Source organism: Hypomesus nipponensis, chromosome 19 (assembly GCF_054491055.1).
Source record: "Hypomesus nipponensis isolate SF chromosome 19, ASM5449105v1, whole genome shotgun sequence".
Taxonomy (NCBI): Eukaryota; Metazoa; Chordata; class Actinopteri; order Osmeriformes; family Osmeridae; genus Hypomesus; species Hypomesus nipponensis.
This window is the reverse complement of record NC_140379.1, coordinates 16,483,332-16,541,530: the sequence shown is the minus strand read 5'-3', so window position 1 is coordinate 16,541,530 and position 58,199 is coordinate 16,483,332. Positions and strand designations below refer to the sequence as shown.

The following is a 58,199-nucleotide window of genomic DNA, read 5'->3' as shown; positions in this document are numbered from 1 at the left end:
TTCACCTCCAGAAACAAGGCCATGTTTTGGACACTCTAATGACATGTTATCCCCTTGACTGACCACTATGATGAACCCCCTGCAGTGTTCTACGAGTGGGGAGGGTCATTTTGAGAGCTCTTATGGAATTACCCATGTGCTGTGTAAGAGCTCTCACTGCAAGGGAAATGAAAGAGCTGAACAGAGCTTTCAGACACTAGAACAAGGTGCCCGCGTATGAATATGCAGTTTACATATACGTCGCATGTGGGTCGCTTTGGACGAATAGCGTCTGCGAAATGAATCAAATGTGAATAAAAACGGTCCAATGGAAATGTGCGGTTGTTCCATCGTGCCGCCGCTGCACAGCAACAGTCTCTTAACCTACTCACCTAATGTACCATCGTTTCATGACAACACCACCACCGCGCAGTAACAGATGGTGTGTACGTACCTTTCTTATCTAATGAACAGCAAAAGAAAAGAGGTGAACTTCATTATATGACATTGCTATACCTGGCTTGTTGTCCTTGACTGTTTGGTTTGGAGAAGCGGAATGATGACAGGGTCAGAGTTCCCCAGACAATGCTGCAAACAGCAGCAGCAGTCCGGGGCGGACGTGTCTGTCAGAGCAGGAGGCCAGACACTGTCCCAGCAGGCTGTGGGCTGTCTGGGGACATCACCGTCTCCATCTCCTCCCTCTACAACATCTGGCTACTTCTCTTAAGGGCCTCTCTGGTCTGGTTTCGGATGGCGGACGCATGGATTACAAATCATGTGCGGGAAAATGCTATTATCTGCCTTACTATATTTAGAAAGGCTATTATCTTGGATTGTGTGCTAAGTAAGTGATGACATAAGTGCAGTGCAAATCCATAATCTGTGTCATTGCCTTTCCACAAACAAACATCCTGAGGAGAATTCTTAAAGATGCAGCCCTGGTATCCCAGCTCCAGTCAGTAACTCAATGGTTTTGCCATTGTGTCTGCAGACTAACCCACTACTGCAATGAATTACAAGTAACTTGCAGTATGCAGCTAGAAAATGCCATTGCCACACTGATGTCCCTGGTGGGCTTTGACTCCAGAGCTGTCCATTCCTCAAAAGCAGCAAAGAATATCAACTCCTCAGGAGACACTGAGAGCCAATAGCCATGAAATAGACAGCCCACAGCCGTGTCACCCCAATTTCAATGCTAAAAGGATCAAATTAAGCCCAAGCATGCATGGACCATCGGGTGAAAATCATAGAATATTGGTATGGAGACACAGGCTAAAGGTCCTACACTTTTACTGATTGCACTTTATAATAGAGATGAACAATGCGCTGTAGTGAGTAATGTTGAGAATTTGACATTGAGAATCTGGCTAATGACCGTGCAAAATGAATAGCAGCTTCCATCAGTGCAGTAATGGATGCTCTGATCATCGCCATGTCTGTGTTGGTAATCCTGGGCTGGTTCCCATCAGCCATACAGAAGGACGGCAAGTGTTGGGTTCTTGAAGGCTGAGTGTTGTTAGATTAGTTTATAACACCTCTCTCTCTCTCTCTCTCTCTCTCTCTCTCTCTCTCTCTCTCTCTTCAAGCGGCGAGCCATTCTCTGGAACCCTGCTGGTTCTCTGGAACCCTGCTGGTTCTCTGGAACCCTGCTGGTTCTTCTCTCTGGCCTGTCAAACATCGCTGTGAGTCTAAGAGGCCTCCCTTTTCCCCTGACCAATCTTTCTCTCTAGTCTCCCCACCCCTGGACCTGGCTGTGATTGTGCATTGAATGATTGTACATACAGGTGGCTCTAAATTGTGTGTCGGTCATGGTTTGCAGTGGGTGCTGGAGGCGACTCGAGGAAATAAAGGAGACAGCAAGGCAGAGTGCTCTGCTGGCTGGGATCAGAGCCTCAGCTAAGCTCAGACCTTGCAAATGAGAGCAGGTGTCGTTGATTTATTGGGTAACACTTGTTTCTCTGTGGATTCCTTGAATTGCCTATCTGGCTTTCATTCCCCCTGCTACCGCCGTGACTTTATTTAGACTAGGGAAAAGACAAAATGCCAATGGAACCTATTTTCAGGGAGGAAAAGAGATTGGAGGCCAGGGGGGGGGCATTGGTCCTGAGGCCTCTACATAAACTCTGGTCAATGCCTATCGAGATGAAACTGTATTGCTCTGTACCCTCCAGGATGGGGATTGTCTGAATCTGATAGAAAAGCCTAAATTGACGAGAAATATCGAAGCCCTTTTCTATTCCACCTTGTATCCTGTAAGGCCTGGTAAACCCCCTTAGGAATGTCTATGAACCATTGCTATGTGAAATCAATTATCTCTGCACACTAAAGAAGACATCAAGGACAGAGTTGCTGTCAGTAAACTTTTGCATAGTAAGCTATTCTGGCTGCCTCAGAGCTTAGCCTAATTCTGTTTTTAATAGACAAAGCAGGGAGTCAGCACTCGCCACCTCCCAGCTCTGACTAATGAGAGGAAGCAGAACGGTGGAGTCTGGCTGCTGTGGAGTGACAGCTCCGGAGGAGGCAACTCCACGAGGTTAGTGGCCCGCACTCCCCTACCAATCAGGAAGCTCTGTGTCATTCTTTTGATGTTGCCACAACACACGGGAAACAAATACGACTCTTCGGAAGACTCTTCTGCTCATCAAAGCTAGGGTCGTCTGAGACTGTAACCATACCAACAGGGGCCCCAGCAAGCACCTGCCCAACTATCCTAATGGGACTCAACGGGGAGTGGCGGCACCCATATTGCAGCAGATGTTCTTTTTTTCTTCCTTTAATGAAATCAGCACCAAGTCTGGAAGGCTCTCTGTCTCCATCTCCTCCTTCCCCTCTCCCTTTCTCCAGCCACTCCATGGCTGGTTGCTTTGAAGTGCAAATCTGATTCCACTGATGGATGATGTCAGAGAGCTACTCTGTTTCTCCTCCAGAGACCTTTTAAAGCACCACAGGCACCCAGAGCAGGGCAGATGAGAGTGGGTATCTATTTCTCCAGACGTGCCGGTCACTGAGGTCCTGGTCGTGCTGGAGCATCAGCAAGGCGCCAGGGGGGGGAAACGCTGGGCTGGTTGTTTCCTCCACACGCCAACATTTCCTGGATGTCTTCTCAACACGCAGTATAGCACAGTGCACTATTTCACTTATGGATACAAACTAGCGGGATGTTTCCGTCACAGGTGTGACACAAAGCACGTGATTGCCGTGACCCAGAAGGTGGGAAGTGTTCAAATGACCTACAGGACCTGTGGAAACAGACGACACAACAGCTGTAGCGTGGTTTGCTCGTTTAAGATTAGTAATACTTAATTTCTAATAAAGTATAGTAGTTCTTGGGGGCACCACCTCTGATTCGTGAAAGGGACAGAGGAAACCTTGTTTAATAGTATCGAATAATAGCACTCGTAATAATCAGTCTAATCTTAAGTAGTAAATTCTATGAAAGTAGAGCAGATCATATAACGTGAGAGATAAGCGAGTATTATACACAATGATTTATTTAAGAGAATGTAATTATAGTGAACACATACCAGACAAGTTATGGGTTAGTTGGGCTAAAGCAGTACAGTAGGCCTAAATTCTAATGAGAGCGCGCTACACAATGGTTGCGTAGAGCGCGTGTGGAGGGGAGGGGAGAAGTTGAGGAAGAGGTAGAGATAGGAAGAGGCTTCTACAGTAACAATGGACGATCAATGGAAACTGACCTAACGATGATTAAGTCAAATCATTTGTAGAATACAATCAAACATCAACAATTCAATCACAACATGCCAATATGTCACAAGTAAGAAATATTGCAAATCGCAGTTACTTTTGTCGGTTTGAAGAACGGAGTCAAATGGTTCGTTATGTCCAACGAACAGAATCGGAATCTCTCGTCAAAGTTCCGGGCGCTCAGCGAAGGTGCAGGTTAAGAGGAATAGGTTAGAGAGTGACGCGTTCACCCACAAGTTTATCCTACGAACAAGCGGGGGTGATTGTACGTTTGGGGGTTAAATACCCCAAAGAACAGGGGGTCATCCCTGTGAAGGTGACCTCTCTCATTGGTCAGTTACTTCCACCTGGGCGTTGTCCTGGGACCTGCCCAGAGGTGTGAAGTGGCTGATAGTTTTGAGTTCCATTATCTCAAATGTCCATGGAATGCTCAAACTTCAGAATATAACAATACAACGTTCATAACTGGTTTTGTTAGTATGATACAATTATTTTGATACCAAGATTGACTGATTTAACTATACCTGAAGGGAAGTTATAATCAAACATCAATTAACAACGTTCTAGGTAAATGAGACAAACACATTCTAACACATCGACTACTGTCCTTGAATTAGTGTCCATGAGCCATGTAGTCCTTTAGAAAATGTTTGTAAGTCCACACAAGTAAGTTCCTTCAAGTAATTCCTTTTGTTCTGACAATGTGAGACCATGGTCTCTGTTCCTGACCCCATGCTGGGTCAGGAATTTGAAGCTCCTACTCTGGGAGATAAGGACAAAAGGGGAAGGACCCTTCCCTTGTCGGGGGTAGGGGAAGGTGTGGATGGTACCATGCTTTGTCTGTGGACTCTCTGCTACACAGCCTACCAGCACAGTCCCACTGCACCGACTGGTAAACCTCTGAAGGCAGACAGTCTTGTATGAACCCCTCAACTCGCGGCTCGGCATTAACAAGCTCCAAAGAAAACAGGAGTTTTTTCAATAATTCAGGTTGTTGTACCGTTCCGCCCTGCAACACACTCACCTACACGCACTCACTCACACACACACACTGACACACGTGTTGAGTGACAGGAATCCCCGTGTGATTGATGGGTAAACATGTTGCTTCGTGTGCTTTGTGACAAAGTGGGAAAACATCAAGCAGCTCTGATGGGCTCGTTGAGTCCCCGGAGAGAAGGATGTCGGTACCAGTTAACGTTCAGCATTCACGGTTTCAGTTTTTTTCTTTTTTTTTTTTCAGCGACACCTGCTGCTTCTTCTGATTCACTGCTCCTTCCGCATCAGCAGGACGGCTGCCTGTCACGCATCATACACGTTACTCATGAACCCGGCGCTACGGACAGGCGTAGTGTAGATTGTCGATCACAAACGTGGTCTTTACCTGATAAATGGTTGTGTATGCTATTTGTTCTATCTCTCCCGGGACCTTTAGCCCAAACAGCCATGCTGATGAAAGAACGATATCTACCTGTCACCTGGGTGTCGAGTAACTTTGCGCTGAGTCACATAGCTGTGCGTTTGCACTGTCTAAGCGCACAGACCCTCTCTTTGTTTTGGTGATTGGCTCTCAATGGGTTCTAGTGTCATTCCAAAGAAATTTGTATTTCTTCCCCCATAGAACCTTGGTGGAATGGTAGGGTGAATTCCTGGAGACAACAGGGGACTTGCATAACAGCCAGATGGAACTGTAGAGGCTAGCGGAGATGACTGAGATCCTGTTAATGTATTCATGAATGTTGAAGCTCATCCCCCCCAGTGTCGGCCTCCATTTGTAAAGGTCTCTCACGGCCGTTTAGCGCACATCAGAACCAGTCAGAAGTGAGATTGAGAACTGCCTGCACTACACAACGTATCATGTATTCAGCATTTCAGCTGTCCTGACCAAACAAAGTAAATAAGCCTTGCCTGTAAGGAACTAATCGTCCATTTCATGTTGCAACCTTGCCTGTTGGTCTGTGATATTTAATTCTAATAAAAGGGCATTTGAAATAGGTTAAAATAGCAAGACAAGAGGAATATTCCAAAAGTAATGCAGATGGAATCACTGCTTTGCATGGGAACCTGTATGCTGTGAATACTGATGCTGTTCCGGTCAAGGTGGTCGGGATGTCGTTCCCATCTCTGATTCTAAACAACAACCGCTCGTTCACTTATGTCCTTCAAATGTGATGTTATCCCCCAGAATCCAACGTGTCTAGCAGGGGCTCAGTGGGTGTTTGACAAACTGTTTTTCTTTACACGGTGATGTGTAAAAGCCACACTTCAGGGGCAGAGTTTCCCCTCGTACCCTTGGTTCCAGATCCCCACAGGGAACACGGAGCTAAGTGACAGTAACAAATTGGAGAGAGAGATGAAACAGCAGACACTAGGATGGGAGGGCAGATGCCCGCCAGGTCAGCTGGTCTGAGAGAGTGTCTTGTGAAAGCCTGTCACGGTCAAACTTCCACACCACACCTAACCCACCATTTGTAGGGTGCATATTACAAATGTAATGATTTGACAAATGGGGGTACTGTCATCTAGAAGATTGTCAGAATCATTTAGAGGGATGGGCTAAATGTACATTATTTAACTGGTGCAGTATTTCTGTAGTTCTGAGGCAGTCAAGACTGAAATTAAAGTTCAGCTAAGCAGGAACTAATTCATGGACCTGTCTGCAACAATAGGAAAGTCTATATTTAATAGGAATGACACTGCATCTAAACAGAGAACACAGTGTTCACGTCTAACTCTCCAACACACGGTTAACACTGACAAGACCCACCTGACTGCAGACACAAAAACAGAGGAATCAAAAAGCTGGTTGATGACAGGGGACCATCTCATGAAGGAAGTTTCTGACCTCTGACCCTGATCCTGTCCGAACCACATGACGCAGCAGGCCTGATTTCACCTGACACTCCAAGCCTCCACAGCTGACCACATCGAGGGACAATACTGTGAAGCGTGTTCAGGATGAGTTATCTAGGAACATGTGAGAATGTAGTCTCTCTGCTCCACGCCGTTTAAAGGCCAGAAAAACGATAGCGAGCCCTGAATACAACACCACGTTGTAGTGGGAAGATGCAGCGCAAATTGAAAATGTGCAGCAAATAGATTTTCAGCTGAGAGTTAGACCAATACCCGACTATTAAAGTATTACTGCTGCTACTCCAGTTATGGAGAATTAAGACTGGACTTTGTGAATGCAAACAGTCGCCATACTGTATGTGACAAACTGTTAAATTCTGCAGTATCAACAGAAAACAGTTGGACACAAGTAAATCCAAGTGTGAAGCAGCCATTCCTTAGGCATTGAGCTACTTTTCATTTCTTATCTCACTCCCTTTTCACAGCAATATACTGCAAACTATTACAAACTAAACAATGTTCTCAGTTTTGTGAGTTTAACTTTGCTTTTCATAGTTTTAACTATGGTTACTCAAAGCTAATGTTTTTCTAGTCAAAACCATTTACTTTTCTATTTAATTTGACGGGACAAACTATGGTTTGCTTCAGAAATCATGGGGATTCCAAAGGCTTATCCCTCGTCTGGCTGGCATTAAATATGCAGCCTGGTAGCTGTATTGTTATCACTGGCTTTGTCACATTATTGCAGCTGCAGAATAGTATACTCTCTCTCTCTCTCTTTCTCTCCACACACCCTTCTTCTGTTAACTAAGAGATATTCCTGAATTTTACTTATGGATAAGGGTCTGTTCTGTCTGTTACAAAAAAATCAAAGCCATGTCCATGATTCAACTGAGTCTGCTACATCGCACATTGTCACCAGCTCAAGACCAGAAATGACCTTACAGTGTTTGACATCTGACTGGCAGCAGAGAGAAAACCCTCAGGCCTCAGTTCCAGGAGACCAAACCATGCCTGTTAATCGTATTGCTTCCCAAAGCCCCTGTGACATCAGCGACGGTTGTGTTCACATTTTCATCTTCCACAGAAACAAGATAAAATTATGTATTTTGTTTTCCTTATTTACCGGTCTTTTTTTTTCAAAACGAAAAGTAATTTGGTCCAAGAGGCTCACATCTGTCCCCATCATGTCTCCCAGCGTGGAGCTTGATGAGAAAATTAAAACAAGTCCCCTGCTGACTCCTTCTTATTTGTGACCTGACGTGTCTGTTCGCTCCCTCCTGTGTGACCTAGCGTGTCTACTAGCTCCCTCCTGTGTCCTTCTACTCTCCGGGCTCATTTAGTCTGTAATAATCTGATGTGAGTGAAATCCGAAGAGACTACCCAGTGGCAGGAAGTTTAATATCCCTGTTCCACCTTAATCTCATCTGTGACCACTGATCTAATGGGTCAGCAGAATGTGGCATGAACCACAATGAAAAACAAACAGGCCCTCTGGTCTAGGTCTACTGACAGTACAGGAGAGCAAGGAGTTAAATTCACACTACTTTAGATTTATGATATAATTGTGCCTCTGGAAATGTACCATGATAAACATTAGTAGCTGTGGAAAAATGACCAACCTTCGAAATAATTCAAACACACACAAACACACCCAAAGATGCACAAAAACACCAATATTTTCAATTTTATTTGACCACATTAGGTTATTGCTCGAAGGTCAGGTCCTGCTGCTGTGGATGGGAATCGCCAGTCTTAGTGTGGGCTCTGTATTCATCATCAAATCCACAGGACCAATTAAGACTACAGATGACTATGCTATTCATGAGCCTTACAGATCTCTTTAAAGGTGTTAAGGAGGATACAAAATGAATGAGTTATTTATGCCAAATGCAGTGCCGTAATCCCCAGACACACACAAGAGAGAACGAGCAGCTGCCTGCTTCCAGTTGCTTTAAGTTGTTGTTGTGTTTTTTTTTTCCACTGTAATAACCTGCCATCTTATTAACATAGAGCTGTGTGTTTGTGTTTGCTAATAGAAGGATCCATTTCAAATCTATAAAACCTTCCCGCAAATCCTTCCCCGTCCTCGTCCACTCTCAATTATGAATGTGTAACCTTGCAGGGCAAATATCATCGTGACGATGTTCAGAAAAAAGGACTTGACGCTATTTAAAATCTCCGGGTTGTTTATTCTATCAGCGCCTGTGGAATGTAAGCTGGATGGAGGAAGCTTGCATACAGACAGGAGATTATAACATCATATCCATGAATAATTCTCGGAACACTTCTCCACATTCCCTGAGAATCAATCGCTTGATTGCTGCAGTCTCACGGGATCCAGGGGAAGCCATCACAGTCTGCTCAGCCATTCCCCCATGATGAACTGAGAGCATGTGTGGGGCCAGGCAAAGGCTTTCAGTATCGATCAGAGATTGCCCATCCCCACACCCCCCCACCTCCCACCTCACCGACCCTGTTGTGTCTTCAAGACTGAGGAGCGTCCACAGGGGCGTGAAGGCTGCTCGAGGGTCAGAGTTTATTGAGTGGCTACTGGAGGACTGTGAGGAAGAGGACTGTGTTAGTACAAGCTAACTCATTCGCTTGTATCAGTGCAGGGCTCCGAAGAACTGCATGGTGAGGGGTATGCAGGGTTTTGAACCCGAGCATACTCTGTTCACACAGCAAAGACTGAGTCCAAACTGAAAGCCCTATATACACGAGTCACAACCATGTTTGCAAACGATTTCCGTCAGCGTAGTTAAACAATGGGTGGGAGACTTCCCATGGACCTTTCATCGTAAATCACACCTCCTTTCTGAAATTTAAAGGCCATGCTGGCTCTATAAATACTCCCACCTTGTCCACGGAGTTGCTAGTTGATTAATGGAGCCTGTCTCGATGGCTGGGGAACTTAGCGACATCTTTGTCTCTCAGCACTCATAGTGATGATCACAGGATAACCCCTCCCTCTCAGTCATTAATCACCCAGGATTGGCCAGCTCACTCAGCCCAAATAGGACAGCTGATTGGCTGGTTTGATGATGCGCTGACATCATGGAGTGGGTGAAATAAACATCTTGCCTAGTCATACTGTAGTCACACAGAGTTGCTGGGAGGATGCTGTCCACCAAGTTAGTCAGCCAATCAGTCCATGAGATCACAACTTGTGCGATCCCCATGTGTCTCTAGGGCATGCACTTCCAGTACAGGGAACCATTGAAAGGTCAAGTTCTTGCATGAAAGATGGAAACTATTCAACATTTGAACGGTGGTGTTATGTGTCTGTGAAGAAGAGCTGCAAAGTTGCTGTACAAGCCATCTGTTTGACGTCACTGTCAACCTTGAGATGATGGATGGCGAACATCACATCATATCTTTCCTCAAGGTAACAACGTGTCTCTAAACCCATGGAGGATTGCCATCTGCTATTCATAAACTTTGATTATTAAAGGTAATGTCAGAGTATGATGCAAACTTTATCAGTGTAGCTTGAGGAGAACGATGTAGCTTTATGTGATCTGTAAAGCATTGGATTTCTCTCAGAAATCCCCCCAGAACTGACCTTGGATGAATCTGATCAGACAGGTAAACAACCGTTTCAGCAGTTTTCAGATACCATTGACTCCCTCAGCAGTGGTACATTTTGCCAGGTTATTCAAAATGAAAATGAAAAATGGAAAAGTAAATAAGTCAATGTTATCATGGAAGGGCAAATACTAATGACCAAAACACATCAATTCATCTGTTTATGTAGCAGGTAGCGTATCACTCGATATGTAGAGTAGGTTCCGGGGATCGGGATTAGCTGATTGAGATGGATTATGATGAACTGGAAATGAAAAGAATTCAAAACCAGCAGAAAAGAATCCCTGTTTTTCAATTCACACCCACGTAGCTTGACAAACCTCTGCCCCCGCACCCTGTAAATCAAGGAGACGACCTGAGCACCGGGCATGCCTGTTAGCTGCAAGGAATGAGCCGTGCGCCGCAGCATCGATCATGTGAGGGCCCTGACTCATTCTCCCATAAGTGACTGCAGCTGAGGAGATGGAACCGCAAAGGAGACCAGAGGCTGTTTGTCACACGAGCCCAGGGTTACGGAGGGAGAAAAAAGACCTGTACTGTCTGACTCATTATAATAGATGAGCCTTGTAAGCATTAACGCAACGTCATTATGATTGCATAGAAATGCATTTGACTATTGGTGCTCTGAAACGAAAGCTTTGAAACCTGACTGTTCCTCGTGTTATACAAATTGCTCATTTTATAATTGTTTCAGACGTTTCATCCCCGGAGATTGCTCATCAGCGCCGATGACGTCATCCACTCTAATCAAGCTCGAACAAACAGTACTCTAGCGGCCAGCCATTCAGGCAGCCAACCTGATTCATCTGGTCTGGAGAGGTCCTCAACTGTAGGGAGTAGAGACATCCTGCAGAGATTGTAAAACAAGAGTACAAGCCACTCTCCTGCTGTGGAGTAAATGCGTTAGTCCATACACATTAATAATACGCCTGCAAAGGAAAGATTGCAATCTGCTGTAATAAATTGACATTAATCTTGAGCCGAAAACAAATCTGTCACTGGTGACTGTTTCCTCTCAGTATCAGAGCATCTCTCGTAGCTCTGCCGGCCCTGGGGGCAGCCCTGCCTGCTGTGTCAGAAGGGCCACTGACAGCATGTGACCTTCTACCTTCTCCTTACCCACCTGGGAAATAACATTTTAGAAGGGACTGCTGGTACCAGACTTTGATTCTGCAGTACTTATGGCCCATTGTAGGGATCCAGGGACGGAAACGACTGTGATGCAGGCATTTCTGATGGCCAACAGACATCATGCTCCAGATTAACATAGAATAAGTGATATGGCTAAACACTGCATAGACTGACAATGTACTAACATTAAAAGACTGTTGTCGGTGGCTGCCCTAAGAGCAGCACTTGAAGCAGATAAGTACAGATGCTTAACTATCTCTATCAGCTTCTGACCTCTCTCACCTAAGTACATTGTGAGTGTGGCTTTTTGAGGGGAAGTTTGTTTGCCTCACACACCCGATTGGGAAGTCCTGCTATTGTACCCCAGCAGATATAGAAATTGGTGCATGCTGGTTTGGAGTAGGGCTGACAACATTCAGTGAAATAAGGCTGACTTCCTACAATGCCTCTTAATTGAGTCTCCATTATTTTACTCTGCAGAGCACTTGGCACTCCCAAGGACTGGGACTGTAGCCATTCATAAAAGGCCCTCACTCTAGGCACGGGGATATACCAATTTTCTAAATTAAACTTGTATAGAACTTGATGATTTGAAAACCATTAACGGTCTCTGAACAAAAAGGGTGGCCTACAGAAGCAATTAGTGTATAGTGGCTGTGCCACTCAGGAGTGGAGAGGCTTTGTTGCTATGGAGAAGGAGTGCGAGTGATGGACATTAGAGATGGTGCGGTGGTCAGACCCTGTCAATGCTCCAGTCACCCCATTTAAATGTTTTATAACTCTGTGGTTCCCGGAGGACATAAGTGGCTAAAGTAAAGAGGTTAGTGTTTTAACCTCTATACCTGGAAGAGTGTTGTCTGAGCCTGCATGGGACAGATGCATTCATAAATCCATTCACAGGCAAATGATGGACAGTAAGAGACCATCCACAATACTATAATAGATCTCTCAATCTAATATCAATCTTATAATAATAATATTAGACCTCTTCGCAGACGACAGGACATTTCTGGCTTGCACAGTAACATTTGCATCTCTTCTAAGCACATAACCAAGGTCTCAATGTTCCGCTGAACTAAGTATCAGAGATCAATAAGTGTCTCAACCTTACAGTAAAGTATCCATCTTCAATACTAACCACACACACACAACTGTTCTTCTTATGGGCTTGTAAAGGCCTGAGGCTCAGTTATTTCTCACTTGCTTTGATGTAGCAGGAGAGGCTGGCTCAGAGGCGGCTGTGTCATGTCTCTGCACACCGCAGAAGAACGTGATGTCTCCACCACCAGAAGGACACACTGAGCCTGATGGTGTGAGAGCTCTGGCCACTGAAGAAAACACCAGGCCATGTGCTATCACTGAGAATATCATGAGTTTATCATGTTATAACAAGTTATTTTCACGTTAAGAAACATATTTATCATATTTGTTATAACGTAAAACGTTTCACGTGATAGCGTCATTTCAATAGTTCGTATCCGGTGTGCAGAGAAGGGATGAATTGAGGAACATGGCTCATTACAAGACTGGGTTAAGTTATACTTCATGCTGGGCTGGGACATGTCGAGATTCTGCTTTTATTGAGCACGGTGAATGATACTGTGATAGCCTACGGCAGCGTATTGCTTCGACACCAGAAAAAGAAAAACGGGACGTGATAGCCTATGTTTCTTGTTTATTTTGTTACAAAGTGAAACAAGATGTTATAACAAGATAACTTCTCTGTGTATCCCCTTTTTAACTTTTATATGGTAGACAGGCGAACAAAGCGGTAATTAAAAATGCCATAAACTCATTTTGCCATAAACTAAATTAAATTAAAACAGAAATCACGTTAGAGGGCAGGGAGGGACGGGTTAGATGGGACATCTTTGTCAGACCACACCCGCAGAGAATGGACAAATGGCGGTAGCCTGGATGAAGAAATATTGTTCATAAACCTGCAGGCATGCATGTGATGTCAAGACACATAAGCCTAGATAGGCCTATCAGTCGCCATGTAGCTAAGGTGCATGGCAATATGGAACTTTGGAAAACACTGTCGTTGAATCCACAATCCACGTCGCTTTAATGTAACAGACGTCGCGATTTGTTCCATTTCGAGGTGAATTCGAAGTGCAGCAGTTATACCCAGCTTCACCGAGTGCACGCGCGCTCCCGCGGCCAGGGGATGCAAATCCTGGTGGGGATAAGTGCCTAGGCACGACACCTGTCACAAACTATTGAAATGACCTTATAACGTGAAACTTTTTACGCAGAAGATGTTTATCATGTTATAACAGAAATGTTATAACATATAAAAAACGTATCGCGTTATAACAAGTAACATACTATTTAACATGTTTCTTGTTATAACGTGATTAGTTAAATATGTTTCTTGTTATAACGTGATAAGTTTGTATCATGTTGTAACGTGAAACGTTTCACGTTATAACAGGACAATAACTTGTGATAACATGATAAACATCTTGTTATAACAAGAAAAATATCACGTTGTAACGTGATACTGATCCGTTTTTCTTTTTCTGGTGTGGTAGCAATACGCCTAAATGCATACCTGTCTGCTGACAAAACACACCTTAATATGTTCAGGTATCGTTGTCTCTATCTCGTGGCTTTGTTAAGTATTGCAAGTGCTGTTGTGATCGTTCTGCCTACTGAATTGAGCTCGAGTCAATTTGCAGGGACCAGCGCAACTACATTGCTTTGTACACAGCAGATAAAACCTGTTTGAATTCCTTAATATAATGTTTTCTTTACTTCATATCGACAATAACATTATATAATTTACTATATCAATCTCAAAGTGACAGGATAGGCAACTGTGTGCATTTACAATTACGTTTAGGCCTATTATAGGCTACTTCAACATGGTACAGGCATTACTAGGCACATTACAAATAACTACGAGTATTAATGCCAACACGATCACGACAGTGGCATGTAAACCAAAACACAAAAAGGATAGGTCTATTTTATTACATATTAGATACATCAAATGTACTGGCTTTAAATGTGACCAAATTAGACCCGCCCACCAAGTGAATGCACAGATTACCGTACAACTCCAGTATCGCACCTCATTGGCTACAGCTGCTGAATGTTTGTTCTGAGCGTTTTCACAAGGTCTGTGAAATTTCAACTTGTTCAGATTTGCCATGGATCGAAAAAAGGAACAGTCGGCATCCAGTCGGTTTTTCAGTGTTTGATGTGTTTTCAAATTACAGTTTGAGATACCTACCTTTATGGACCTGTAAAGGCGAAGGTGCTGTTAACCCGCGCTCGAAGCACGGATCGCATCGTTGGAGAGTTGCAGGATTTCACCCAGGTTGCTCTAAAGTGTCACGCGTAGCTCATTCCAGGATTTGGTGGGCGACAGTCGCACTTGTACACTGTTGAACGGAATTCTGTGTAGGTTACTGCATGGAGGGATGTCGGCATGGCTTGCACCAGGAGAACTAAAACTTTGGTGTCTACATGCGTGATCTTGAGTGGCATGACCAACATCGTGTGTCTGCTGTATGTTGGGTGGGTCACTAATTATATCGCGAATGTATACATCAAAGTCCCTATGCCTGTCCCAGAGAAAAAGTTAGAAGGTGACAAGAAAGGAGAAACTCTACGGATCATAGAGAGACTTGATCGACTCGAGAATGTTGTCAACCAGCACATACAAGGTAAATAATATGATTTGTTAGTTGTTTATATGATGATGATGATGATGATGAAGTAACCGCTGTACGGCTGATGACTTCAAGTGATTTTTGATTCACTGGTTCATAAGTCACTGAATTGAATTCAAACATTGTTGATTTGTTGTATATTGTACATTCACACATTACTATTTACTGTATGCAGACACTTCATAAGTCCCCTTCACTTTTGAATGGGCAGGAGGGTGTGTCAGAGGGCAAATTACAATAGAGCTTTGCATAGCCTATTCATAATCAGTGATAAAGACTCGTCCGGGGAATGATTCTAATTAGACCAGTGTTGACCTCAGTGGTATGTCCCCGGCTCATGAATGTGTCCATAAACACTCTTTCCAAAAATCCCTCCTCAGCCTTTTTTCTTCCCTGTTTTATGAGTTTCCTCTGCCACCAGTTTACATTGCAGATTTATTGAAACTCTGTGTCTCGGTTAATCTGTCAAATAGCTTGTTACAATGTTCTGCGTTGATTTGTAGACTGTGTCCACAGTCTGTGGGTCCTTCATGGTTGTCTATTTGGAGCCCTAAACCTGTGATGTTTGCTGATGTCCATTTTGAGGGCTGCTGGTAGACTGCAGGTGTGTTGGCTTTCGACAGACCTGACCGTTCACAAAGAGAAATGAAAAGCAATCATTTTTTATTTTACTTAGTGATATTTAAAGTTTAACGTTTATAATAGTCTATTTAAAAGTGAAATGGCATGGTTTATCAACTTGATCAAGATAGGTCACATTTAGTTTATACAGTCCTTCAATGGTTGATTCTGTGTTCTTGGGAATGTATGGAATTCACTCTCCAAGGTTGTCCCCTCCCCCCAATTTTTTTTTGCAAAATCCTCCTTTGTAACTGGTGCACACACAGGACAAAAACACATTTACTAATTAACTGCTTTTTAGGTTTGTATGGCTCTATAATAATACAGTATAAAACGTATAGCCTATTAGTTTGTGCACTTGTAAGAGTCCCTATGCAACCTGCACACATCTCTGCTCCTGTGTCATTACTAGAGCTCTTATCTTGTCATCGCCAGGAAACTCATTTCAGCCAGGTCCTAATTTTGCTAACAGGTACAGTTGAGTGTTGGTTACATGCAGACAGAGAGAGGCTCTCATTGTTAAGTCCGGGCCAGGACAGGAACTCATATCAGGCCCTGGAGCTGAGCTTGGTTGGTCATTTAAACATTCCTCCTGGAGCCAGCTCTACGTTTCACTGTTTGGCACAGACAGGCTTTGTTTGTGCTACTCAAAGATGGAGTTCTGGCATTAGGACTGATTGACTCCCTGAAGCATTGAATTCCTATTGTTGCTGAATACCCTTTCTTTACATTTTAGTTTCTATCCAGGAGATGCTAGAAGATGCTAGAAGACGCTTTTATCCAAAGCGACATACAGATAGTGCAAACAGAAAATACAGTAGAAGATCAAGGATCAGTAGTCAATATTTGGAGGAGTGAAAAATAAACTGTATTCTCTAGACACATCACAAAGTAACCACATCCAAGCTGACAGGCACATTGAACAATAATAATATGACATTACATTTAATAGTATACTACAATTCAACAATAATTCTACAACAATACTGCAGTGCAACACGAACATCTCAATTGCTTAAGTAAAGCAACAATATATCACACGCTTTCAAATTCTTAGTAACAGAACAAGGGCGGAACATTTTTCCATGGTTTGGCTCTCTCATTCCTGTGCCCGGTAGAATCCTGCATGTTGTGAGTCCTACCTTTCATCCTCCTCCTGAGTGTACCTCTCAGGTGGTAAGCAAGGTTTAGGAGTCATGAATCGATTGGAGCATTAAGATTAGTGGATGACATCGACTCCTGTGCCACAGACACATGCTTTTTTGAAGTTCTCAGCCATTTGCTGTACTGTGTCACACGTCCCTAGTGCTCCCCTACAAACCTGCACAGTCACACCATGCATGCATGGGTACACACACTTACAAATACACACACAGACAAACACACACTTCCACCACCACCAAAATAGCATTCCGCTGACTTTGGAAAGGCAGCATAAAGGCTGGTGCCCTGCGGAGCATTTGTACATGAGGGAATGAGACATTTACATGGGCAACACGGTAGACTTGGCACTTGGCAGCAGTGTGGCAGACACGGAATGTCCTCTGAGAGATATGGCTCGTGACAGCTTCCTGCTGTGTGCCGTACGGCTGAAATACAGTACACCTCTCCACTGTGACCATTTTGATGATGTGGTCAGTGAGAAAGACGAGGGTGCAGAAGAGCACACTCAGTCCTCGTTGAACTTTAGCTTGTATCAAGTGCAGTCAATGAACGAGGTTTGGCGAGGAAGCTGACAGGACGTGTTCACACACGCCCACCATAAATGCTGTGACTGCATTCTCTGGCCTGCCTCGTGTTCCCGAAAGCTTTCAAAAATACATGCGTGAAGGTTCCTCTGGACTGTGAAGCTAAAATGCTCTTTAGAACAATATGTATTACATAACGGTCTACAAATTAACCATGAGCATGTGTTCTTGGGTTTATCCTCACAGGGATTTTACTGAAAGTGTGTCTCTTCCAGGGTGTATGCAGCTTTTCTGTTTTCTGATTGGACCACCAAGAATCCAGAATCAGGCTGAGCTGATCATGCTCGTTCAGTGAATGAGCTCAATCAAATCTTCTGGTCAATCAGTTGAAAAGGCCACTAAATCACCATGGGTATTTACTCATGTTGATGAAAAGGGGGGTGGAGGGAGAGCAGTGTGTTTGTGTGGTTGTGCTTTTTGAAACTACTGTTTCCCCCTAAGTGAAGAAGAAAGGAGCAGCCAATCACAACTCTGGTTTTTCACTTTCCCACATGAGCGTACCTTGCTGCTCAGAAAAAGTATTTCCTCTGTAATTTTCAATTTGAAGTAAGTTTGTTTCAATAATGTATCGACTGACGTAACTGCAATCTGCTTTCGGTATAGTGTCAGTTCAGTAAATGTGTTGAATACAGTTTAAGTATTAATTACAAACAAGTGCTTTATTTGATTTAGCTTCAGGGCAGCATTTTGTAATTACATAACATACTCCTACAACTCCACCTGATGACTTCGTAATTTGGATTCATACTGTTTAATTTCTGCTTTGTAAAATGGAGAGATCCTTAACTATCTCACCGCCTCATTAGCGCATTGATTGTTTATCATCATCTTTCCAGAATTGAATTATGTGAGCCGGATAGGTATTGGTGGAGGATGCCACACAAACAGTGGTGCCACGGCAACAAGGTTGTAGTGTTGTTATTGCTGTATACATTCACAGCACGCAGTCATCAACTGTTGAAGGGCCACAAAAAAATAACACACTTCTGGTGAATGTGTAAGATAAAGAAATAGAAAATGAATGGAATTACACGGGTATAAATGCACTGGAGAAGGCTCGGTAGTGAAAACAATTAATTAGTCAGAATCCAGAGGGCAAAACTAGCATGAGGAAAATCTGAATATGTTTGGTAAATTCACTCCTATGTTTCAATATTAGGCAGTCCCCCACACATTTATAGTACAGTACTGCCTTCCTCTTTTTATATTCATAAAAGTTACTAACATTTTTCTGTCACAAAATCATTCCGATGGAGTCTTTAGAACAGGTTACTTCAAGATGAGTTTGGGACCAGACGGCCCTCTGATTAGCCGGGTCCGTGACTGCCCTCCCCTCTCCTCTCAGTCGCACACATCCTGTACAGCAATTTGTCTCAGTCACTCATATTTGGCTGCTCTATTTGCTAAGTGCACACATGGGCACTGAAAGAGGTTCCACCGGCCGTCTTCTGAGGGCGGGCCCCTCTTCACGTGACGAGATGGGGAGTCTGACAGCGCCGCTGATCAATTGGAGTGCTTTGTTTCGACATGCTTTCTAAATTGTCCACCACGTTTCGTCCCTCAGTGCTTTATTATTTATAATCCATGTCTCAGAGTAAAGACTTGCAGCTTTGTTTTTAAGCGGGCAAGGCCCTTCGTTGAATTCGGACTCTTCTCTGTCTCCCTATCTCCCTTTCTTTCACAAAAACCAAACTACTGTGTCACAACATTCATGGCTTTAATGCAGAACACCGCTGTAGCATTCCTCTTATCAGAGCTTAGATCAAGCTAGTATTAGTACCAGCAACTTCAGTACATAGGGGAAATGCACATATTTCCTTACTGATGAGTTAATAATTCCTTAGAGTGAACAACGGAATTGTAGGGCTTGGCACATAGGTAGTGCACAGCGAGGTCATATTGCTGCAGAGTGCAGCACAGTCAATGACTGCATTCCCATACAGTTAGACATTTTTTCATGAAGATGACTTATTGCATAGGAAATACCGTTAGTTCAAGGCGTTTAACATGGGACACACGTCATGGTTTATTTTCTGAAGTAATGATCTTACACGATGTGAATCCTCAATTGATTAGCAAGTGATGAAATGTGAGTAGTCCGGGAGAAAGCAAGGTAGTGTGTGTGTGTGGGGGAGGGTTTGTATGAACAGGAGGAAGTGTGGGGAGGTGAGGGGGGTGGAGAGAGAGAGAAGGACAAGATGCTCTGTGGGATTACATGGAAGACTGCATCAGCAGTGTCTCTGGGATCCATCCCAGTTAACCCTAATTGAGATGTTGATCTGAATGCATGCGTCTCATCACATCTGCCGCTCTCTCCTCCCTATTCTTGCACATCCATAATCCATCCTGGATTAACTGTTAATGGAGCCACATATCTAACTGTGTTGGTTGTCCAGCAGTGTTCTGTGGCCATCTTTCATTTGTCGATGATTCAGTGTGATGAGCTCTATGGCTTTTAAGTCTTGAATTGTCAGGGAGTTAAATATCTCCCTACTGCAGTGTTGATCTTATTATTTAGAGCAAAGAGTGTCATCCTTCAAATTTTATGGGTATATAAAGCATTTAATTACAGATTTAAAGCTCAGTTTTCTCCCATATCGTGGGCAAGGGACTCTAATTAGCAGCAATTGGATATAATTGCTTATTAATTACAGAGTGGTGGGAACCTTTGAGGAATTCAGAGTGCGCCCAGTCAGCAACAGTTCCTGAAGCTGACAGGAATCAGGACTCTTCTACCGGCATGTTTGCTGGTGAATAGGGAGGGAGCCATAAGGGCATACCACCCACAGAATCCTGCATCTCAAGCCTCAATTATCACCTTGTCTTGTTTGATTACTTTTACTAGAGAACTTAATTACTCTGTCCTTCCGAAGTCGGCAGTTATAAATAAATTAAATATTGGTTGTTGTTGTTTTTATAGCTTTGTTCCAGGCAGAAACACCTGCAGGGCAGAATGCATCATATCTTTCATATGAACGTTTCATCATTTAATTTTTATTAATATCACCATAGCAACCACCACCTGAATACTTTTGTCCGGTGGCTAGGGACAGATGCTGTCACTCACTATTTCTGTCACAAGGCCATCTAATAACCCCAAGTCCCAGCCATTAGAACATGTTTGCCAGTGTGCAGCACGGACATGCCCCATTCATAATGCTGTTATCACCTAATAGTGTTGATTAGAAGGCATATCAGTTCTAGTCATTTCCTTTCCCGTGTAATTACCCATGGCTGTTTGTCTCCCAGTCACTGAGTAGTAAGGACTTTTCCATAAGACAAGGTTCAAAGCTGCTTCCTCTCACAGACAGCCTGCTGAGTATTTCTCCAAAAGATTGCAGCCCTCGCATTAGCTTGGGCTTAGTGGCAATTATTCAACAGCTGTAAACAATGGATTGTTGTCTTGTCCTGAGAATATGAAGGCATGCCAATCCACACATTACTGATAATGAGTCGTTGTAATGAGTGCGTGTCCTTGTCCATTGATTGCTTTGTAGACCTGTGGTTCTGTTGAGCTGAGAGGGAAAGCCAGCGTTCCCCCCCCCCCCTGTGTCAGTTTGAAGGCCAGACCACAAGACTGTGTTAGGGGCTCCATGAGGCACCCTGGCCTCATTGTGTCAGACAGAGTTCCTGGCCCCAGTCAAATACCTTTGCCAGCATCGATGTCCTTTGAAATGTTGTTACTGGGGTAAAAAAAAAAAAACAGGCATGCGGCTCTACGCCTAAAGGTGAATGTTTCTCAGGGAAGCGTGCAAAGTGGATGACTAGATGTCCTTGAATGTCTCAGGAGGAGTGACTGTTTTCTTGTGGTAAGCCACAGAAAGACGCATTTTTTTTTTTTTGTGAAGGAGTCAGATGGCTGAGCGGTTAGGGGATCGGGCTAATAATCAGAAGGTTGCTGGTTCGATTCCTGGCTGTGCAAAATGACGTTGTGTCCTTGGGCAAGGCACTTCACCCTACTTGCGTTGGGGGGAATGTCCCTGTACCTACTGTAAGTCGCTCTGGATAAGAGCGTCTGCTAAATGTAATGTAAGACGCAGAGCGATGAGCATCAATTGATTGAAATCACTATCAAGGGGACCCCAGCCATGTATGTACGATTTGAATATCCCCATTCTGTCCACTGGGTAAGGGACAGATGCTTAGTCATTTTTGTAGTGTGCCAATCATCTCACAAGCCAAGATTTTAGCTGCAGAAAACCACTCGATTTGAGTAATCGCATGTAGGCTATTATTCCTCTGCAAGCGCCAAGTGTTCCCTCCACGGTGTCAACTCTGCCACCTCTTTTGTCTGGGGATAGTATCTGGTGTTCTGAATGGAGCCTATCTCGCAACTGAAGAATCGCATTCAGATTTATAAAAGAAATCCAGCCTTCATTCCATCCCTCAGAACTGTCATGGTTCTCTTGCCTTCCCTTTTGATCACAGTGGTTACCTTTCTCACTTTGAGTGAATGGGTAAATTGTGAGGTTGAGGTGCTGGGAGAGACAACGAGCTGAATGGCTGTGCTTATTTCCAGTCATGCACTACTGTTTAACCTCCAAACTCAGGCCTGGGCTGCTGACTATTTTGTACTAAACACACTTTGGCCAATATTCTGGAACTACAGACACATGGGGAGACACTTCGTCTACTTGCTCAGACAATTTACCCAGAAGTCGGTGAGACCGGCTCCAACGTGTGGGTAGGAACATTTTCTGATTGGTTATAGGGGCCTGCCAAATAAGTCAATCAATAACCCGACGGTACACGTTGTGTGAAAAGTATCTATGCAGACGTTGCAGCGGGGAAGACATCCGTAATTCACGAGGCTGAGATTGAGGTTCACCGACGTAGAGAGAAAATGTATGATTTATGGAGGGCCGTTAAACATCCCCCATGGATTGCTAGAACAGCGTGCGGAGATTTAACAGTGGCTGCCGGTGAGTCTTCACCTGGGCTCTCACAAACACCGGAGCAATGCCATGCCAGGTTCAACAACCTCACACAGCGTCCGCAAGGATAGAGGCTGCACGCTAGGGACAGAAGTCTAGCACCGCAGGCATGTATTGGGCACAATATATTTCCAATCGATGTGAAAGCCACCAAAAAGGGACTTGAACGATCACATTGATCTGTCTGATTTATGAATCCACTTCAAATCAGGCAACAATGATGCATCCACTCAAGTCGTGTCCTGTGGACCCTATGGCCTGTGCTAACTCCTCCGCTGCCCCCCAGTCAGGTGCATGCCCTACAGTGATGGAGGGTACTGGTAAGCCCCGGTCCCGTGTCACCGCAGTCTCCTCTGAAGCATCCGAGGGGGAGGGAAAACAAACAGTCGGTATTTGCCCGTGCTGTGGGTGCAACGCCCTGGTCGTTTGCCACCGGCTTCTCGAGCTCTCCGTCCCGTTGCCTCCATTCCTGCGGTGTGTCACGTGTGGTAGACATGGCTGGGACGTTGCTCTCGCCTGGGGCCGATCCAAGGACGCTGTGAGCCTGTCCTTCAGTGCTGTGGTCTCCCCTCACACCCAGGGTGTCAGATGCCTCATGTCTGTGGCCACAGACACGACGTGTTCAAGGAGAAGTCCTGACCCGAACGCCGGGAACCAGCCGAGAGGAGATTGAATGTTTCCATGACGTGTTGCTGCAGTAGGTGAAGATATCTGCACCTTTTTGATGTGCAAAGGTTGCAGCCCAGTTACATCAGTGGTACAGGGGCATTTCCCCCCATCAGGCCTTTGAAGCAGATACATTGGCAGCAGCAAAACCTGCCTATAGATCATCATCCTCAATGTTCAAGAGGATGAAAATGGTTTTAGTTTGGGCTTTCAGGTCAGTCAGAATAAGAAATGATCTCCTTGTCTTTGAAAAATGCTTGCAGACAGTTTTTTTTTATAGTTCTTTTTGTTTTTATATGAGCACCAGGATGTACCTGAGAGTCTGGCCTCAGAGATGGAGAGCTGCCAAAAAATGGAGTCAAGTGAACAATATGAGATCTTACAGCATTATTACTTCTACTGTATCTTCTACACCTTCTATAGGCCTGCTGTACATTCCAGCCACTCGTGTCATGCCATCTTTTGCATGCCTTGTTTTAGTCTTCCAAACCTCATCCTTGAGGCATCTTCTGTATTGATTCTGGATCTTCATTGGTGTTAACAGCACAACAAGCTCCACGGCAGACTGCAGCATGTGGTCATAGAGGAATGTATGCCTTCTGCCTTGAAAACTATCTTTATTTTCACACTTTCTCTCCTTCTCACTCTCTCTCACTCTATTTCTCTCACACTCTTTCTATCTCTCTCTCTCTCTCTCTCTCTCTCTCTCTCTCTCTCTTCTCTTTCCCTATCTCTTTTTTCTCTCTGTCTGTCTGTTCCACCCACCTCCTCACTCCACAAGACAAGTGCAAGCCATCAAATATTCACTCCTGCTTTTTAGAATGCAAATTCAAAGAGTAAAAATAGATTAAATCCTTTTTAAAGGTGGAGAAATAAAGTCAAGACACACTCTCTTGTATTGCTGTTGTATTTCCAACGGTGCGTCTCCACAGAAGTGTGTGGAATAAGACTGAACACAGTTATTGCATATTTGTGCAATATGGAACAATAATAAGAATGAGCTCTGGCACATTCACATTTATCAAATCTTATGTTTAGAACCATACGACTACCTGTTACCACCACATAACTCTCTTTAGTTATGGTAGAATAAATAACTGTATTTGCAAAATGGTTACCTCTATACTCGTTTGTGTGAAATGGTGTAATTTATCTTTTTTTACTGTACATTAGAAGACTATCAACAGAAATCTTGAGGCCTGTGTTATTGGTTGGTTCTTTAGTGCACAAATGATTAAATGGTATTCAGCACAAGTCTCATTAAACTGTATCATCCACAAATCCCTAAACTTGATGGGATATTCAAAGGACATTAGTGCAGTGTATCTGGATAAATCCTCTCATTTTAATTCAATGGCATAGTTAGTTGGCATAGTTAACACCATTAGATCCAATGTAAGACGGTGGTATATCTTAAACAACTAAATAGAATGAACATACATAACTCATAATGCAACCAACAACAATGTAATGAATAGCTATTCAGCAGTGAGAAGTTTAGTCTCAGATTTATATAGTCTCTGGGAATATTGTCCTGCCACAAGCAGTTTGGAAAGAATAGCAAAGAGAATGGTCTCAAATTGGGAAGCCACAGGGTGTCATATGTTTCTTCTGAAAGCTCAAAATGGATGCTTTCACAACACCTTTTCCCCACAAAAATGCAGTTTGAAGCTGTGGAAAACAGATATTCTGACAAAACCCGATAGAGGGATATAGCCACCAGGCAGCGCTTTGTCTGTCTGGCACAGAGGGCAGTGGCTGCCACCAGCAGCCAGCCAGCCCTCAGTGTGGTTCTGACCCGGGGTGCTAACGAAGCAGCTCACAGGAGAACTCTCCTCTCATGTGCTGGAGCCTGGCTCCTGCACCCACACGATAAGGACCGGACTGTTTCAGCTGGTTCAGCTGCTTTCACCACGGCAAACTGGTTTGAGTCAATTAAATCTCTCACAGCTCTTGTTGGACGGAGGGGGGTGGAATTAAAGTTCTCGGTTTCCAGCAGCTGTTGTGTGACTGATATAAAAGAGTTTAAAATGAGAGCAGTATCATATACACACTCTGAAGTATGAGTAGGATGCAAATGCGTTATCCTGTTTAGAAGTATTGGAATTATTAAAGATCCAAGCAGCTATTCGCTCAGGATGGCTGTTAGCGCCAGCTTCTGACAGTTTCTTGGAATCAAAAGCCCAGTTTCAGATAGTCTGTGAGAATTAGTGTCACTGACACAGCCAAGTCCGCACCTCTTCTCAATTTCAATTGATCACATTGAGATGATGTGGGAGTTTTAAACATTTTGGGCATGTGTAAAAAGTATATTAAATTCAATCATGAGCCAACTTTTGAGAACTTCATGCACCATGCCAAAAACCTTTTCAGCACATCTTAATGAATCGACATCTCAGTGGACCTCCATGCATTTGCACAGTACTGTATGAACTAAATGAACCCAATCTGTGAGGCTTTTGAAGAGTCATTCGGCTGTACCAAGGAGAGGTGTTTACTTCAAATGAGAAAGCTTTAACCTGGCCTAAATTATTCACGTAGAGAAAACATCAATGAAATAAATATAAGCCATCTGAATGCACATATTTTTAGTTTTATTAGTCATTTCCTGAGGCAAACAGACTATAGTCACGCCTATGTTGTAGAGCAGCCGCCAGGTAGTCTCCCTCTGGGAGGGTTCTGAAGCTCCCAGCTGGAGGTCTCTGATGTTGCTGCTCACAGGCTGGATGACAACGCCCGCTTGCATCCTCACAGGACCACCCTCTAGTCATCGCTGTTTAAAGCCCAGCATCAGCCAGCCAATAGCAGGCCTCCTGCAGCCTCCTCAGTCCCTCTCTAGCCTCCATCCATCCATTACTCCATCCATACCTCAATCCATCTATCCCTCCTCCCTTCACCATCCCTCCCTCCCTCTGGTCAGGGGTTGATGGGCTCTGGAGGAGAGGCCCTGAGGCTCATTGAGATGAATGAGGAGATGCATTGGAGAAAATGCAAGTGCCCACGGATCCAGTTACTGTGCTGTCCACGGTTACAGCTCTCTAAAGTGGAGCCAGGGCAGGGGGGGGGAGAGAGGGCAGGGGGATGGAGGTGACAGGTCCATTTGAAGAGGGGAGGAGGGGAGTCATTTCCTTACTGCCTCCCCGAGACCTATTCTCTATCCTCAACGAGAGCCAAATGAGCAGAGAGAGAACTCATTCAGCGTGACCAAAGTGAAGCACATAGGAAGCATCATGCAGACCAACAGGACTGGCATGTTTCTGATGAGTAAAAGCAATGGTGGTGGAATGGATGACAAGTGGGGGAATGGCCCATCACTCCATGTATTGCTCCAGTTATTCCCATGGCTTGGGACTTGCTCTGTGTTTATCTATGAACAGATGTGAGGGCAGGGCTCCGTTGAATTAGAATGGGATTAGCAAACCGTTTCGGCGACACTCCTCTCCTCCCGTTATGAATGCCTATGGAAAAAGATCCGGCTTATGACAAGGCCCTCTGCATTTCTTGTGGTTTCAGTCCTCACATTTGTGTCGAGTAAGGCCTTTGGCTGGCACCCTGCTTCCATCATGCGCCACCAGCCTCGTCACGGGAGACTTACAAGCCTCGGAGGCGGATTTTTCCGCCTTGGATGGGTGCAGTGGGAGGTGCAGGCACCCTGATAGCTGTTCCAGTTAGTGACGCTTGTCTTCCAGCCTTTCAATAACAATGGCACGCTACCTTGGGCTACAGATCGCCCTCCATCTCCCTGTGAAGCATAGTTCACACTACACTCGCGTCCGCCGGCCCATTCCCCCCAGCGGGACGAAGGAGACCCCATGCCGGGGGGGAAAAACAAAACCATGCGCTTACTTGATCAACTGGAAGAGGCGAGGGCGTGATGACATGGTCTTTGCGCCCCCCCCCCCCCCTCGCCCCCTTGCCACACAGAGCGTGCTGTCGCGTCCATTAGGAGAGCGCGACTAGCCGTCAGCCCCTGGGTGAGGAGCTGGAGTGGAAGAGCCCCCGTGACAAGTTTCCCCATCAGCCTTCGCTCGCTGAAAAGTCGGGAGGCATGAATAATCCATGGGAGCCCAGCACCAGTTGGATGAAAGGTGTTGGAGGAAAGTTCATGTGGATTCTTTCCTCCTACGTAGGCCAGTCAAGGTTGTTGTAGATGCACTGGGTGAGAGACTCATGCGAAACCTGTGGGGTGTTCATGCCATCTGTGGGATGGCTGTTTAAGGTGAGGCAACGCTCTTACTGAAACATTGAACAGAGCACATCTGGAAGCTTCCCACCTCCCTGTATCCTTCCTACTCCACAAAAAGCACATGGTTATGGATTGGTTCAGCTTCTGTAGAACAGCACCGTAGGCTCTGGCATAACATCGTCAGTAGTCTTTGTCAAGGAAGATGTTCCTTTCCAAGGTCTGTTTTCCTTGTTTTTTTGTATGACAATCAAATGTGCTACATTTGCCACAAGAAATGATCTGAAAAAATATATAATTGTCTCCTCGTGTTACTGTGTAAAATATTCCAGATGATCTGTTCCGTTATGAGAAACCAATCCAATTAACCCTGAGTTTCTTTACATTAATCAACGAAAGGAAGGATCCTTGTGCGTCTGCAATATCTCAATAACGTGTCACAGTATTCAGAATGATCTTCTTACACCACGCTCGTAAAACACCAATATCATCAGATAAAATGCTTTCATCTTGATCTTATTTCACCGGGCTCCCGTATCTATTTCCTCGATCTGGTGATCCCATCTGAGTGATCGGGGGAGGGGAACTGTTCTGGGAGCCATCATCATGTTCTGTGTTGCTTCAGCACCAGTACGTCGTTACGATACATGGAGACATACAAAAGGCTTGAAGAGGGGCTTTGCACACTGGCATCACATGAACACACGCCTCACACGCCCCTACCGTACGTTAAGATCCTCATCACTCATTTGAAGCAGTTTTCCTCTTGTCTGCCATGCATATTCCGAGGGCCCCTTACGTGAACGTGATCTGTGACGGTTTTCGACATGACTTAGTCTCTCTCAACGATAAGCTCCTGCTGTGTATGGATTATGCTTTTGAGAACTGCCCTCTACAATTACCAAGAGAGGAAATCCTCTTTAGTTCTCGGAATTGATGAAAGTATCATCTGTGGAGTTTCGTCTGTAATTTTCTAAACGCTGATGGAACGTGGGTGAAAAATCATTGCCTAGTGAGTTTTACTGGCGAGTAGAGTCTTGAGGCTGTGTCTCCAGTGATCAGCCTTTCTGGATTGGCCCTGCTAGTCACTCCCGACCACTCTGAATCGATCAGCAATCGTGGCTTTTGTCCACCTACTCTACTGTAAGTGCTCACCTATTGTTGCATCCCATTCACAAACATTGATCAAGTCGTTTTTAAAGTATAGACTGCATGTGGTTTCAGTGTCGAGTGTTAAAGAAATAAAAGCTGAAGTTTACAAGAGCTGGAGAATATAAAAGAGTTTGCGCTGAATGGATCCTCAGTATTTTCATGTCAACCTCCTGCCTGTGTCTCTGCGTGCCTTTGGCAGCTTCTGTAGGTGAGTCACTGGAGTGAACCCTCTGAAATGTTTTGATTTATTTCTCGCGGTGGATCGTGTTTTTTTTCCCCCCTGAGCTAAGGCTATACCCTGGGCACCGGTTTACACAGAAAACAGCAACCCTTCAGGTGAAATCAGGTTCGCAACATTGAGCACAGATGAGACTCCCATGACAAAAACAAGACCTCTTTCACATCTGAGAGAGAGGGGGGAGAGAGGGGCGGGGGGGGGGGGGGGGGTGTAGTACTTCTGCATAGGCCCAGTGCTCATGGAGTGAGCTCCACATAAAAGACATTTCTAAGAGAAATGCCTCAGCTGACCTTAGCTTTTGGCAGTGCTCACATTCCACAACCTTGAATTGTTGGATTAGGCATAACATCCCTGAACCACACAAAGCTTTTGAGGGATGCAGAATCAAATTTAAACTTCCGTTCCTTCCGGAAGGGATTTGTGATTGTATTCATGTAATGAGGAGAAACGGATGGAAGGAGTCGTGGGTTTTTGTGCGTGTCTGTCTGTCTGTGTCTGTGTGTTTATGTCCACACCCTCCATAGCGCGACTCTCGGAAAGGGAACAATGTCAGGAAGACGTGTCATTTACTGATGTGCTCTAATGAGAGCCAGCCTCCTTCTCTGACCCAGTGGCAGCACTCAGATCTCCAGTGGACAACTCTGCAGCATAGTCGAGCCCACAGCCTCTCAACCTGTGAGAAACACTAATTGGCTATTAGCTGTATTATGTGTTGTCAAGCTAACATGTGCTGGCTGGCACAGTCCTAACTACATTTAGTGGGAGCGCTGGTATGGTTCTGTAACTGAGCCCAGTCCTGTGGGATCCGAGTGTCAGCTAATTATGCACGTTCACAGGAAAGGTCTTGTTCTGTAAATATCTGTGACAGGGGGCTTTGACAGATGAGTGTTGATTGATGGAGGTTAGGTAACGAGGTATTTAGAGGTTTATGTTCTATGTGTGGAATGGTGGAGGCAGAGGTGTGACACACCTCCTGGCCCACACCTCCCAGCGTGTTTCCATGCCGATGGAAAAAAGAGTTGTTCTTTTCCCCTCTGTTCACCACATTGGTTCTTTGTTGTCAGGGGTGATTTTCAGGTGATATTTGCACTCTTTGAGGTATTTCATGGACATTCTTGGCAGTGTTTCAGCGGGGTGTTCACACTCGGCGGTACACTTAAGCTATCACACAGAACAGCCCACTCCAGTCCTGCCTCTACTTGTGTCTTTTCGACAACGCATTTCAGAAGCACACCTGCCTCACCAAACACCCGCACCACATCAATGTTGCATTAGTCTGGAAGTGCCCAGGTGTTTTCCAGGTACTAGGTGTGCTTTTTCCTGGAACATGAGGGGAGTTGAGTGTCTAGGGGTGTGTGTTTGTGCCTGAGACTGAGACCGTGAGGGTCAAACTAAACTGCTGTGGTTGTCCTCCCCTCCCTGCTGTATGGAGCCCAGCCATGGAGCACTTACAGCAGGCACCTGAGAGCCCTGGAACACCACCAAAGAACTTCAGGGAAGATTCTGAGGATCTCATGACGGTCCATGTCATTCTCAAGTCCGATACACGTCACATCCTGCACCACCCATGTGAAGGGAGGTCAGCGAGCCACCTGCAAGCAAAAGCGAGCGTTCCAAGGGCTACGTCGGACGACTTGGAAGAAACTCTGCGTCGCATCAAACAGCTGGGAAGACATCGCGCCGGACAGGCGCTCCTGGAAAAGAGGACTGTGCAAGAAGGAGCTGCACGTCAGGGGACGGAGCTCCGCCGAGTCGCAGAGACCAAACCACAGCTCCTCGAGGGGCCGAGAGAAAATGAAAGTAAACCAGCAGCAGCACTCCTCCTTCCCCCGCACGGCACCAGAGTAAGAGGACCGCAGATGGACCTCCACAAGCCGTCTGAAGACCCACACGGCGAGGCCGGTCATCCTCTCCTCGAGTGACCGCCGGTGATGAAGATCCGTGCTGAAGGAGAGCTAGCCCACACTTCAACCCTTTCCTCTTTCTCTCACTTCAGCTCCAACTGTATGGCCCGTTTTCCCGTCTCAGAGTTGCCATGTACTGTGAGGCGACACTCATCCTCTGAAGTGTCGGAAAGACAAATGTCGCGTGGGTGAAAGTGTCCTTCTGCAAAGCCACTTGTGGATGAATGGAGGAAAACGATGAACTTCACGTTTAATTGCAGGGTTTCTTCGCTAGTGTAAGTACCACAGGAAATACAACTGAAGATGCTATAAAAACCTGTGAGTGTTCTAGTGGCTCTCAGCTATGGAGCTAGTGTACAGCAGATGACCCGACGTGGAAGCCGTGATTCAGAGTGCAATGCCAATGAAACCAATGGTCTGTTGGAACAAGAGAGGTCGTTCATCCCTCTGAACCTTCCTGAGAAGAACAGGGATGGGGGAGTTGTGTGGTGCAATAGGCTGGATTTCATTCAGCCGACAGGAAATCAGATCAGTGGTTGCTCACAACACAGCGTCTGGGATGGCACAGCAGAGGCTAGTAGATGTGCGCGGTACTGTCCACTCTCCACCCTGTGGGGGGGGGGGGGGCATCCTTCTCTACACCACCCTCCACTTCCTTGAGCCATTATCACGGCACTCCAGTGCTGCTTGCTTCCTGAGGTAGGAATAAAGGCCCCTTGTGTCCTCAGCTTCTCCCCTTTGTAGATGTGCTACGGTAAGCACACAGGCCTAAACGACTTGTCCCGATGTGCACACAATGGAGCAGCATCAGCGAATGGCTTCACGGCATCATCGGGCTGGGCGGCTGCTGATAAGCCGAAGGGCAGAGTTACCCCGGGTATGGATGGGGGCCATGGGTGTTCAAAGGCAGGGGCCACTGGGCCTCCCTCTCCAGCCCCTCCCTCCCTCTCCTTTCTCTCTCACGCAAACACGACTACCTGCTGAGGCACAGGGTCCACACACACACACACCCTACCGCCCAGGGAGACCACAGGAGACAGACTGTACCAGACTGTTCTGTCACCTATTAAAGGATATACACGATGATGATTATGATGATAGGGATCATTCTTTATATATTATAGTTCCCCTCTCCTTTCCACAGTACCTCAGGGCCTTTATGTAGGGAACTGAGAGTTTTTCGAGCTCACTATTTTAAAGGTCAGCGCAAGGAGTTGGCGCTTATGTAATAACCCTCACTTGTTGAACATTGAAAACGAGGACTGAATCCTGGGAGAGCTTTTCCGTGTGTTTTTCTCCGTGAGAGCTCCTGAGTGCTGCTGGGTGGGTAGCCTGCTCCGGGTTGTGGGCGTTCGACACCTGTTCAGTAGAACCTCACAGTAGGTCAGGGCACCTAGCTGCTTAGTACCTAGTGCTGCCCACACAGTCCCAGGAGGACCATGCCAGAAACGGAGCCCGTATCTTGGATCCGATCTAAGACATGTTCATACCTGAGCACATCATTAGTGGAGGATAAGTGTAGCACATCTGCCACGATACTAGGGCCATATGCTGTAGCTTAGTGGTTTGCCTGCTCCGCCGAACAAGGCCTCACAGCTCAGCTCCGCGTCGCACAAAAGAGCCTTTTGGAAAGGACGCACGCAGCAGCCGGGGCAATGTCCACGTTGCCTAGGTTACTTTGTCTACAAAGTAGCAACCCCTGACCCTGGCTGTGCTCGAACGTGTCGCCTGCTGACGAGGCGGTCTCAGTAGGCCTAATTAATCAGAAGCGCAGGCACTGGAAGTGAAGGAGCCCCCGGGCCTGTTTTCCCTGACCGAGGTGCCGTATTGCTGCAGTGCTCTCGTCATCATGATAGGCCATTACGAATGGATGCAATTTAGCTTTCATCAAAGCTCCATGGCACTGTGTTGGAGGTTTAACGAACACACTGCCCCAGGAACTAACAGTTGGCATTAGTGAAAACTGTACTTTTTGCGAACCCAAAAATGTTGATTTTGTGCTTGCTGGTTGGACAGTAGGCTTTAATTATTGATTAATACAGCGCGTGTGCTGTTGTGTTCTTTGAAGTGTTGGAAATTGTGTGCATTGCAGCATGTCCATAGACATTGACAGACAGACAGACAGACAGACAGACAGACAGACAGACAGACAGAGACGGTTGAGTGACTTGGTAACCCAGTACTTCCCTGAGTATTCCCTGGGACTTGTTAAATGCCACCGCAGCTTGGGTGCCCGTGATATACGGTTGTTTGTCTCCCCGAGAAGTCTGACACCCCCAGCCTGCCTCCCTGTGTGTGCCTCTGAGGCAGAGAGATGAAATGTCATACTTCATCAGCATAGCGTGATGCACGGACGTGGGTCTGATTTATGATGCTGCGCTGTGTTCCAGAGTGAGACCTTTCTAATCTCCTGGGAGGAGAGATTCACTCTGCTCTTTCCTCTCTGTCACAGTCCAGGAATACCATTAGACCTTAGGTAAACAGTTACAAAGCACGGGCTGTCTGCATGTGGTTGGCTTAAGTCTTAAACAACGTTACCTCGTTCTTTTGTTGAGCGTTAACCTTAACGCATAACCTTGAAGCAATGTTTGTACTGTGTGCGCCCGATAAAATCCATGCCCTGTAGAACATTCCAGTACATGCCTTGTACACTTACTGTAGGCCTGCAGTCCACCCAGCCCGCCTATGGGTACCTGCTGCTCTCTCGGATGTTTTATTCAGTTGAATGTTAATGATTGTCTTTCAACTGTTTTTATATAAAACCTTTGAATGACACTAGCTAATGAATGTACAGAAAATGAAATGAATAAATCATTCACTTTTGATTTTGGCAAGTCGCTTTTGGCATTTTTACTGTTGCTAGAGCCTTTTAGTATCCAGTGGATCATCATAGAACTGTGACGATGCTCTGTCATATTCCAGATAACCTTTGTCACAGATCTTCTTTTATACTGCGAAGGTAATTTAGGATGAGATGACATTCAAGCTTTGCACACATTTCTGTGTGTCTTCAGCAGAATCATAAATGTCACATAGCCGACAACAATGTAACATTGAAATCACTCCACAGCCTTATTCAGACTCAGAGAGAGCTTAGATTCATCATTCACTCTGACACACTGACGAATCCCTCCGCATAATATCCTAGCAGACACTGGGATACCAGAATGAGAAGGCTAAATGACAGCCCTGGGCGGACCACAGTGTGTGTGTGTGTGTGTGTGTGTGTGTGTTTGTGTTTTTATAACAGGCATAGAGGAAGGCTGTGAATGGAGGATCTATTTAAATTCTATTGGATTGCTGAGGTAAACACTGTAATCACATGTACGAGGGGAGAGCCATAGAGATTGAATATGCTTAATACGCTATCAGACTCTCTGGAGCTTATCATTTCATTTTCATCTAGCTACGTTGTTTTAATGTATCTTTGGTTTTTTATAGCATCACCCCCTGGCTGTACTCACAGGCTTCTCAACCCTAACAAGGCTTGACTTTTTCTCTTTTTAATTTACACAGAACCTCCCCCTCCCATGACTAGCGGTTAAGTAGACAGAGTAAATGCCAAGATCAAAATCGGACTGCGGGATAAAACTGCAGCATGGATCAAATCAGCCCCCCCCCCCACCATATTTTGTGTTCCTCTGTACAGCCTGTTTTGTGTTCTCCTGTAGGTTGTTTTGACCTTGTTATGTAAGAGTTCTGTCACCTGTTCTCACCTCTGAGTCTGAGCGGGTGGGGCCCCCTTGCTAATCGTCATGCTATCTGTCATCCTCCCGACTTCCACAGAGGCCCCGGTGAAGGACGAGGACGGCCAGGCAGACAGGTCTTTCGGGGACTCTTCCCTGTTCGCCCACTGGGGTCAGGATCTGAGTCCGGACAGCCGGAGGGTGGCGCTGAAGATGTTCCAGTACTTTGGCTACAACGGCTACCTCAGCGACCGCCTCTCTCTGGACCGGCCAATCCCAGACCTCAGACCTGATGGGTGAGTTCTTGTTGGAGGGGAACTTGGATCGCCACTCACATTATGCAGTACAGCTCCACAAAGTCCAGTGTGAAACAGTACGAATTACAACTGGTTTGACGCAACAGACTATTTCAGAAGCTTGTAATGTGCCTTGTATTTCTCAGAATAGCTGACACTATTTACAATCAAATGATTACGGGCAGAGTTTCCTGTGAAAAAGCATTAAAAAGAAATTCCTGTAATGTGTTTTTAGCCTGAGAGTGTGTGCCTCAAAAATGTAGACACCTTTTCGGCTTTGACAAGTGGAGAATAAGGAGAGTGTATCTTCAAACAAAGGAGATGCAGTTTCATCTGCCATAATGACTCCTTCTGTCTAGCAACGGCATACAAGATCAGACCTCGACCTCATCACTCTGTATGTCACGCTCACAAGGGCTGCAGAAGAGTGCTATGTCCTTATGCTTTCCCCAGTGCTTTTACTACAGAGGCTGGATCACACTATGGTGTTTGGCTCGTGAGTCAGCCCAGAGCATTGGCACATTGACCAGCGCCACAGAAAAGAGACTTAATTGCAGTGGCATGGGAGAAATCCCGGCTAGGATTTTCCTACCGGTGCGTTGACAGGATGTTACTATTGACAAGCGCTTCAAATCTCGGTCTGTTTTTTTTTTTTTTTTACCCGCCAGGTGTCGGAACATCTCCTACCCTTCCAACCTTCCCCAAGTGAGCATCGTGTTTATATTCGTGAACGAGGCCTTGTCCGTCATCCTGCGCTCCATCCACTCGGCCATGAACCGGACGCCATCCCACCTCCTCAAGGAGATCATCCTGGTGGATGACAACAGCAACAGTGGTAAGAAAAACGCATCGTCACTCCATAGAATGAAAAGGGGAATCGCCCCAACAAGGATGAGAGGTGTATCAGCACTGGAAGTGGCTAGTGATGCAACGAGTGACCGGTAGTTTCCGTTCAGCTTGCCTCCTGCCTTTCAGAGCTGGATCAGTGCTATTTATCACGTTGGGTGCAGCGATGTTGGCCTCCAGCTAATCAACAGGGAATTCTACAGTCTTAGCAATTACTCCTCTGTTTCTTGTCGACTTCCCCTATTTAATCTGGCTCTTTAATGTTCTTAATTAGTGGCTGTGCTCATTGGATTTACCAGATAGGTAAAAGAATACTAATTAGCAGGAAAAGCCAGGAAATCGTCTGTAAGGTGGAGAGGCATCCAGGGGAGTAATGAAGGGTTTGGATAATGCATTGTCTGTGTTTCAAACCTCAGAGCTCTGGGACAGCTTACCAGCTCTAGGTATTATATGAAGCAAGCCTCGTTTGGAGTTCTAGAGGGATTGTTTTTAGCACAACATGGATGTGTTTAGGGGGAAGGACTGGCTCGACTGTCAACCGATGCAGGCTAATTATGGCCACAGTCACCCAGGCTGATGATTTTTTGGAGCTGTTGATTACAGAGGAATTCAGCTGTGAGATGCAGGCAGACGCGTCTTGGTGGAGCCTTTCCTCAGCCTGCTTCAACTGAGCGAGTGAGACCAAGGTGTTTCTTTCAGCCTTGGCCGTCTGAATCCAGTCAACACTGTAGGGTCGATGAGTGGGATGGGTCAGTCTGGACCAAACCCTCCATCCTGCTGGGGTAATAACTCATTCAAAAGACACCCCTGCAGCATTCCCCCCCCCTCTTCTGTTCTCAGTCCAGCTGTGGACATGTACCCCCCTGACCCCCCCCCCCCCACACACACACACACACACACACACTCCCCTGCTAATCCCAGGGTCCCTGAAACACGGTGTATTACCTCAGGGAGGTCAAGCCATCTCCTGGAACATACCATTACCAGCCTTGGGTAGGGGAAGGCCAAGTCCCTTTTCGGCGATGCTATCCGCTGTGTCCTAAAAGAGGTGAAAATCCAAAAGGTTGCCTCGGCCCTCCTCTAGCTCAAGTGGATTATCACGTCCCATGAAGGCTCTGATGTTATCACATAATTGGGAGGCAGACAGCAGCCTTTCTAGGTCCCTCGGGTACCCCAGTCACGCTCTGACATTTCGCTAATGGTATTCCAACCTGTTTGCAAGAGCATTCTGTCAGGTTCACCTCTGACAGATGTACCCTTATCATTATTGCCATGATTGCTAATCTTATCTCTGCTAACCATTGTCAGCCCGCTGCCCCGCAGCCAGGCACGGGGCTGTCTCCAGGGGTCGCCATCACCTGCTCCCGCCCCAGGCGTCCGCCCGTGGTAATGGGAGAGTCCTGCAGGGCTCACCTCCTCCTGCTATTAGCATGCAGAGGAGGAAGGGCGTGACCGAGGAGGGGGAGAAGGGCAAATTGACCTGGCTGATTTCTCCCCTAATTGGATGACGACCTGAGGAAGGTTTGTCTCCCTGACAGGGGCTCACTCACTAGACCGACAGGCAGGGAAGGCGGGGCCTGATTTGATATTCATCCCAGCTCTCCAAAGTGTTGTACGCGCTAAGCATCGTTTCTATGTATGACGTTTATTGTAGACAGCAGAGAAATGAATGTAAAAGAAAAAAAAAGAAGACTTGTCAGTCGAATCTGTCGCCTCGTGTGCGTGTGCGTGCATGTGAATGTGTGTGTGTGTGTGCAGTATGTCCATCTGTCAGGGTTGTATCTGAGAGTCAAGCTCTGGCTCCATTCTGCTCACGAAAGGCGCCGAAGCCCCCTCAGGCACATCCTAACAGACAAAGAGGAGAATATCTAAGAGGATGTCATGCCTAGTTATCCACAGACTCTCCTTCTCTGAGAGAAGGGGTCGTACATCACAGGCATGAAGGGGGATCTTTCTCTGTCCGCCTTCTCCCTTTCCCTCAGTCTCAGCCTCCCTATCTCTGGCCTCTTATCTTCACCCCCCCCACCCCCCCCACACCTCCTCCCCTATCCTTTTTCCGATATCTTCATGTCGACTCTCCCACCCCACCCCTCTCTCCTCCTCTCTCCTACTCTCTCCCTAGTCTTTCTCTGTTTAGGCGGAGTGGAAGGGATTTTGTTCATGTACTACATTCTCAGCTCTGATAGAGTTGCCCACCCAGGTTCAGACTGAGTGATGGACATCAGCCTGTGTGTTCGTGTCCGCTGGCCCGGAGCTGCAGTCTAGTACACACAGAGACAGGACTACAAAACACGTCCTTTCAGTCGTTGCAGCCCCACGGAGCGTGATCTGCTCACTTGTGCCAGATTAAGAATGACATGTTTAGAATGAAGAAGGAGGCTTTGTGACGTCTTATGGTCAACAAGCCGTGCTCACGGCTCTGTCAGGCCAAATAGTGTCCACGGCCAAATACTGTCCTACCTGACGTCACAATGCCGTTCCGAAGCAAGGACGCGTCCGTCGCTATGCCGACCTTAAATTCCTGAGATATCTACGCGTGCTAGCAGGAAACTGTCATGGTTGCTATACTGGTTACTAGGTAGAAGGTTTTGTATTTAGGATTATTTAAACCAGTTTATTCTACTCTACTATTTAAAGTTTTCACTCATATTTGGCCTGACAGCTCCTGCCATGCTGATGCACCAACAGTGGACTTTTCATACAAGGACGTGTTCTAACAGGGTCATGTCCACCCTTCTGCCCATTCCGTTGTTCTGTTTCTACTTTGTTATTCAAGGTTCATTACATTAATGAGCAGCTCTCTGAGTTTTCGTGTAAAAAAAAAAGTTCCTTGGTACTCAACACCTGGGCACAATAAGTTGGTGTTGTTTACTTGGCTGCCAATTACTCCTAATCAAACTGTAAAATGAACCAATTACTTCTGGGCAGACCACTGGTGGGTTATTGGACATAAAAGATTGATGTTCTTGGCCATCAGCTGGTTTCGAGCTAACAAACCAGTTACTCAATGTGCTTTATTATGATTCATTATACACCATTACACTTCATCTTTCTCACTCTCAATACACTCACATCTGAATCCCCTAATTATTAATTGTCTAAAACAAATTACAGATGAGTTAATGTGCCTGACAGAAATTCATCAGCAGGTGCTCACGAGGAGCCCGCAGGTCTTATTTCCTGAGGGTGAAAATGAGAAGGGCTGATATGAAAGAGGGAATGATTTCAACGGTGGAAATTTCATTTGGCTTTGACTGTTCCATTATTGAACTCATGTGCGAGACCAGGAAAGCATTGGCATAGTTTGTGAAACACCCAGCTGTTCATTGCCAAATATCCATTCTCTATTTTATAACAGTGGGATATTCACCACGCATTCAGTTGGGCATTTGAACTTTCTCAATGATCAATGATAGACCAGTTTCTATCAAGGATAAGCTACATCCAGTCTTTTCAGGCAAAAAAAAATCAAAACTGCTTTCAGGCCTTAGGCTATAAAACTTCTCCAGAAAACCTTGACTTGTGAAACACCTAAAAGGAACATAAATAAAGTGTTGACCTTTCCCAGTCAAGATTTACTGTAATGATTAATTGCATGTGCAACACTTCCTTCACCTTTTCCCCCCCAGTGTGATGTTCTGATGTGTTTGTATATCATCAGGCACCTCGGAGTTGTCGTAACTCATAAGGGTTCTTTTTTATTCAATGAGATTCTGTTGACGCTACAAACTTCTCCTCCTCCGAGTTGCTTAGTATTCTGCTGCTGTGTATGGAACGAGTGGAAGATTACCGTGAAGCCTGCTAGAGGGAAACTGCAGCTGCATGTGGAACATAATGAGAAAACAAAATGGCCCTTGTGCTCTTAATGCTAACACCGCTCTCAACCTACCTCTCCTCAGGTTACAATGAGGTAAATGCACGGGCAATGATACCTGCTGCACTCATTTTCCGCCAAATGATGTCACACACAGCGATGATGGGCGATCTGTACGCTCCTGTCTTGCTTCATAAACTTAGTCTTGACTAAGAAGTATTGAGTTATGGAATATTGTTTTCCATACTTATTGTGGAAGTCAATATAAACTCTCGCTGGCTTTTTGTTTTAGGAGATGGATCTCTCCTGTCCAATTGTATTAGTCTATAATCGTGTCGAGCAACATTCCTATTATGAACAGTTGTAGCGTGGTGGAGTGTTCCACATTACGCAGGCAGTGCTGTGATCGTTGGATTCTGCTGCCAGCCTCGCCCAGCTGGGTGGTACCGTTCACGTTCTCTCTGTTCTGGGCTGTTGTCCCACCATCTGGTGGGTATTGTGAGAGATGACTGATGGCATGTCACATCAAAACAAGCGGACGCCCAATGGGGTAGTTCAAAGCTAATTACTGCTCTACTAAATACTGATGTCAGCTTAGGAGATGCTTTGGAATGATGTAGCTGTGGCCTAATCTTAGTTTCTAGGATGATTAAAAAGTTAAAAAAAATCAACTACAATGTTATTAGTATTGCTATGTAGATACATTTGTTAGTTATTTCTATAAAATGTTGCCAAATTGAAGTCCTAACTCAAACTGCGGATGCACTGGACATAATGTTTCCTGTCCTGTGGAGTTGCTCCCAAAAGGCTTCAGAATTAGGTCTGCACTTAGACGGTCGACTTTATGTTTGGTGTTGTGTAGATCTTCTGAAAAGCTGGACATGGTTAAAGACCAAAGCACTCCCTATCCATTCTGTCTCTCTGCCTTAAACAATTATGGAAATTAGGTGAGATACTTGGGCATGAAGCCACCAGTTTCACTTCTACCCGCTATAAAAGATTGCAGGACTTTCAAGCCGCTTTCCTTCATAGAGGTTTTGACCAACCCAGTGACAGCTGAGGTAAGGAATTGCCTAATTGCAAAAACTACACCCATTTCCTGCCTTTCTTGCAGGCTTTTGATATGACTACACAGCAGTACCCCCTTGTGACATAGAAAGCCCCATGGAGACTTCTGATTCAGACAGAAGGCTCTTTGGTCCAGTGATCAAAGCAGTGGAGCATGAGGGCTTTGCCACTTTTCTAGGTACTGCCCCCTGGGTTGTAGAGACGGGCTTTATTGGGTGAAAGTATGCTCGCATGGCTTTTTAACAATTATTCTTCTCCCAAGGGATCATGGGGTAACTCTCTTAAGTTTAATGTATTATTAACACTAATGGTGTGTGTGTATGTCTAATACTGTACATAAAACCTGCTGCACAAGGATGTTATCTAAGCATGTAAGTCATGGCAATTATTTCAGTCAAACAACTTTTTTGAATCTTCCGAAGCACTTTATGCAGTTACAACTGGTTTTCTTGCCCAACAGCCAAATATAGTTTTACTAAATCACAGAATTCCCACTCCATGCCGCTAATGTTTTGTGGAGAAAAAAAAAAAGAGCCAAACATTGTGTGTGTTTATCTGACCTCCTCCCTGTGTGTGTTTTCAGATGAGCTCAAGGAGAAGCTGCGGGACTTTGTGGATGAGACCAACAGCCTGCACCCGGGCTTCATCAAGATGGTGCGCCACTCCAAACAGGAGGGCCTCATCCGCTCCAGGGTGAGTGGGTGGAGGGCAGCCACTGCTCCCGTCGTAGCCCTCTTTGACGCCCACGTGGAGTTCAACATCGGCTGGTGAGTCACTGCCCATGAGCACGCACTGCTTCAACACACAATACACGGTACATGGCTTTTGAAGCGCAAATAGAGGCCCTCGCCCACATAAAGCCATGGGTGAGAAAGATGCCATGAGGACTAGAAAGATGCTCCGATTGCTTGACTTTTCTAAAAACCTAAAAGAGCTCTTGTCTGATCATCAACTGTAGATGACCCAGGCAGCCTGACAGAGTGGGCGGCTTGTTTTAGATTAGCTACAGCTTTATGGTGTGAAGACTACACTACCCGTGGTTCCCAAGGGGTACTGCAATGATCATCGCATTGCCACAGTTCTCATTGGATCTAATTGTGCTCTCAACAGCCTGACCCAAATCTGTCAGGGGAGTTTAAACAACAAAATATTTCCGTTTTTTAATCTGTGTTGTGTTAAAATCTCGCTGCGCAAACAGCTTCCCCCTTGAAAGCTTCCGGGTGCAGGCCATGGGAATTGATTACAGCCCCTTATTGTTTCAAGTGGAACACTTTGCAGTATTATCAGGACACAGGAATAGTTTAGAGAACTGTCAGTTTTCAGCTCAGGTTTACTCATACAAATGGCCTCTGCCGTGCAATGTAAATGAGACTAGTCTGTGTCACTCATTTACCTATGTGCTCATTTACTCACGGCTCAAATGTACTTATTCACGCAAGTCTATTTTTCAATAAACGACGACCACTAATCTCACGTCCTGTTGCGTAACCGCCTGTGCTAATCACATTGCCGATGCCATATCTGCCACAATCCAATTTAGAAGAGGAGGATATTGAGATTACGGTGTGGGTTGGCGTTCCATGTCTGCTCGCAGTTAATTGCGTTCCACCTTTTGTGTTTTAAAGGGCTGAGCCGATCCTCCTGAGAATCAAGGAGGACCGAACGCGGATCATCTCTCCGTCGTTCGATAACATCAAGTACGACACTTTTGAGATTGAGGAGTATCCGCTGTCTGCCCAGGGCTTCGACTGGGAGCTGTGGTGTCGCTACCTCAACCCCCCCAAGTCCTGGTGGCACCAGGCCAACAACAGCGCCCCCATCAAGTACCGTACACACGCACCCGAGACCTAGGACGATAAAGGCGTTTCTATTTGGATGAAAGCCTCGGTTAAACCAATGCAATGTGTGTATGTGAGAGCTCTATGTGAGTTCATGTCTCACGTTGAATCCTCCAGGACTCCGGCTCTGATTGGCTGCTTCGTGGTGGACCGCCTGTACTTCGAGGAGATTGGCCTACTGGATGAGGGGATGGAGGTGTACGGGGGAGAGAACGTGGAGCTTGGTGTCAGGGTGAGTAACGCTGTCGCTACCTGGCGCCGGAGGCCATACTCAGGTAATGGCTGTGATCCCGAAGAATTAGCTATGATAATGACTCGGGGTATTTTGGCAGCCAGGGTCTATGGAATCCCCTCTGTTCTTTTTCAGGAGGTTAACTCGACTTACTGCAGAGGTGTCTCTTGGCTCGAAGCGATGTGCTGTGTGTACTTGGAACCCATTAGCTAGCTGTAGCAGCAGACCGCGAGGCTGAACAACCTCCAGGTCCCTTTGTTTTCCATTAACAGCTCTGAAAGGCCCCCTCTCCTCTTTAGAGCACCGGGGAAAAAAAGAGAGCAATTTCGAGTATCAGATCAGCGTCCTGATTTCTTTGAAGGCCGCCTTGAGTTGTGCCACGAGTGGTACCGAGTGTGGCTCTCACCTTGTTATGTCAAGCACAGTTCTAGGGCGAGTAACAGCAGCAGCCTTCATCCCTTGCATGGCTGGCTGGCTGGCTGCACGTTCCCCTGCATCAGCACTGCTTGGAGGCGCCGCAGCAGCCGGCGGCTGGGAGCGCTGCAGCCTGGGGGGGAGGGGGGAGGGAGGGGGGGGGGGGGGGGGGCAGCAGCAGCACCGTGAGCAGATGGGCCAGAGAAGACTCCGCTCTCCCCCTAGGGAGGGCTAAGAATAACACGCCAGCATCCAGCGTACATGCAACACCACTAATACAGCAATCAGCCGCTACAATAACACCCAGAGGCAGGTTGCAAACACACACATACCCCCCTCCAGCTGTGCTGTGCGGTGTGGATTAGACTGTGGAGAGAGACAGAGAAAGAGGAGCTTATGACAGGACGCCCAATGGGGGAAATATCCATCCTCACTAATGACACAGATGTAATCATCAGTCACTCTTCAGGAAAGAGCAGGAGATTAGTCCCATAAGTCATTTTCCTCCCGAAAATGGCTTGCTTTTAGAATTTCCAGGCTCGATAATGGACCCGCTGATTGCTTTTCTGTAGAAAACATTGATGATTGTATCTCACACATAATAACTCAGTGTCTCAGGCAGGCCTTCTGTATAAGCAGTTGACAAATCACTTTGGCTTTCTTTAACTTTTGATGTAGACGTCAGGAAAATGTCTCACTGCATGTGAACCCAGAGCTCTGTGAGCCCATGCTTTGCAAATAGAGGTCCAGTCCGCTGGGCTACAGCCCTGCAGGAAGTGACCTCTGGCTGGGAGGCTAATATGGGCCCTGCGTCCTGGATGTGTGGAGTGATTGGAGGCTGACAGTTGCTGAACGAGAGGCCATTGTGGCCCTGGATCTAGACCCAAATTAGCTGCCTCAATGAGCTCCAGCAAGGCTGGTCCTCTTGTCTGAGCGTCTGCCTGCCTGCCTGCCTGTCTGCAGCATACTGGTCCTGCCTGCAGGCCTCCTGCCTGGACCCCCTCTGGCTGGATTCCAAACCTGGGCATCCTGGGTGCCTTCCTCCCTCTCTCCACATTAATCCTCAAAATGACTTTGCCATTGCCAAAGCCAGAATGGGAAGAGTATAATGATGGGTATTTGCTTATTGGCTGTACTGTATGTGTTACATAGTCCTGCCAACTGTACTGCCTGCCAGTCTGTTTATAAGGAGGGAGAAATGCTGTGTTGCTGGGTGTTATTGGAGCTCATAAGACTCGACTTGTTTCTGTCTTCTCTGCTGGAAAACAAAGCTCTGTTTGAAAAACAAAGCTTTGGGAGTGTATATGTACTGGGACTAGCCCAGAGATTCAGACCGCTGAGACGCAGGCAGTTCAAGAGGTGCCTGACAGAAAAAGGAGGAGTTGCACACACATGTGCTTTAATTAACAAAAGAACAAAAATTCAACCGGGAAAAACAGGCCTTCGGGGGAAGCCTTGCTCCACTCTAGCCAGCCGAAGTACACTAAATAATGATACTTTACGCTTTCGGCCAGGGCTCTCGCCCTCTCTCTCCCTCTCTCCAACCCTCTCCCTCTGGCTCAAGGTTCTCTCCATATCTGAGCCCTGTTGAAGCTGAAGTGGATTGAAGTTGATTTAGTCAAGTTGATTATTGAACGAGTCGCAGCCGCGCGTTTTCATCCCGTTTTGAGCTGAACCATTGTAGTCAGGGATGCATCATCAACAAATGCCGGGAACGGCAAAGGACTCCCAGAGGGCTGCTGTCCCTGGTGCTGGGAAGTCTCTGTGGGGTTGTCACAGTACAGAGCAGTCCTAATGCATGAAGGTCCTTTCCATCACAGCTGTAGGTCTCTAGAGATTAGCCACAGACAATCCTAGCTCATGAAATTGAGATCATTAAGGGTTCGGAGGAACCTTCAAGTTTTTATAATAGACAAAGGGTGTGAATCATTATGAAAATCAAAGACTTATTTGAAACAATTATCTGAGCAACGTACCTGACAATCAGAATACGTGTACTGAAAAAATGTGTATGTGTGTGTGTGTGTGTGTGTGTGTATATATATATATATATATATATATATATATATATATATATATATATATATATATATATATATATATATATATATATATATATATACACACACACACACACACACACACAATTTTGTACAATTTCAAACATTTGATATTAACAGCCTCTTTTTATGGAGAGAAAACTATTTTTATAACACAGACTGGCTCGTCATGTAGACACTAAGGGTGCAGGGACACGATGTTCCCGTGTACTATCATACGATTCCTTCATGACGTGCTGGAGAGAGGGAGTTGAGAAATGTTTCACCACAGAAGGTGTTTGTGCTCTGAGAAGGAATTTGGCAGGGAAGTGAAAGGTGTTAGTGTGTATGTCTGTGTGTGTGCGCGCGAGCGGCTATGCGTGCGTGTCCATTTCTTTCCTCTGTCCTAGTGAGGGGGGTTGAGTACAGACGAGAGAGAAGAGGGGGATTGGGGTTGTGGACCCCAGAGTGTCTCTTCAAGCCCCGGATGATTCCTTCACTTTGGTGTGTTTAGAGCTTTTCGCCCTCTTGGGTCAAGAGGGAATGTTGACAGACGTGACTTTCTCCCAGATAGCTCACTCCCGGCCCCCACCTCTGTGTGTTCAGCCAGGGGCTTCTAGATGAAGTAGTCTCAGGGTGTTGACATTGCCAGTCGGTTAGCTTGCCGTGGAGAAACCGCCAGTACAAATGAGAGTCTTGACCGCGGAAACGCAAGACCGAACGGTTGCGAGGTGCAGTCACGGGAGCCATCGGTTGAGCCCCGCAATTTTCGACACGTTCTTTGCCTACATTCCTACCTGGTTATGTCACAACTCTTTCTCCCAGTCCTTTGAGGCTTCTCACATACGTCATCATCGAACACGTGACAGGACACGGTCATGTTTGGTTCACGGTCCTGAACCCCAGGACCATTATGATTCGGTCTCGTCGGTTCATTCTGCAAAGCGGATCAATATGTTGGTTTGGCAGCAGTCCGTGATAATCAAGCGAGGATCTTGTTTTGCTCTCCCCGTGTCTCTGAGGACTTTGCAGTCTCCTCACACACAGCAGCAGCAGATAAACAGGACTCCCAATGTCAGGCCAGCCTCTGCACACAGCTGTGGCCGGCCAAGGAGGAAACCACAACATGGAATGAGCAGTGCCTGTCCAGAATAGATTATGCTTTTGAAGTGTAAGTTACTTCATTGGTGTGTGTGCTGGAGTGGAAAGGAAGGTATGTGTTGACTTGTTTAAAGTCCAGTTAGCTGAGATGGATTGAGAGGAGAGAAGAGAAGTTCTGATTTGATGCCAGCTGACCTTTCAAGGGAGAAAAGGGTGGTTTAGGTACAGATAGAGTCTATCTGTGAGATAATATACTCTTGGAACTAAACTTTAGCTGACAGCAAACAGTCCAGTCTCAGTGAAGGCTGAGCACATGGAACACGACTCAGACTGTAAGAATATGGTTCCCTCTCTCCCTTCTGGTCTATTCTCTCAAATCCCCCAATTACCAAAGGTTCTCTTGACTCCATCCAATGTGAGTTTTAATTTTTGTTCTGAACCAGAGTGAAGTTATAGGTTGTCCACAATGCCCAGGTCTATCTGTTTGCTTTGACGGCTCTCGGCAAAAGATAGACAGAAGAATGGAGGAGTGGAGGAGATTTTTGCTGGAAATCTGTTTCTGAGAAAGAGACTTCACACAGTGACCTTTTTCCTGGAGACGCCTGCATCTGTGTTTATGCTTTCACCTGTCCAGCATGTACTTACTCTCTCTCCCCCTTTCTTTCTTTCTCTCTCTCTTTCTCTCCATCTATCGATCCCTTCCATCCTTCCTCTCTCTGTGACACCAGGTGTGGCAGTGTGGGGGCAGTGTGGAGGTTCTGCCCTGTGCCCGCATAGCCCATATAGAGCGTGCCCACAAGCCCTACACCGAGGACCTGACGTCTCACGTCAGACGCAACGCCCTGAGGGTGGCAGAAGTGTGGATGGACGAGTTCAAGAGCCACGTCTACATGGCCTGGAACATTCCTCAGGAGGTGAGGAGAGGAGAGGAGAGGAGAGGGGGGACATGTAGTACCTGGACCAACATGAACTATAGCAGGCATGATAAGGGATCTTTGGTGTGGAATCTATAAATAAGATTGGTAGAATATTCCATTCTGGTGTGGTTTGAGGCTGGGCCGTAATCATAATATTTCCCCCCCGATATTCAAATCTGGTCAAAATGTCCCCCCCAATAAATTGATGTAAAAATATAAATGTGCTACGCTACGACAGGCAACCACGCACACAGTCTGAAATTATCATAAAAAACGGACTTTGTCAACCCCCAATGTTGACTTTATGGATACGGCCTTGGTTTGAAGACCGTCCAATTTATTTGCAGATCCTAAATGGATGTGGCATAGATAAGCAGATAGTGGCTTTAATGAATAATGTAAGCACAAAATCAGAATGAAAAACAAACAGACTGACTCAGATGCCCAATGTCTGATGTTGGTTGGGTCAAAGCTTGGTTGAGTAAATGTTTTTTTTGTTGTTGCATAAACTGCATGAATATGTATAGACTCAACCTGAACCAAAGGAGCACCAGTAGGTGCATCATCGAATCGAAAACAAAGCAATGATTGCAACTAATCAAACCACGGAGCTGGAGGCATTATTTCGGCCCCAGGATTAGCCTCATGAATTTGCCTCGTCCAATCGCATTACCCACCTCCTTCATTTCAATCCACAGCTGTTGCTGCTCCTACCTCTTTAACTCGCATCAGGGCCATTCGCAGGGCCTCGGTGGCCTGTTGCTCGCCTCCATTGCCGTTGATCTTGAGTTTATCAGGTGCGCCTCAGCCTTTTGAGTTAGTAAGGGAGGCAGCAATTAAGATAATTGGGAGCGAGTGGACAGGCAGGCCGGTCTGCTGCCGAGCGCCAGGGCCAGAGAGAGGACTGGGAGGGACTGGCAGATGGTGCTCCAGTCCTGTGGTTCTTTGTACAGGGAACATGAAGGGCTCGCAGGGGTTTGGCACATCGAAATGTCGGAGGAAAGTGTTTCCCGAGTGGCCTGCTCCAATCCATTCTAGGGCTTATCTGATCTCCATTTCCACCACCAAGCCACGCACTTACTCCGCTTGCTGTGCGTGAGGTCAACATGGGTGTGTATCTTCAATGCTATTACAGGCTAATTGTATGTGGGTGTGTCTGTGTGTGTGTGTGTGTGTAGGACTCAGGGATAGACATCGGGGACATCTCAGAGAGGAAGGCACTGAGGAAGAGGCTGCAGTGTAAGACGTTCCGTTGGTATCTGGTCAACATCTACCCCGAGATGAGGATGTACACGGATACCGTGGCGTACGGCGTGGTAAGCCCAGCACTCCCCTGTCTGGGAGGAACCCTGGGGCTTTTTTTAAAGGCCTCCAATGGAATAAACCACCGCTTGAACATCACAATGCATCGTATAACGGTCTGGTTGACGACAGTTGGGAACGCAGTCGTTTCACCCAGGGGTGACTTCCTGTTGCAGCCTGGATGCAGTGTAGGTGCTTGCTCACTAGCCCAGCCTTAGTTCCAGGTCCACATCCAAGCCCGGGCTCACGTCCAGCCCTAGCCCCGCGTCTAACCCTAGCCCCAGCCCAGTACCCATCTCTGGAGCCAGGATGTCTGCTCCCTACAGCCAGGGCATGATATGATAATGGAGCAAGCAGAGCGAGAGGTGTGACTCAGGGATGAGGCAGAGATTATACAGACACCTGGCCAAGTGTGAAAGCTTTGATTACGCGCAGGAGGGAGAACTCTATTGTGTATGCACATCTAGCGTGAAATCTATTGTCGACCCCCTCCACAAGAGGAGCCATGTACGTTTCTGCATAAATTGTAGCACAAAGAAAGAGGCCGGTTTGTAATCTGTGCACATACAGTGTCAGCAGCTACTGTATGTTTTCTGTATGATGCACATATTGTATTGACGCCGTACCTTGTTCTTCAGTGGTAAGGTTCGTGAGCAGAGCTGGCTTTGTAGCTCAATGGGATTCTCCGCAATGCTAGACAAACGGCTTTGTATTTGCATGCTAGTCAACGCCAACATACCGGCAGTATTTATATTCGCTGTTCATGTTCAGCCCAAACAGCTTTATTTATGTAGGCCTCTATACATCAGTGCAGTGTGCCTAAATCTACAGTGACACACAAACAGAGGTTTCATTGGTGAGCCTTTTTCATTTTCCGCTTGATTTCCTACCATGTATTTCCATAAAACCACAAAGGCTAGATGGCTAACGAGAGAAAATAGGTCAGCCTTATTAAAATGAATTCTAGGAGTTAGGGGATTCTGAAATAACTTGTCCTCATTACTCGGTATGCGCTATGTGCATTTGATGAACTTGTCAGTCATGTATGAAGACCTGAGAAATCATGACATGTTCTGAGCAACATGTCAGGTCTCAAGCCAGGCCACAACTCACAGTTGTCTTCTCATCTAGAGAGAGAGGAGTGTTCTGCATTATTATTTCTCACCACAGCATGAAATCTGAAAGAACTTATGATTATGTTTACCGTCAGACTTTGTCATTGTTTGAACATTCCTGTAAGATTATCTTTGGCAAGCCAATAGAGGGCTTACCACAGATTGTGAACTCAGTGGTGCCATAATAATAACACCCTTGTCAATCAGCCACTGTCACTTTGCTCACCTAACCCTGAACCCTTTTTGGATGACAGATCAATTCAAATCCTGTTTTCCTCTGTCATCCTCCAGCTGAAGAACTCGTTGAAGAATGACCTGTGTCTGGACCAGGGACCTGACACTGACAACGTCCCCATCCTATACCTCTGTCATGGGATGACACCTCAGGTCAGAGCACACTCCCCCCCCTGACCACCATGCCCTGGTCACTCCATCATCTCCAATCGTCCGTCTGTCCCCCCCCCCCCATGTATGTGTACTGCTGGGCTCTTCTCCTCTCCTCGTCTCGTCTGGTTCCACCAGTGAAATTCATGTGTCATGATGTACTTGGCGAAAGAGTACGAAATCGAGTACAAAATGGACGCCTTTCACGCGGTGAATCACACCAACTAAAACCACCAGCTTCCCCGAGTCGTCAACAGCCAGACGGGCAGCGGATCAGCTCCAAACTGTTTTCCATCACTGTCCAGGTTGTCTCACCACTGTGTGTGCGGCTCACGCTGCTCTGCCCCAGCACGGACTGTTGAGTAGGATCCAATACCCGTAGTCAGAGAAGGGAAATGTTTCAAGTTTCCTCTGAAATAACTTTTCACACTTGTTTTCTTCGGTAGAGAGGGAGAGATGATTTATCAGAGAGTGTTCACAAACTGTTTTAAGACTTCAGCTGAGAGGCAGCCATTAGGAGTTCATTCCTGGGGGGTCCAGTAGACTTTACTAGTTATAAACAGCAACTCTAGTAACCGTGTCTATCTGGGTCATGCTGCCAGCATGACACAATCCGATCTCTGCACAATGTGCTGGCTTGGCACTATTGTAGACGTCACTTGCACTGGCAATTACCATAATGTTTTGACAAGTAGAATGTTTTTACGTTTTGTATGGTAATATTGCAAACCAGGCAAAAGTCAATATTAGGTTCAAATGAAAGATCTTGTAACTTTCCAGAGCTGATTCTGCAATTTGTATATTATTTTCTTTATCAAAATTGCATATCAACTTCTATCTGTTTGCACGTGGTATATCTCAAGGCACTTTCTGAATGTTTGTTTTTTTAAAGAATTTGCCCTAGCAAATTCTAACCTAATATGTTAAGTGTCCTTAATCGTGACTGGAAAGTTAGATTTTCGACCAACTTTGTGGTTACCAGTTCACATTCATTGTACCTTCATGTTTATGCCACTTTACAAATCAAATCTGGGGAGAAATCTCCAGAAAGCACATCAAATAAACTGTGATCTCTAAAAAGGGAGAAAGATTGCCACCACTGATCATTCCCCAGACACCAATCACATTTTCCTTAACAAACAACTCCAGAGAAAACAAGCTCGTTAACACCCAGTTGCGCATCCAGAGAGCTTACGAGTTAGGAATCCATCAATGTTAGATGAAGGAACAACAGTGTCGCTCTCAAACCTTCACTTGTCACACAGCAAAGCCGTGGTCAACCGATTTGTAATGTTTGTTTAAATTCAGCATCCTCGTTTTTCTTTAGAAAGGCCTTTCCCTCACTATAGAGGTTTATGAAAATGATGTTTGTTTCAACAGTTCCATCATGTTTAACATAGATAACTCCTCCCAGCACCACATAAAGTCATGCTCCCACCCCCTCCATACCTAGCTCCATCCAACTGTGATGCACCCAGCCCCTCCAGCTGTTTCCCCCACAGCCCGCATCACCCCAGCCCTCCTGGGGGCTCAAGCTCCCACACCTGCAGGCACAAGCCTTTTCCAACCCACATGACAATTCAATAGAGTCTGTATTACAGCTGCCAGCAAATGCAGCTGTCTTCTTTAAAACGCACACACGCACCCACCCACACACACACCCACTGCTTCCACTCTGTTCAAACAGATGCTTTTTCCTGCCGCTGGTGTTTACGGCCTGTTGGCTAAGTACAGGCACAGAAGTGCCCTTGGAATAAGGCGGCTGTAGGGATTGCGTTAGAGAGTGCAATTAGTAGAGTTTCCTGTTGGCTGGTCAACTCATATCCACCCTTCTTCTCCATAAACAAAGAGCCGATTCCTCCACTAGGCTACATCCTCCTATCCTGCTCTGTGTCGGCCTTGGAAATGTCTGCTCTAGGGTAACCCAAAAACAAACCCACATTTGGGTCACACTCTATAAATGTTGCCATTTTTCTCATTAGGTTACAGAGAACATGGGGTCTTATTACACAATATATCTTATCTAGCTGCCTTGGGACGGATGAAGTACAGTAAGGCTAAGACCTATTCAATATTGTCTGAGTCATTTTTCTATGCCTCAGTTGGTTATACGAGGTATACATCACTGTATACCTGAATTAGCTCCAGGTTGACAGAATAAAGGTCTTCCAGATCTGAATCCATGACGGTGTGTTTCTTCCAGAATGTGTACTACACCAGCACCCAGCAGATCCACGTCGGAGTTCTCAGCCCCACCATCGACGACGATGACAACAAGTGCCTGGTGGATGTCAACAGCAGACCCCGCCTCATTGAGTGCAGCTACGCAGCCGCCAAGCGCATGAAGCTCAACTGGCTTTTCACTCAGGTAAAAGAACAGGCCAAACACACACACACACACACACCTAGTCCACACAAAACAATGACAAATGGCTGGAAAAAGAGGGGTTCACAGATCAAAGTCATTATGTGTGGCTATTGTGTGGTCATTAGGAAGCAGGGCAGTAATGGGGATGGCGCAGGTAGGCAGGGTCCACTCGAAGGGGTTTTCATTGGTACTCAGATCCATGGCTGACTGCTCGGCGCGATGGAGGTAGCCTCATTAGGGCGTGTCACAGGACACTTAGAAAGCGGGGAGTTTTGCGGCGCATGGAACCCGTCGCATTCCTCCAGCCCTTAGACGTGAACAGTAAACCCATTCTAATGATGCTCTCTGTCTTCATTACCAGGGACCTCCTCCCCATAACCCAGATCACTTCACACAGTGGTGTAGAGAGGCATTGAAAGCGCAAAAAGTTTAGGTTTGGAGGGACCCATTAAAAGTGTTCCTGACCTTCTGTACATTTACCGCCTATTATTAATATGTTATATATATGCACAGTTCTGGGCATGGAGCACAGGGAACTCTTCAGAACCCCTCGACAAAGGGGAATAGAAATTTTCTCACATCTTCAACAGTGGGTATGCGATGGAACCAACTTCAAGGACTTGGGTTACAGAAGCTCCATATTCTATTCATTGTCAAGCCGGATAAATGTTTTATGATTTGGAGATGAAATCCCAGAATCATTGGCTATATGTTTTTAATGACAGCTTGATGCTAGGGGAATGAAACAGACAATGTGTTGTTGAGAAGTTGACATGACGGTACAGAATGTTACCGGCTGCAGATTAGCATTGTGTGTGTTCCACTGCATGTATGTTATACTGTACATTGTGTATTGAGGATGAGGTTTCTGTGCTGTCTCTGATTGTCTCTTCCGTGTTCATCGTCTCTTCCGTGTTCATCGTCTCTCCTTTGATGGTGCCTTCTGTACATTCAACTAACCTGCTAGAATTCCACAAGGATAAGACTTGGCATTTTACCGCTGTGGAGTCAAACTAGATCAATTATGAATTTGATTTCAGCTTGACACTGAAGTATGTGAGATCCCTTGTGGGAATAGTTTGCATCAGGACAACTCAAGCATGAACGAGATAACAGCCCAGTCCTGAGGAGAGACAATCTCTGCTGCCGACCTGAGATGAGGATGTGGAAGGATTCAGCAATAAATGAATCTCTGTCCGGGTGTAAATGTCCGTGACCATTCTGTGATTTTCCTCTGCATAAAAGCCCTAGTCATAGTAGAATTTCTATCCACTCTCCACGGCACAGCAAGGAAATTGTTTTTGATGTAGCGGAGGGAAGAAGAATGGAAGTCTGCCTGTACGAATAGAGAACAATAAGCTGTTACTAGTTTAGCTTGAGGAAAAGCCCTACACAGGAGCTAAAACATTCCTCCCTCTCCCGCCCCCCCCCCCCCCGCCCCGCCCCCCCCCCCCCCCACACACACACACACACACACACATGCGCGCACACACGCACAAACACACACTCATATAATCCTGATGGATCAATTAGATGACAGGACTATGCCAAGTTAGTTAACCTTCCGACCACTGCTCTGAACCCAGAACCATTATCATCTGGCCTCAACGGTTCATTCAGTACAGAAGATCGATACGTTTGGCAGCAGTTCATGATATCAAGCCAGCTGACTGCCAGCATACTGACTTACCTCTGCCGAATCATTTAAAACACATCAGACTTTGAAGGGGCTTCATATGGTAATTCCTGTTGTGTCCTCAGATAACCTTTTGGCGTTGACTTGTTAGATTCAAATGCAAAAAAAGTTTTGTGGATATCCACTGTTGTGTGAAATTGCTCAAAGTTTCCAACTCACCCACAGGAATGTGACAGTCTGCCTTTCTGATGTGGTCGCGTCAGCTGGTCAAGGCCTGTCCTTTCTGTTCTTGGTAATGCAAACACAAATGAAGGTTAAAAATTTGAATATCGTCTGTGAATAGGTTTTAGTGCAAAGTTTTAGTCAAACTGTTCAATATTTCAGAGTGCCTCTGGCAAGTTATGGTAACAACACAATGCCAAATGAATTCATGCATGTTCTATCTGTTGGAACAATTTAGGCTGTCTAGACACATATATTTTGAAGTTGTAAATCTAATCTAAATAGCTACTGCTCTTTTAATTGGGTAGAAATTATTGGATCCACTTTCTCCATTTTATGCTACATCTGACAACTGTACAACAAAAGGAAACGTTAATTACTGATGAAAACAATTACAACGAGCATGTACACTGTAGCGCTCTCTCATGTATTTCACACTGTGCACTCAAGCAGATAATTGTTTCATTCCATAGCTCTCAGGCATGTTAGACCTGGCAGGTCTACCTAACTAAACAGACAACATGTATAACTAACGGAATCCTATCACAATCTCAGTCAGACTGTGGCATCAACCAGACTTCTTGTTATGATTTAGATCAATGACCTGCCAGATTACCCTGACCAATGTGAGGTATGCACTAAACAGTGACTGTAATCACAAATGCCTGAAGGTGGTTTTACATAAAGTACACGCTTAATCTTTAGATGTAAGCTAAAGTGTGATCTAATGAATAGGTTTATTTTGGGGGATCCTATTGGCTGTTGAGCTGAATGTTGCTGTCCGTCTCAGACCCACAATACAAAGCCCACATGAGCGCTGTGCTTGTTATTGCTTGGATCGCATCTCTGAGATCCGCTGGAAATCCCTCTCTGCTGCCAGTCACTCGCAGACAGTCGGCTATCTGATAGCAATGTTACACACTCCAAACTCACTGAGCGGAGGAGACGAGGAGGTATATCATGGAGGCCCTACTTAGAAGGTTGCCATGACAAACCTTTCATGTGTTTTCCTCTGCTGTGTGAATAATGGGTTCTATGAATTCTGTCTCATTCACTTTTAACATTGCCTTATTCCAGAACCATGGATTCTATGCCCGTTAATGGTCATCGTGGAGAGATGGTTGTTCTGTGCCGTTAGCATGCGGATGCTGTGTGTTTTGTGTGTGCGCGGAAGCCAGTCAGTGCCCAGAGATGTGCGTACAAACATCCCCGTCCGTCCGTTTGCAGCCACAATGGGTTTCAGGGGGTGAAACGACACAGCGCATCCCCGGTGCCATGTTCCCTCGCTGTATAATCTGATCTACCTGTTTGTGTTTTCCAGGGAGGCTCCATTCAGAACAGGAAATCGAAGCGATGCCTTGAGCTCGTGGCGAGCAATGACAATGAGTTTGGCTACCAGCTAGCCCTCCAAAAATGCACTGGACAGAAATGGTCCATCACCAACGTACTGCCTGGCAGTTCCTTCTGATGGACCTTCAGAGAGAACACTGGCCCTTTCCACGGTAGCACACTGGACCGGCAACCAGAGAGAGAGATAGAGAGAGAGCAAGAGCGAGGGTTGATGGTGCATGGTAAATGACAGTCATTGCTGCACCACGATGTCTTTTGTACACCAGTTGACATCACATGATAAATGTTAAACATTTTCTTTTGCCTACGGGATCAGCCATAGTTGGTTGGTTTATAATGTGCATTATGAAATACTGCAATGTAATGGAGTATATTTTGTGAACTGTAGGGTCAATAGGCTATATTGTTTTTGTTTTTTCGTTGACTTGATGGTATTACTGGGTCCAACATGTTCATTTTTGTACTCTGTACATGATGCTACTGTGTAGCGAGAATCAAGAGCTGTTCCCTGCTGTAATGGTTTTATTCTAGTGTCTCAGGTTTGTAGGTTAAGTTTATTATGAGAATCGGCTGTACAGTTTTGGGTGAAAATGCCAACGTGTTGGAATATCTGAAAATAATGACCTATTTTCTACATGTAAATATTCCAAATATTTATAATATATGAAAGTAAAAGAACTGATGATAAAATAAACGTGTGGAAGTGTATTTTGTTGACGTGCGTGATCTTTCTTTTACACCAGCGGACTCTATCATGCTGGTATGTACCACCGTATGGTGACTATGACTAATTGTAAATGTCCTGGATGTAATGTTATGCAATTAAGGCTGTCTTTGCACTGAACTGTAATTTCTTCATGCATTATACAATATGTTGCTTAGAAGTCCTAGATAATCAGTATGGACAGGCAGCAGTGTGTCCTGTAAGTGTGACCAGAGTGGGGAGTGTGGCCCCAGTCCCTCCTGATGGAGGTCCAGAGGGGGTAGTGAGGGAGTGTGGTCCCAGTCTCTCCTGATGGAGGACCAGAGGGGGGAGTGAGGGAGTGTGGCCCCAGTCCCTCCTGATGGAGGACCAGAGGGGGGAGTGAGGGAGTGTGGCCCCAGTCCCTCCTGATGGAGGTCCAGAGGGGGTAGTGAGGGAGTGTGGTCCCAGTCTCTCCTGATGGAGGTCCAGAGGGGGTAGTGAGGGAGTGTGGTCCCAGTCTCTCCTGATGGAGGACCAGAGGGGGGAGTGAGGGAGTGTGGCCTCAGTCTCTCCTGATGGAGGACCAGAGGGCGGAGTGAGGGAGTGTGGTCCCAGTCTCTCCTGATGGAGGACCAGAGGGGGGAGTGAGGGAGTGTGGTCCCAGTCTCTCCTGATGGAGGACCAGAGGGGGGAGTGAGGGAGTGTGGCCCCAGTCTCTCCTGATGGAGGTCCAGAGGGGGGAGTGAGGGAGTGTGGTCCCAGTCTCTCCTGATGGAGGCGGCAGCAGGAGTGGGTGGTGGCGCGGGCCGAGTGTTCCTGATGGCTGTAAGTACCAGGGGAGGAGACGAGTGGCACATTCTGTTTTCAACATGCCAGTCCTCATTAGCATCCACATTCATGCTGGGCCAGGGGAGACATGGCATTAAATATACATGGGAAACCCACTTTCATCAAAAAGCTCCCTGCACCAACACTTTTAAATATGCGCAATATTGGTCCCTTTGTGTGTGCTCACATTCTGAATTCTGATTCTTTTTTGGTAGGACATTTGATATACTCGTACTCAGTATTCATATGTACCATATGTTACTTTTCCAAGCAGTTACACAAGCACACACACACACACTCACTACTGTAGTGTTCCAAGTTCAAATCAGTGGAGCTGTGTCTGTTTGGACAGCCAGGAACAGGCTTCAGTGTCTCCTCCTGTCTCAGCGAACATCATATCATGTAAGATGTTGTTTAGAGGATTGGAAATTCATAGCCCTTTTCACAGGATGCCGTGGCATATTACACAGGGTTCTAAAGATACGGACCGTCGAGATTATCATAATGGCAGGACACCACCTGCTTCTAGAAGTATTTCATGATGCGATACAGAAGTTCCTACACTCTCAAATTCTCAGGATTGTCTCTTTGAGTGAACACACCTATTACTGTATGTTTTCCAGGGTTCTCAGTCAAAAATAGAACCCCCAACCCAATGCACCAGTGTCCTGTGTGTGTGTGTGTGTGTGTGTGTGTGTGTGTGTGTGTGTGAGAGAGAGACAGATATAGAAAGTGTGTTTGTGCGCAAGAGGGTCTCATTGCCCTGGCCCACATCTATAATTCAGGTGTCTCAGGAGAGAAAGGCAAGGAGACAGGCAGTGCCTCAATAATCATGCACATTCACTGTTCCTCCTATCCCAGACACACAGCAATAAAACAGAGAGTAGGAATATATATATATATCTGAGGCAGAAAACAAGCTTGGTATGATCGAGGGAACCAGGAGAGGTTGGGATAGCATACGGAGGCAGTCAGATTCTCGTTTACTCTCAAATTGAGAATGTGTGAATGTCCCACAGGAGCTTGGGTCTGTTCTTTCTCCTGCATGTGAGCTAAAGGTGGCAGAGGGAAGCAGGGGGCCCTAACCTAGAGGGCCCCACGGGGACCCAGGCAAATGAAGCTGGGCCTGGTGACAGCCAGCCAGCTCAAAAGAAAATGCAATCAAGATCTTACCCACCCCCCCAAAAAAAAAAAAAGTAGTTCATCATTCCTGTATCCATGGTACCCAGCGATACCACTGCTGTGTTTAAGCCATGGATTAATCTATACCACATTTACTGCTTGTTGTGCTTCACTGTACTTAAACAAACAAGCACAATTTGTGTTACTTGTCACCGTTGTTTTATTAGATTCAGAGTATATGTTAGCACGCTTCTCCTGTAACCCACGTTTCTCCCGTTGCCATGGTAATGTGTATTAAGTCACAGCTTTTTCAAACATTCCCATGAGTCCTAGCAGAGGTGCACATGCAAACAGAGCAGGGCTGACAAAATCTAATTTCCTACAAATGCAAGATTAATCTCTGACCTTTTAATACCACGCTTGAGAGCTCTGAGCCATGCAAAAGGACTATGTGACAAATACTGTCATATCTGCTTGCATGTGTTCTGGTCTTTGTTGTTGCTAAATATAGCCTGGAAATCTTCTCAGAATATTTAGTAGGTGGTTTG

The 58,199-nt window shown here is 45.9% G+C and overlaps 1 protein-coding gene and 1 long non-coding RNA gene across 2 annotated transcripts; one reads left to right on the top strand and one right to left on the bottom strand.

Moving 5' to 3' along the window:
- Window positions 1-14,373: 14,373 nt before the first annotated feature.
- On the top strand, window positions 14,374-55,724 carry galnt18b (UDP-N-acetyl-alpha-D-galactosamine:polypeptide N-acetylgalactosaminyltransferase 18b). Its single transcript, XM_084682068.1, has 11 exons — window positions 14,374-14,936; window positions 34,175-34,370; window positions 35,039-35,205; window positions 40,682-40,865; window positions 41,724-41,921; window positions 42,054-42,168; window positions 46,451-46,636; window positions 47,818-47,955; window positions 49,348-49,443; window positions 51,644-51,808; window positions 54,988-55,724. The coding sequence occupies exons 1-11, from the start codon at window positions 14,699-14,701 to the stop codon at window positions 55,132-55,134; spliced, it is 1,830 nt and encodes a 609-aa protein (XP_084538194.1). The 5' UTR covers window positions 14,374-14,698; the 3' UTR covers window positions 55,135-55,724.
- Window positions 48,636-50,049, bottom strand: LOC146247245 (uncharacterized). Its single transcript, XR_014732245.1, has 2 exons — window positions 49,283-50,049; window positions 48,636-49,068 (listed from the first exon to the last, which is right to left on the bottom strand). It is a non-coding gene; the product is annotated as an uncharacterized LOC146247245 (long non-coding RNA).
- Window positions 55,725-58,199: the final 2,475 nt, after the last annotated feature.

Coding starts and splice junctions, on each gene's coding strand:
- galnt18b (XM_084682068.1), top strand. CDS start 14,699: ATGGCTTGCACCAGGAGAACTAAAACTTTGGTGTCTACATGCGTGATC. Junction 49,444..51,643: donor GTCATGGGATGACACCTCAG/GTCAGAGCACAC, acceptor TGTTTCTTCCAG/AATGTGTACTACACCAGCAC. Junction 51,809..54,987: donor TCAACTGGCTTTTCACTCAG/GTAAAAGAACAG, acceptor TGTGTTTTCCAG/GGAGGCTCCATTCAGAACAG.